Below are 72,089 nucleotides of genomic sequence, written 5' to 3'. Positions count from 1 at the left end.
TCCCAAGTAGACTCCATGCTATCAGTGCAGAGCCTGACTCGGTGCTCCATCCCACAAACCACAAGATCATGACCTGAGCCAAAGTCAAGAGTCAGATGCTTAACGGACTGAGCCACCCAGGCACCCCAGAAGTGTAGGCTTGCTTTTTTTTTTTTTAATGTAGGCTTCCTGCCCAGCACAGAGCCCAAGGCAGGCCTTGAACTCATGACCCTGAGATCAAGACCTGAGCTGAGATCAAGAGTTGGACACCTAACCAACTGAGCCACCCAGGCACTCCTTCATTTCTATTAGTAAAGCTTTAGAGATTGTTTTTGGTTGTGGAGCATTTGTGGTGAATAGACTCTAGGATGGCCCCAAATTTTCCCTGCCTCCTGATATTCACATTTTTTGTGTGATCTCCTCTACTCCAGTTGGGGAGGGACCTGTGACTTTCATCCAACCAATAGAGTAATTGATGGGATGTCACTTCCACACTTAGGCCACATATAATTGTGACTTCTGTCATTCTAGCAGATTCTCTCCCTTCCTAGTTTTGATGAAGTAAACCACCATGTTGGAGAGGTCCACATGGCAAGGAAACACAAGTGGCCTCTGGCTAACAGCCCCCAAGGAACAGAATCCTGTTGCAAAACATGCACTTAGAAGCAGATCCTTCTCGGGGCGCCTGGGTGGCTCAGTTGGTTAAGTGCCCAACTTCAGCTCAGGTCATGATCTCCCAGTTCGTGAATTTGAGCCCTGCATCAGGCTTTCTGCTCTCGGCACAGAGCTTGCTTCGGATCCTCTGTACCCCTCTGTCTCTGCCCCCTCCTCTCAAAATAATGAAATAAAAACCTTAAAAACTAAAAAAAAAAAGAAGCAAATCCTTCCTCATTTGAGTCTCAGATGAGGCTCCACCCCCAGCTAGTAGTCAGGCCTCGTGAGTGACCCTGATGTATAGGGCCCATCTAAGCTGCAATGGATTTCTGACCTATAGAAACTGAGAGAATAAGTAGAAATGCATTGTTTAAAGCTGCTAAGTTTGTGGTAGTATTGTTACACAGCAATAAATAACTACTATGGCATCCAAGAGGAGGCATGGCTAAGAGGATTGGTTAAGGGACAAGACAAGCCTCTGGTGAGAATTAGGAAATACTAGCCTAAAATAAAAAGGCTCTGCAGAATGGAACAGGCTGGAGATCAGGTGCAGACATGGCGATCCTTTTGGGCAACAGGAAAGGTCTTGGCATCCTACTGCCAAGTTCAAAGATATTTTTAGGAGGTTGCAATTGGAAATGCTCAATGACAAGAACGTTCAGTGCAAATGTGTGATTCGTGTGTCAGAACGAGAACCCGTTAGACAATGAAGAAGAAACATGCTTGCGCAAAGCTTTGTGCATAGTAAGACTTCCTCAGATGGTTTTCAGGGGCCTGAGTCTTTTTGCTTTACGTAATTTTATGGTTTTGATAATGGGTAGCTGGGGTGGGGGTTAAGTGAGGCAGACAAAAGATTTCTCAAAGCCCACGTGCTCTATGAAACACTGAGGAAAGGGAAATGCAGTAGTAAAAGTAAACTCTGTGTTTGCTAACTGTCCCAGGGGATGGAAGATTCCCACTGGACACATGCAATCCAACATCACAGCCCAGAAAGAAGACGATATGATGTTTACAATGATCTTTACCTCCATTAGATGCAGTAGCAAGATAACACATACATTAAAAGGTGAATCATCGGTCTCAGAAAAATGTGGTCTGGTGGTCGGGATCACGAGGGACTATTGCTTTATTCTGGCTTTCTTTAGACACAGAATCCAGTAGCAGGAGGTATTTTTTGTGTTCAGAAGGAGAAAGAGAGAAAGGGGAGTTTGCCCATCGGTAATCCATACTTCCTACATATAGGCTGAAGCATCGTCTTTTCTCTTTTCTCTGCCATTTTGTGATCACTAGATTTCCTGCACGCAGTTCCGAAGCTTAAGCTGCAAATTAGTTGTTGTTTCGTGGCTAAAAGAGGGATTTAAGAATTACTGCATGTATGGGACGCCTGGGTGGCTCAGTCGGTTCAGCGTCCAACTTCGGCTCAGGTCATGATCTCACCATTCATGAGTTGGAGCCCCACGTCAGGCTCTGTGCTGACAGCTAGGAGCCTTGAGTCTGCTTCCGATTCTGTGTCTCCCTCTGTCTCTGCCCCTTCCCCACTCACATTCTGTGTGTGTGTCTCTCGTCTCTCTCTTTCTCTCTCTCAAAAAAAAATACACATTAAAAAAATTAAAGAATTACTGCGTGTGGTATCCATGGTTGATGTGGGGCTAGGGAGTGGGCTGAGGTGGAACATTCTAATGCTTGTTTACTTTTGAGAGAAAGAGAGAGATGGAACACGAGCAGGTGAGGGGCAGAGAGAGAGAAAGGGAGACACAGAATCCAAAGCAGGCTCTAGGCTCTGAGCTGTCAGCACAGAGCCCGACACGGGGCTCGAACTCAGGAGCCGTGAGATCATGACCTGAGCTGAAGTTGGACGCTTAACCGGCTGAGCCATGAGATGGAGCATTCGAAACCCCAGAATATAGTGTATTATTCCTGCCTCTAAGACTGAAGCTGGAAGAGCCTGTTTATAAAATATTTTCAAAATTATGGAGCTCCTTCTATATTTGAAAATACTGTCCTGGGCCTTCTCGAACAATCAAAGAAATCGCTCAAAAAAAAAAAAAAAAAAAAAAAAAAGCTTAGCAAGCATCTGAAACACTGAGCTAACACCATCAAAACACTTTGGGATAGAACAATTGGTGGGGAAATCTTCCCCAGAACAATTGATTTTTCAGTGCATTCAACAACTGCCTAATAGTTACACCCATCAGCTTAAGGGGGAAAATATATACTACCATATAAACCTCTGAATGTGCTTTACAATAGCTACAATTTCGGAGAAATGAGACCTTATTTTAAAGACGGATTCTTAAAGCTGTTGCAATTTTTGAGTAACACTAATGGGCAAGGCAGGAGCTGGCTTCAGTAACAGTGTTTTATTTTTCCTTGTAAAAACTACTACTTAACAACCCACATCCTATTTCTTGTTCCACGTGATTCTTGCTACCCAAGGCAAGGTGCAAGGGGAGAAGGGGAATATGAAAAATCCAACACAAGGATTGAGTCACAGAATGCCCCAGAAAATAGGATCCCTCCTGACACTCTCATTAGCCAGCTCTCTTCTTATCCAATATTATCTTTTGTGATTTAAAATATTTTTAAACTTTTATTTAGTTTTGAGAGAGACAGAGACAGAATGTGAGTAGAGTAGGGGCAGAGAGAGAGGGAGACACAGAATCCAAAGCAGGATCCAGGCTCTGTGCTGTCAGCACAGTGCTCCATGTGGGGCTCGAACTCATGAACTGTGAGATCATGACCTGAGCCGAAGTCGGATGTTTAACTGACTGAGCCACCCAGGCGCCCCTCCAATATTATTTTTAAGTGTGAACAATATAAAAATGTCTAAAAAGGAAAGAAAAACCCCAAAGACTTCAAATGGCAGCTTTACTATTTCTTATTATGTTATTTAAATATGTAGGGGCATAATGATAGGTATAATAAGCCACTCGTGTGTATTGCTATTGTACAAATATAAATCAAAGATAGGCTTACAAATGAAATATGAACAAAACTACAAAGTGACAAAATATAAATTAACAACATTAATGTGATAAATAAGGTGGATGTGACAAAGCCAAGCTGGTATTCAGAGTGTAAATATTCATTCATTTATGCGTTTATTCATTCAGTACACATTAATCGAGTGCTTGTTATTTCCAGTGGCACTCTTCTAGGGGCTGTAGATACGTCAGAACACAAAACTAAATTCCCTGCCTTCATGGAGCTCACATTCTACTGGGATACGATAGATAATAAACCAGATACATGAGTGAAATATATAGTGTATCAGATGATAATGAGTGCTAAGGAGAAGAATCTAGGGAAAGAGAGGGAAAGAATTTGAGGAAAAGGGAATTGCCACTTGTGATACAGGAAGGCCTCATGGAGAAGGTGACATTTGTTATAAAAACTTGAGTGATTATAGCAGCACTTTCAACAATAGCCAAAGTATGGAAAGAGCCTAATGTCCATCAACTGATGAATGGATAAAGAAGATGTGGTTTATATATACAATGGAATACTACTTGGCATTGAGGAAGAATGAAATCTGGCCATTTGTAGCAACATGGATGCAACTGGAGAGTGTTCTACTCAGTGAAATAAGTCAGGCAGAGAAAGACAGATACCATATGTTTTCACTCACATGTGGATCCTGAGAAACTTAACAGAAAACCATGGGGGAGGGGAAGCGGGGGGAAAGTTACAGAGAGGGAAGGAGGCAAACCATAAGAGACTCCTAAATACTGAGAACAAGCTGAGGCTTGATGGGGGGTGGGGGGAAAGGGGAAAGTGGGTGATGGGCATTGAGGAGGGCACCTGTTGGGATGAGCACTGGGTGTTGTATGGAAACCAATTTGACAATGAATTATACAAAAAAAAAAAACTTGAGTGAGTATTTGGGTATTATTGGGGGTGGGGCATGGTGAGTATTCCAGTCTGAGGGAATAGTGAGTGCAAAGGCTCTGGGGCAGGGGTGAGCCTGTTTGTAAGTGGTTCTGCTATAGGGCAGGTTCTTTTGAGTTCAACAGACTTTTACTACCATGTGCCCTAAGACGACTCGATTTTTCCATCACTTTCCCCTTTTTCAAATTATTGTGAAACTTTTACTCTTCCTGTCTTGGCTGTTAGGTCATTTGTCTTTTACTGGAGACTAAAGACATCTTTTATATATTATATCTACTTCATTTTGTTTAAGTTACATAATATGATGGTTAATTTCATGTGTCAACCTGACTGGCATAAACGATGCCCAGATAAAACATTATTTTTGGGTGCATCTGTGAGGGTGTCTCTGGAAAAAATTAGCATTTGATTCAAGAGACTGAGACATTCACTCTCTCCAGTGTGGGTGGGCATGATCCAATCCGCTGGGGCCTGAATGGAATAAAAACTCAAAGGAAGGGGAAATTTTCTCTTCTTGAGCTTAAAATACCCATCTTCTCCTGTCCTCAGACATCAAAGTTCCTGGTTCTCTGATCATTGGACTTGGGACTTATACTGGTGGCCCTTAGGGTCTCAGGTTTTTGGAATCTGACTGAATTAAACCACTGGCTTTCCTGATTCTCCAGGTTGTGGATGGCAGATTGTGGGACTTCTCAAACCTCATAATCTCACAGGAACCAATTTCCATAATATCTATCTATCTATCTATCTTCATCATCCTCATCATCTATTTACCTACCTATATCCTATTGTTTCTGGTTTTTTGGAGAACCCTAATACAGGTAATGACAATCAAGTGATATATTATTTAACACCAATGTGATAGCAAACCTAACCACACATGCAGACCCTGAAATACAGTGATGGAACTCAGGGTTAATTGGTCAACAGGATCATATGGATTATGTTTAATTTAATATTTTAAAATTATTATCAAAATCTAAAGACTGAACTAGTAAAGTTTCATAGAACACTCACAGGCTTCTGACGATATGTTCATGGATCTCGTGTGGTCTGAGAAATCCCACTTTAAGAAACCAGGAGGGAATGCTTTGAAGCTGGCCTTCGTCCTGGCTGGCTTATGGCCATATGTTCCACTAGCAAGATTTCTCCACTTCAGCTCCGGTGATGTGGCTGAATGATTCAACACATGGTTGGGGAATCTGCAGGATGTCTGGCTAGAAAGTAAATCCAAAACAACAACCTTCAGTCTTTTGTTGTCATACCCACCTGTGAGAAGCTTCTGCAATTGAAACTATGTACCGCCTAGATCTTCTACCCACAATTATCTGGGCAGGAAACGACTTTGTCAGTTTTGCAGTAGAGAGAGGAGATTAGAATCTAGGCAAGCAGCATCTGCACCTTTTCTGTTGTGCCTGAAATCTACAGCCAAGGCAGAAGGAAGGCCTGAGAACAAATTTTATGATGCTGGCCCATCAGTCATAAGGCAAGACTGGGTCTTAAGGTTGAAGGGAAAATAGCATGTAAGGCAATGAAGCTCAGGCAAAATGGCTTTTTGCCCAGGTCTTAGGAGCCTGCACTGTTCTAGGTGACAGTTCTGAGAAAGTTCTTTTTCAAAAAGCATAACGCAAGAGAGGTAAATAGGGCCCTACCATTAGAAATGGATGTAGAAGGCAATATCTGTTACAATAACTGGTGCGTATCTGTGACATTTAAGATAAAATTGGAAGAACTCCAAGATATTTTGTAAAGGAATTGAGCATAGTAAGAAAAAAAAATTCTTACTGTGGTCTGGAAAAATGGTTATATATTCTTGACCAAAATTTTTTAATTAATCTCACATGGAAAAATAGATCACTTTGGTAGGATCTCCTAACTAATCTGAACTGGATGCAATGGCTTTAGGTTTCCATCCTTAAATTTTTTTTTATCAGGAGTAACTTTAGACCACCAGCCTAACTTCTAGTGTAGACCTCCATGAGATTCTAGGACACAATCTTGGCCGAATAATATGATTATTTCCTCTTAGAATAAGAACATAAATTTCATATGTACAAAGATCTTTTCTTTTTTATTCACACTCTCTGCTTTACCCCCTTATCACCTTCGGCAGCACTTTCTTTTCAACGCACACGCATGTGCGTGCACACACACATACATACCATATATACATTTAAGAGGCAGAACTGGCATCGCATGGGACTAATAAATTGTTTAAATAGCTCCAAGACGTGGGAAATGGGTGTTTCACATCTAAGATCTCACATCATCTTTCATGTGGGGTATCAGAAGACACATGGCATCAGCATCTGATATCACAAGGGAGCATAGCATAGCACTGGGATAAGGAACAGCGACTCTAGAAGTTAGACTTTCTGGGTTGGAATCTTGTCTCTACTACTGACTGGCTGTGTGATTTACTTAACCTTTGTGCCTCCATTTGCTCACTTGTAAAATGTGTGTAATAATTTTACCTAACCCGTCGTGTCATTTTGAGGATTAAATGAGTTAATATTTGTGAAGCATGTGGAAGCATGGAAAAAATAGACAAAGAAATAAGTGAGGCTTGTTTTAGAAAAAAAAATAGCAGAGGGATTCTTATGAATTGTGAAGGCATGACAATGAGGTAGTCAGAAAGTGTTAGAATCCTGAAATAATAGCAGATCTTGATTTTCCAACTTGTGTGGGATTTTGGTTATGCAGATGACATTGTTTTTGAGTACAAAGCAACCAATGCCTCAAGAACTATCTGGCACTTTCTCCCCCTAAGGTGAAACATGGGTTGTAAGAAAAAGTAATACATGTTCACGAAAATGCACTGATAGGTTAAGAAATGAATAACTGCTTGATATTCCTGAAATACCTTTTTCAGTATTATCACGAAGGGGCTCAGGAATGAGTGCCGTTTGTAGAATAAAAACTCAGTAGACGTTAATAACTAGAAAGATGCAAATGTCTTTAATTGTTGCAAGAGTGCTTGCTTTATACAGTATAAATACTGTAGTGGATGCTGTGATGTGCAGCTCAGATGCTACCTGCAGACTGAAGCTCTCATTTCTTCAGGTTGTGAGAGTGTTGGCAGCTGCAAGCCTTTATCTGTTAGCCCTCTCTAGAAATTGTCCTCTGCTGAAGAGTGCTGCATCATCCAAGGTCATACCCCCTTCCCATGTTGAACCCATAGCCAATGACGGCTCAATCTGGGTACATAAAGAGCTGCCCCATTTGACCCAATGCGAGACCATTCTTCAGGGCCAGTCCATATGATTGGTTGAGGCTTTTCTAGTAATTGCTTCTCAATTCAACTTCTTCCTCTATCCATCTTGCTTCTTCCACTCTCCCATAGTTATTAATCCAAAAAACACTTTGCAATAAACCTCTTACATGCAAATCTCTGTGTCAGAGTCCAGTTCTTGGAAACTTGACCTGCAAAAGGTACACAGTGAGTAGAGTGTATACCAGTTACAGTGATATGAAACCACGGGCATTCTGATATCTCATTCCCTTTTTCACAGGGATATCTTTATGTATTGCAATCTTCTTTAAGGGCTTCCTTAATTTCTTCAACAAGGTCATCATCTATTGGTCCCTGGATCACATTTCATCAAAGCACCTGGCTACAGTCAGAATCCAAGAATGCACGCTCTCCATAGAATAATGGTCAAGTCCAGGGTGAATAGAATTTTCCAACCAAGAGTCCTATACTCCAACTGATCTTTGATGAATGAGAGTTTAAGTGATTCCAATTATAATTGTTAAATAACAGGTGAAATAATATTGGGTGAGGTCAAATCATGTAATATCTCCCTTCGGAAAGAAAACCAAGGAGCTTATGGAACAGAGTGTAAGTTCTGTTTAAATGCCTTGTTCTTCAAAGTGTTCACGTGATTATATAATCACCGTAAGCAAGAAAGCTTGGACAATCTGTTTTGTTCAAAAATGCCTTGTCTGATTAGATGTGAAAGATCTTTATTTCTCATCTTAAGCTTAGAGGAACAGGTACGTTTTTATCCTTAATGTGAGGTGGGTCAAGATCTGGATCCAGCTTAACTGGATTTGTTTAACTTTGTGAGTTCCTAAATTCTCACACAGTGTCTTGAGAATGCTATTACAAAATTCCTGAAGATACGTAATTCTAATAGTACCACTGGCTTGAACACTGACACCCAGTATGATAAACCAGCCAGGTCCCAAGTTTTCTTGCTGTGCTCTTTGTAACAACACACAGTAGCAAACCGTACGGGGATATTGGATAAATACTTACTGAAACATAAAAGAATAGGGATGGTAGCAGTTACTTATGCAAATTCAGTGTAGATTATAGCAGCATGCTACATTCATGGAAAAGTTACCATTGTTATTTTGATGAATACTTGGTAATTCTAACAACACTGGCAAATGGCATTTAAAAAAAAAAAAAAATCGGAAATGTTGTTACCAGTCATGGATTCCACGCAACAGAGACACCTCCATTTTGAATTCAGAGCCATACTGCACATTATTGGAAATGCCATACAGTGCAAAAACATGTTGGTACTGAAGCCAGGTGGTGTGACCTGCTCTCATAGCTCCTGAATGGAGTTTAACAGCCTTTAATTGCCATACTCTTTCAAAGGCAGTCCGACTTCATGCACAGTGTGCATTTAACATCCTTGGGAGTTATTTCAAATCTAGGTGAAGAATGGGTCTCTCTTGACGGATACTTTTCTTGGGCATCAAAAATTATGAAATTTTATTCCATCAAGAAACACCGTTGGATTGCTTTGTTGTAGGCTTAATGCATAAGACATGCCTTCATATATTATGTAAGGACACTCTCTTAAATTACAGTGCTAAAATAAATGACACAGCGCTGTGAGGTAAACAGCAATTCCTTTACCAGATTGATTCTGTTTGTGACATTTAAGTCTCCAAACCATGACTGATCATGCTGGGAAGGAGGGTGTGGCAGATTACATTTTTCAAAAATGGCCCACCCCACATGCTGTTCTGCAATGTGACCTTGCTACCACCCCAGCGAGAGGTGGAGTCTGTTTCTCTACCTTTTAAATCTGGGTAGGGCCCTGTTGAGTGCTTTGACCTTTAGAATACGGTAAAAGTGATGCAGTGCCTATTCCAAGCATAACCTTCAGTCGGCTTGGCAAATACTTCTTTCTGCATCTTAAAAGCCAGCTGCCGGGTTAGAAATGTAACCTCCCCTGGAACTACCATACTGTGAGAAGCCCAGGCCACACAGAGATGGGATCCCATATGAACAGAGACATAGAGGGAGGGAGGGAGAGAGATAGAGACAGAGGGAGAGAGAGAGAGAAAGAACAAAACACCAAGCATGCATGTGAATTAAGTCATCTTGGAAGTAGCTCACCCCAACCGATGCCATGTGGATCCAAGAAGGCCCCAGCTGAGCCCATCCCGAATTCTGGATCATGAACGAAATAAAGTGATTTCTTCAATCCTCTAAGTTTTGTAGTAGTTTGTTATGTAGCAATAGATAACTGAAACAAAGGGATTTGCAAATAACCTGATTCATTAATCAAATATGCTGGCAAGTATGGGAGCTTAGATGCATTTTTGAGACTGTGGTGTCGTACTGCCTGCCTTTAGATTCTGGATCTGCCACTTAAAAGCTCTATGATGTTGAGCAACGCATGCCTCAGTTCTCTCATCTGTAAAATGGAGATAATAGCCACCTCCCAGGGTTGTTCTGGGCACTGAATACCAAAGACTTACAACAGTGCCTGGAAATTTAGGAAGCCCTTATATAGATTTTAGCTATTCTTATTTTTATTTATTTATTTTTATTTTTATTTTATTTTTTTAATTTACATCCAAGTTAGTTAGCATATAGCGCAACAATGATTCCAGAAGTAGATTCCTTAATGCTCCTTACCCATTGAGCCCATCACCCCCCACAACCACTCTAGTAACCTGTTTATTCTCCGTATTTAAGAGTCTCTTATGTTTTGTCCCCCTCCTTGTTTTTACATTATTTTTGCTTCCCTTGCCTTGTGTTCATCTGTTCTGTGTCTTAGAAGTCCTCATATGAGTGAAGTCTTATTTGTCTTCCTCTGACTGACTAATTTCGCTTAGCATAATATCCTCTAGTTTCATCCACGTAGTTGCAAATGGCAAGATTTCATTCTTTTTGATTGCCGAGTAATACTCCATTGTGTGTATGTGTGTATATATATAAATATAAATATATATATATATATATATATATATATATATAGGGGCGCCTGGGTGGCGCAGTCGGTTAAGCGTCCGACTTCAGCCAGGTCACGATCTCGCGATCCGTGAGTTCGAGCCCCGCGTCGGGCTCTGGGCTGATGGCTCAGAGCCTGGAGCCTGTTTCCGATTCTGTGTCTCCTTCTCTCTCTGCCCCTCCCCCGTTCATGCTCTGTCTCTCTCTGTCCCAAAAATAAATAAATGTTGAAAAAAAATTTATAAATATATATATATATTTATATATATACCACATCTTCTCTATCCATTCATCCATCTATGGACATTTGGGCTCTTTCCATACTTTGGCTATTGTTGATAGTGCGTCTATAAACATGGGTGTGCACGTGCCCCTTCAAAACAGCATCCCCATATCCCTTGGATAAATCCCTAGTAGTTCCATTGCTGGGTCGTAGGGTAGTTCTATTTTTAATTTTTTGAGGAACCTCCATACTGTTTTCCAGAGTGGCTGCACTAGTTTGCATTCCCACCAGCAGTGCAAAAGAGATCCTGTTTCTCCACATTCTCGCCCTGAGTTGTTAACATTAGCCTAGATTTTAGCTGTTATTATTGCGACGTAGAGCTGGGCCTCAACATTGTTGACCAGTACAGCGCCCTTCTGTTCAACACAGTAGGAGTGAGCTTTTAGAATCAGACAGAGCTGAGACTAAATCCTGGATCAACCATCTATGTGTAATTCTGGAGCCCCCGCTGGGCCTCAAGGTTCCCCTCTGTGGTACGGGGATAGTAGTACTTCTTAAGGTTGTGAGTGTTCGATGAGCTGACCAAGTAAAGCTCTGAGCTCAGAGGCTGGCATGCAATTAGTGTACCGTAATTGTTGATCCCCTTGGCACCACAATGTCCCTTTTGATTCCACATAGGGTGAAACTCTCAACGCAAGAAGAAACTGACTGGTTTTCAGTTCGTCAGCAACGTTAAACAGAGCGGGTACTCAAGTTTTGGGGTGAAGGCCTAGTTCAGTTGTTTTCAAGGAGTACCTGGAACTATACATATTTACAAGAATAACTTGCTGATATCCAGTTGTTTTCTTTTTCTTTCTTAAGAGGATGCTCTCCTTGTCATACAAAACCATATGGTTTGGGTAACGGTAACTGGCTGAGGATGCACGGCATCAATTATCTATTACAACTCAAAGCTATCAATCAAAACACATGTTATTTCCTATGCCCCAGGCAACCAAAGGCATCAAACTAACAAGAACTCAGAGGAGCAGATAAACATGAATGTTGAGCTACAACGTTCCCAGGAACACACAGAACAACAGCAGTCCCTATTCCTATCAGCTCACTCTGGCCGGTACCAGGCAGAGCTGGAAACATAAAAGGTGGTGGTGGAGGGGGGATGGGGCCCCCCCGAATCCCAAGATTGGGGCTGATATAAACTCGAAAGAGAATGTAAACGCTGACTCTGCTGCAGGGAGTAAACAAAGCCTCGTCAAAATAAAGAAGAGGGGTGCCTGGGCGGCTCAGTCAGTTAAGCGCTCGACTTCAGCTCAGGTCATGATTTCACCGGTTCCAGAGTTCGAGCCCTGCACCCGGATCTCTGCTGTCAGTGCAGAGGCCCCTTTGGGTCCTCTGTCTTCCTGTCTCCATGCCCCTCCCCCACCTCTCTCTCTCTCAAAAATAAATAAACATTAAAAAAAAAATAAAGGCAAGAGGGTCAGTGATTTCTGGAGACTTGCCTCCTGGACAAAAAGCAGTAAGAAAACTTAGAGTGATGTCAGCTCATGAGAAAATAATGGCAAAGTCAGGAAAAATAGAGGAGTAGATCAGAATAAATCACCTTTTAAGTGAGCAGAGTCAGGGACCAGGAAGGACAAAATTCCCAATACCTGTTTTATATCAGCGTGGGAAACTAGCTCATTTTAACCTGTCATTGTATATAAATCACTCTTCAAGCTTGGTGAAGGCAGGAATTCTTCTTCTAATACATCATATTTACCTGCAAATGGGTTGCCATAAAATGATAATGGTGGATTTTGCTAAGGAATATGTCAACACTCTAAGGATTGACCCCGCCTCCACCCTGCAAAGAAGATGTGTGGGGAGAGTGTGAAATGTATTATTAAAGGATATTAAAGCACGGTCGAATTCTTGGTATAAAGGGGAAAATAAAAGGGCACCCGGGTGGCTCAGTTGGTTAAGCATCTGACTCTTGATTTCAGCTCAGGTCACGATCTCACAGTTTGTGAGTTTGAGCCCCGAGTCAAGCCCAGTGTCAGGCTCTGCACTGACAGTGCAGAGCCTGCTTGGGATTCTGTGTCTCCCTCTCTCTCTCTCTCTGCTCCTCCATCCTGATCTCTCTCTCTCTCTCTCAAAATAAATTTAAAAAATAAAAAAAGGGGGGGGGGAATAAAGGCAAATGTACTGGCATAGTGTAGAGTTCTAATTAACAGGTAGAATGAGCCCTGAATTCCAGATTCCTCAATTAGAAGTGACCTAGTAACCTCTACCCTACATCAAGATCCCAATAAATCATATAATAGCATGGTATTTATTGAGTACCGACGGTGTGCTAGACTCTGCTCCTTTTTTCAAATGCATGGCTTTACTTAATCCATATAATAACCCTATGATGCAGGAACTATTTTTAACCCTCATCATGTAGCTAAATAAATTGAGACAGAGGAATTAACTTACTTGGCCCAAGTCACACCACTACTAAGTGCTGGAGTCAATATTTGAATTTAAAACTCCTCGATTACAGGGTCAAAACTCTCAGGCTCTAAGCTATATTACCTCTATTAACCCTAGATAATATTTACATGCTCCTAAATACTTCCCCAACAGGATTACCCAGAACAGATTATCCCATGTCCTCAAGTAATTTTTACTTTCTATATTCTGTAACTATAGAGTCAATAAAACAAAGAAACATAAGCCCCACGTGTTGGAACAGGAGGAGATAGAGCAAATATTTTATGAAAGATTCAAGCATACTTTGTACTGTTGGAGCACCTAACTGACTAGTTACCTCCTACATAGAGAAGATACACAACAAGTATTGTTCATTGACTGACAAACCACTAAACTGACCTTGGGAGAAGCGTTTTTTGGTTTTCATTTTTTGTTGTTGTTGTTTTTTTGCTAGGCTTCTAAACTCAGTGAGTTCAATGCCTGTGGTGGACAGCCTCTAAAAGGGTCCCTGGTGGTTCCTGCCTCCTAGTATTCTTGCCCTTCCTATAATCCCCTCCCCTTGAGTGCAGGCTGGACCTAGTGGCTTGATTCTGATTAGTAGGCTATGGCAAAGATCACAGGTGCCCCCTCTGAGGTTAGGTTACAGAAAGCCCTTTCTCTCTTGATCTCAGAGAGTCCTCACTGTGGGGAAGGCAAACTGTCATGTTGTGAACTTCCCTATGGATATGTCCATGTAACAAGGAATCAAAGGAGACCTCTGGCCAGCAGCCAGTGAGAACCTGAGGCCCTCAGTCCAAGAGTCCCCGCCCCCCCCCCCCCCCCCCCCCCAGATCTGAATGCTGCCAGTAACTAGGTGAGTGAGCTTGGAGGCTGATCTTCCCTGAGATAAGACTTCAGCCCCAGCTGGCACCTTGACTGCAGCTTTGTGAGAGACCTGGAGTCTGAGGACACAGTCTAGCTGCTCCCAGATTCCTGACCCACAGAAAAGGGGCCATGATAAATGCTCATGGTTTAAGCCACTAAGTTATGAGGGTAATTTGTTACACAGCCATAGACAACTAATACAGTGCCCCTCCATTCTTGTGACACACAAAGGGTGGACTTTGCATTTGAGAAAGTCCAGTCAGGGGAAAAAAAAAATTCACAGGAAATCTTGTTGCCATGGCAACAGATTACTGTTTTCTTATGCCCAGTGTAAACACCAGCTACCAATGCTGATGGTTCTGAGCCCACAAATTTCCTCAATTAAAAGAGGAATTAAATGTTGAGGGAGACATAGGTAGTGGGCCTGTCACATGGCCATTGGTCCCAGAATCACACCACAGTGGCCTTTTTTGGCATGCCAGCAGTGGTTTAGGACTGAGTGCAAGGGACAGTCGGGGGAGTAATTATTTAGTCTTTGGCAAGAAAGGTGGTGGTAAAGGCAGGCCAGCTTAGATACCCCACTTCCAGCCAAATGGAAAGGACATTGCTTGGCCTTCAGATACGTTCAGAAGGAGAAATAGTAACAAACCAAACTGAATACTTAACCTTTGTTTAATGCTCTATTCTTTTCAAGCCGCTGCCATGATGTTATCTCGACTGGCACCTCCCAATGGCCAAATCAGATGGGCAGGGAAGGCATTGAATTACATTCGAAAGAGTAAAAGTGTATTTTTGTGGTTCTTGCCTTGTATTAAAAAAACATACTATGTGAGAGACTGTCAGAGAAGCGACTCTTCTGATATCACAAAACCACTGGGCAGCAGAAGCAGGGTGGGAACCAAGTGGTCATTTCCCCAGTGAGGAGCCCTTTCTGTCCCCTGCCCCTCTCTGCTGGTCAGACATTCTCCCTCACAAACCCCTCTTTTCTGTTCTGGGAATTGAGCAGCCCTACATTGGAGGTTGTGCCCCTGAGCCACTGCTGGCACCATGAAGCTTATATGTCTTTCCCTGGAGTCGTGGGAGGCCATCTGTGCCCTCACATTTTAAAAAATTGAGGTCATTTTTGGGACTTGTTCATATAGCACCGTTTTTGCAAACTTGATATGCACAGACCTGTCTAGGAACTGAGTTAATGTTCAGATTCACAGGCCCTGCCTCCCAGAGATTCTGATTAATTAGAACTGGAAAGGGGCCCAAGACTGTATTTTTTCCAAGTACCTTCGTGTGATTCTGATGGAGGTGATACGTGCCCAACTTTTTTTAGAAAGATTTTCTTAATGTTTCTTCATTTTTGAGAGAGAGAGAGAGAGAGAGAGAGGTGCAGAGAGAGAGGGAGACACAGAATCTGAAGCAGGCACCAGGCTCCGAGCTGTCAGCACAGAGCCCAACATGGGGCTCGAACTCACGGACCCTGAGATCATGAGCGGAAGTCAGACACTCAACCGACTGAGCCACCCAGGTGCCCCTTGGCCAATTTTAATAAATGCTCCTCCTTATCAGTACTGTGTTGTAACAAAGAGCTAAAAGAGCATACACGTGAATACACCCACAGAAGAATATCTTGTGTTATGTAGTAAGTTGTTTTCTAAAAGGTTGTATGTGTCTCACATTTTATATATCACTTCACATGCGAAAGACTTTACACTCACATAGTATTTTTCTTCAGGGTAAGGGCTGCATCTTAAAGGTTGTTTACTCCTCAGCACCTAAGCACAATGCCCGGTTTTGGTTGAATTGAATCTTGGTTGAACGAATGACTATTGAGCTTGTTCAAAGAGGGGGTAGGTCTTGAACCTTGATGACTAGTCAAAGACTCATTCAACATACAGCAGTACATCTTAACGTCGTTCACTCTCATCTCCATCTAATGATTATAAGGCATGATGATTCTGAAGGGTGAAAGACAAATATAAGATGGAAACTGAAATAGCTCTCTGAATGAGAAGCCTCTAGAAAAGTGGTTACCTTAGTCTCAGGGTCTTTCTTTTCGTCTCTAACCTTAAAAGTTATAGCCTCAGCTTTGCCAGGAGACTTTATGATCTATTACATTTGTAACTCCTAGAGAAGGAGAAGGGATATGATTAATGGGGGCCAACACAAAGCATCCAATTCCCCTTTCCCAAATCACAGGGCAGACGAGCTTTGTTCGTGAATCGACAACTTACAACGTATTATTTAGCACAGTGAATTAGAATCTCTTAAATAGGTGTGAAACAGAGGTACGTATAGTCACTAGAACAGGAGCTGATGAGGGTGTGGCTGGCCCAACTTAAGAGACCAAAATACAGCAGGATGCTGGCTCCAGTAAGCCTCGGGAGCGGGCATCTACCCTGAGCTGTCAAATGAAGGTTTTTCAGCTGATTTGTTTATGTGACAGCTTGCCTGTTAACAGAAAAATATTGATTCCTCTGGCTTAGCAACGAGGCTCTTAAAACATTTCATCCCTAAACTCATAAATTGGTAATAAAAAAAATTAAGCTTTCCCGAGGAGTTTGCTTGGCCTCAAATGTTTGATTGGACAAGGCACAGATATTTTTCCTGATACTGCAGTTAAGAGCCAGACTTTCTGCTTTCTCTGGTTTGACTTATTGGATAAGCCTTTTGAAAAATGGAACTTGTACTTAGTGTGTTTTATTTGAACCTCAATGATGATATACATCTCAGCAGTAAATTTTTAAATAGCTGCGTTATATATGCTGAATAAATGATGAACCCAATTGTGCTTTCAGTCATCCTCATAGAGCATCTGGAAGGTAATCAGGGTCAAGATTGAGAGACAGAAGGATAGGGACCGAGAAAGATTTAATATATGTCATGTTTCTGACAAGTGAGGAACTGTTGATTGATGCCAAACTAGGCTTAAAAAACCCAAAACCATCATATATGGTAAAATCACTGGGGACACACTCCCCACACACCAAGAAGGGTCTTTTGAAATTGGTGTCTAAGTAAACATCATCAACACATAACAAAGTTGATAAGTTATAGGCACAGATCAGAACAGTGGCTCGTGTTGTAGACTGTTTCCAAAGCCTGTGCTTTGCAGTGTCTCAGTTCAGTATCATCAGAGTCCTTTCCTGTAGTTATGATCCTTTTGCTTTTTAGTTTTCAACAGCTTTGTTGAGGCATAATTGACATACAATAGGCTGCACATATTTTGAAGTATATACTTTTCTTTTTTAAAAATTAAAAAAAATGTTTACTTATTTTTGACAGAGAGACAGAGTGCGAGCAGAGGAGGGGCAGAGAGAGAGGGAGGAGACACAGAATTGGAAGCAGGCTCCAAGCTCTTAGCTGTCAGCACAGAGCCCGATGTGGGGCTCGTACCCATGAACCGTGAGATCATGACCTGAGTCGAAGTCAGACGCTTAACCAACTGGGCCACCCAGGTGCCCCGAAGTGTATACTTTTCTAAGTTTTGCCATATGCATACACCCATGAAACCATTATCACAATAAGATGGTGAACTTATGTATCACCCTCCAAGGTTTCCTGGTTCCCCTTTATCATCTCTTGCCCACCCCTCTCCCAAGGAACCTAGGGGCAGATTAGTATCTGCTTTCTGTTACCATAGATGAGTTTGCACATTCTCAAATTTTCTGTGAATAGAATCACACACTCTGCACTCATTTTTGTTGCTGTTGGGGTTCTTTCAGTCGGCATGATTATTTTGAGTTTCATCCATATGGCTGCATAAATCAAAGTTCATTCCTTTTAATTGTTGAGTAGCATCCCGTTGTATGGATGTATCACCAGGTTACATTCACCTGCTGAGGACCCTGGGGTTGCTTCCAGTTTGGGGTTATTAGAAATAAAGTTGCTGTGAACATTAATGCACAAGTCTTTATATGAATATGTGCTTTCTTTTCTTTTGGGTAAATGCTTCCACGTGAATTGCTTGGATCATATAGTAGGTATATGTTTAATTTCTTGAGAAACTACAAAGCTGTTTTTCAACTTGTTCATATCATTTATATTCTCAGCAGCAGCATAAGAAAGTTTCCGTTCCCTCTATTCACACCAAATCTTGGTATGGTCAGTCTTTATCATTTCAATTTAATTTTAATTTAATGTAATGGATGCATAGCGGCATCTTACCGCGGTTTTAGTTTGCATTTCCTTACTGACTAATTATGTTGAACATCTTTTCCTGTGCTTATTTGCCATCAGTATACATTTGGTGAAGTGTCTCTTAAAATCTTTTGCTCATTTTTTTATTGGGTGCTTTGTTTTGTTATTACTGAGTTTTGGGAGTTTTTTGGTTTTTTTTTTAATATATTCTGAACGCAAGTCCTGCATGAGACATGTGCTTTGCAAATATTTTCTCCCAGTCCTTGGTTTGTCTTTTCATTCTCTTAACAGTGTCTTTTGAAGAACAGATGTTTTTGACTTTGTTGAAGTCCAATTTATCAATTTTTTAAATAGATCATGCTTTTGATACGGTATATAAGAAATCTTTGTATTATCCAAGATCACAAAGATTTTCTCCTGTGTTTTCTTATAGAAGTTTTTAGTTTTAGTTTTTAAATTTAAGTCTAGGATCCATACTGAGTTAAATTTTGTATACGGCGTGAGATATGGACTGAAGCACTTTTTTGAGAGCACACAGATTTTCAATTATTCCAGCACTGTTTGTTGAAAAGATTATCTTTCTCCACTGAATTTACCGTTATACCTTTGTTTAAAATCAGTTTTCCATATATGTGTGAGTCCATTTTTGAACTCTCTGTTATGTTTTATTGACCTATTTGTCTATCTTGGTGTAATCGTATATTGTCTTGATTACTATATATTTAATATTGTCTTGATTACTACAGCTTTAAAATAAGTCTTGAAATCAGGTAGTATCTGTCCTCCAAAATCATTGTTCTTCAAAGTTGTTTTGGCCATCCTAGGTCTTTTGCATTTCCATATGAATTTTAGAATTTGATTTTCATTTCCTACAAAAAAAAATCTTGTTGAGAACTTGATTGGGATTACATTAACTCAATACATCAATTAAGGAGGATTCATACCTTAATTATATCAAATCTTCTGACCCATGAACAAGGTGTACCTCTCCCTTTATTTAGGTCTTGTTCCCTCAGCAGTGTTTTCTAATCTTTGGTGTACAAGTCTTTCTTGTCTTTTGTCAGGTTTATCCCTGAGTATTTCATATATTTGATGCTATTTTATTTTTTTAAGTTTATTTTTTAAAATTTATTTTGAGAGAGTGAGAGACGAACAAGGAGGGGCACAGAGAGAGGGAAAGAGAGAGAATCCCAAGCAGGCTCCACACTCTCAGTGCAGACCCCAGTGCGGGGCTTGAACTCAGGAACCACAAGATCATGACCTGAGCCAAAATCAAGAGTCCAATGCTTAACTGACTGAGCCACCTGGGTGCCCTTCTTTGATGTGATGCTATTTTAAATGTTACTGCTTCGTTCTGTTTCTGATTGTTGCTGGTATTTAGCCATACGCTTGATTTTCATATATTGATTTTGTGTCCTGCAATTTCGCTAAACTTGTGTTTTAGTTCTAGCAGGGTTTTTTGTTTTGTTTTGTTTTGTTTTTTGGTAGATATAATCAGATTTTTTACATAGATGATCATGCTGTCTAAGAATAAAGAGAGTTTCACACCTTCCTTTCCGATCTGAATACCTTTTATTTGTTTTCCTCATTGGATTGTACCGACTAGAACTCCAGTCCAGTGTTGAATAGAAGCAGTGAGAGCAAACATCCTTGTCTTGTTGCTAATCTCAGGGGGAAAGCATTTCATCTTTCACTATCAAGTATCATGTTAGTAGATTTTTTGTACATGCTTATATTCATTTTCTGTTGCTCATAAATGCATTACCCCAAAACTTAGCAACTGAGAGCAGCAGTTATTATCTCACAATTTCCGTGGGTCAGGAATCCAGACATGGCATAGCTGGATGCGTCTGCCTTCAGGTTTCTCACAAGACTGTGATCAAGGCATTAGCTGTGACTGTCGTGTCATCCAAAGTCTGAGTTCAGGGAAGATCCACTTCCAAGCTTACTCATGTGGTTGTTGGCAGGATTCATTTGACTGTGGGTGTCAGTTCCTCTTTAGCTCTTGACCTGGGGACTCCATCAACCCTTTGCCACATGGGGCTTTCTGTAGGCAGCTCAACTTCTCTCAGAACAAGTCAACGAGAGAGCGTGAGAGGGCCAGCAAGAGGAAAGTCACATTCATTTTGTCAACTAATCTCAGAAGGGCCATCTTATCACTTTTGCAGATTTCTGTTTGTAAAAAAGTGAGTCATCATTAGGTCTGGCCCACACTTAGGGGAAGGGCTTATATAGGGGGCAGGCAGCATCAGAAGCCATCTTATAGTCAGCCTACTACAATGCCCTCTGTCAAGTTGAAGAAGTCACCTTCAGTTCTTAGTTTGCTGAGAGTTTTTATCAAAAACGGATGTTGGATTATGTCAAGTGAATTGTACTTCGTGTGGTTTCTTTCTTAGTTTGTCTCATCTGGTGACTTTTTAAGGCTTGTTTACACTGATTGGATTTTCAGATGTTAAACCAAAACTGAATTCCCGAGATAAACATCACTTGCTCATGATGTATTACCCTTTTTACATATTGTTTGCTTCTACTTGACAAAACTTTGTTTATAGTTCTTATACCTATGTTAGTGCAGTATAAGAAATACTGGTCTGTAGGTTTTTGTTTGTTTGTTTTCTCATAATGTGTTTGCCTGGCTTTGGTGAGAGGGTGGTAGTGTTGGCCTCATAGAACCAGTTGGAAAGTAGTCCCTCCCCTTTGGTTTTTGGGAAGAGTTTGTGTAATACTGGCATTATTTCTTCTTTATGTATTTGGTAGAATTTATCAGTGAAGCTATTTGGGCCTAGCAATGACTTTGTGGGAAAGTTTTTAACTACAAATTCAATTTTCTAGTAGATGTAAGTCTACTCATATTATCTATGTCTTTTTAAGTAAGCTTGGTAGTTTGTGTCTTTCAAGGAGTCTGTCCATTTCATATAAATTGTCAAATTTATTAGCATCAAGTTGTCCGTAACATTTCCTTCTTACCCTTCTAATATATGTGGGATTTGTAATGTCACCTCTCTCATTCCCGATATTGCTAATTTGTGCATTGTCTCTCTTTTTCTGGTGAGACGTTTATCAATTTTGTTGTTTTATTTTGCAAATAAAGAATTATTGGTTTCATTGATTTACTTTTTTGTTTGTTTTCTATTTCGTTGATTTCAGCTTTGACTCCCGTTAACTCCTTTCTTCTGCTTACTGTGCTTTTATTTTGTAATTTCTTTGGGTAGAAGTTTAGGTCTTTGATTGAGACTATCTTTTCTAATATAAGCTATTAGTGCTATAAATTTCTTCCTGGGCACTGCTGTCTCAGCAGCCCATGCTTTTTGAATTTCATTTTTGTTTAGTACAAAATACTTTGTAATTTCTCTTTTGACTTCTTCTTCGATCCATGGGTTATTTAAAAATTTTTTTTTTCAACGTTTATTTATTTTTGGGACAGAGAGAGACAGAGCATGAACGGGGGAGGGGCAGAGAGAGAGGGAGACACAGAATCGGAAACAGGTTCCAGGCTCTGAGCCATCAGCCCAGAGCCCGACGCGGGGCTCGAACTCACAGACCGCGAGATCATGACCTGGCTGAAGTCGGACGCTTAACCGACTGCACCACCCAGGCGCCCCTATCCATGGGTTATTTAAAAGTGTCCTATGTTACTTAGTTTCAAAATACCTGGGGATTTTACAAATATCTCTGTCATTGATTTTTAATTTCATTTAGAGAAATCTAATGAATTTAGAGAATCTAATTTGTTAGAGAATCTAATTTGTATAACTTACATACTTTTAAAATTATTGACACTTGTGTTATGGTCCAGAATATGGTGTATCTTGATAAATGTTTCTTGTGTACTTGAAAGGCAAATGGTTTGATGTTCTTATTGAGTGGGTTGTTCTATTAATGTCAATCAGGTAAAGTTATTTGAGTCTTCTACATCCTTGTTTATTTTCCATCTACTTTTATCAATTATTGAGAGGGTAGCATTAAAATCAACTATAATTGTGTATTTGTCTATTTCTTCTTACAACTCTATCAGATTTTGCTACATGTATTTTAAAACTGTTTTATTAGGTTAATAAATGATTATGATTGTTATGTCCTTCTGATGCAGTAATCCTGTCTTCATTATGAAATAGCCTTTTCTATCCCTGATAATATCCCTTCCTCCAAAATCTATTTTGTTATTAATATAGCTACCAAAGCTTTCTTTTGACGAATGTTAGTGCGATTATCTTTCATTATTCTTTTACTTTTAACCTATTGGTATTATAATATTTAAATTGTATTTCTTTTGGTAGCATATAAGTGGGTCTTGTTTTCTTTGTCAATCTGATAACCTGCATTTTAACTGGATTGTTAGATCATTTACGTTTAATGAGAGTATTGACATTCTTTGGTTTACATCGATCATCTTGCTATTTGTTTTCTATTTGCCCCACCTGTTCTTTCTTCCTATTTTCCCTCTTTTTCTGCCTTCTTTGTATTGAGTGTTCTTAAACTTTGTTTTATATCCTTTGTTGACTTATTAGCTATACCTTTGTTTTATTGTACTAGTAGTTGCTTTAGGGTTTATAATGCATCTTTCACCCCTCGTAGTCTACCTTCAGGTGATGCTATATCACTTCACACTTAGTATAAAAATCTTACAATAGCATAGTTCTATTTCTCCCCTCCCAGCTTGTATGTTATGGTTGTCATACATTTTATTTATGCATATGTTTAAAACTCTATTATACACTGGGGTTTTAAATTTTTTTGTTGTTGTTTTTTAAGCAATTATCTTTTCAAGACTTAAATCATAAATAACATTCTTTTTTAAAAAAATGTATATTTATTTTAGAGAGGGGGTGGAGAGCACACGTGTGTACATGAGCAGGAGCAGGGCAGAGAGAGAGAGGGATACAGAGAATCCCAAGCGGGCTCCTTGATGCTCTAACCCATGAACTGTGAGATCATGACCTAAGCCAAAATCAAGAGCTGAACACTTAACCAACTGTTAAGTTGGCGCTCCTCATAAATTAAATTCTTACAGATTTACCCAGGTAGTTACCATTTCCAGTGCTTTTCAGTCCTTTATATAGATCCACATTTCTTTCTGGTATCATTTTCTTTCTGCCTGAAGACTTCCTTTAGTATTTCTTGTACTGATGGTGTGGTGGTGATTAAATCTTTCAATGTTATATCTTAAAAAGTTGTTATTTTGCCTTCATTTTTGAAATAGTTCTGACTAAACATAGAATTGTAGGTTGGCAATTGTTGGGATGAGCACTGGGCATTGTATGTAAGTGATGAATCACTGAATTCTACTCCTGATACCAATGTTGTACTGTATATTAACAAAAATTTAAATAAAAAATGGTAGGTTGACAGGTTCTTTTTAGTGTTTTAAAGAGGTTTTCTCGCTGTCTTTGAGTTTATATTTTTTATGACAAGAAATATGATGTCATCCTTACATTTATTCCTCTGTACATAATATGCTGTATTCTCTCTTTATCATTGACTTTGATCAATTTGATTATAATGCAGTTTGGAATAGTTTCCTTGTTGTTTAGTGTGTGGTTGGGGTTCACTGAGATTCTTGGATCTCTGGCTTTAAAGTTTTCACCACATTTGGAAAACTTATACCTATTGTTTCTTCAAGATTTTTTTTCTGTCCTCCCCATCTCCTTCATGGATTCCAATTACATATCCCTTGTGTTGCTTGAAGTTGTCCCATGGCCCATTAATGCTCTTTTCTTTCCTCCCTTCCTTCCTTTCTTTTTTTTCTTCTTCCTTTTTTCTGTCATTCTTTCTTTCCCTTTTTTTTGAGTCTTTTTTCTGTATGTTTTTCATTTTGATAATTTCTACTGCTATGTCCTAATATTCACTGGTCTTTACTCCTGCTATTTCTAACTTCTTGTTAATACCATTTAGTATTTTTGTTTGTTTGTTTACTTTTTTTTTCCTCTCAGACATGATAGTTTTCATGGTACTTTGAGTGTTTTCTCAGACATGGAAGTTTGATCTTCTAAAAATTTTCATGTTTCTACATATAGAATACAGTAATGATAACTATTTTAGAGTTTTTTCCTGATAATTCTAACATCTATGCCAACTCTGGGTTGTATTTGGTTGATTGATTGAGTGATTGATTAGTCTTCTCACTATGGGTCTTATTTTCCAGTTTTTGTTTGTTTGTTTTCTTGCCTTGCAATCTTTGATTTGATGCCAGCCATTGTGAATTTTAACTTGTTGGGTTCTGGATATTTTTATATTCCTATAAATATTCTTGAGTTTTTTTTTCAGGGATGTAGTTACATTATTTGAAAACAGTTCAGTCATTTCAGATAGTGTTTTATAATTTCTTACTTAAATCTAGGGCTAATTATTCCCTACTAGTAAGGCAAGAACTTCCTGTGTACTCTACCCAATGCTGCATGAATAGTGACTTTTCCCAGCCTGGCTGGTGATAACATATTATCCTGGCTCAGTGTGAGTGTTAGGCACAGTTTTCTCTGATTCTCCCTGATGGTTCATTCCCCATCCTCAGCTGGTTTATTCACACACATGGTTTGATCAATATCCTCCTAAGTAGTTGAGTGGAACTCTTTACAGATCTTTACAGAACCCTCTCTTTGTTCACCTCTCTCCTCTCTGGTACTCGGACCAGCTATTACTAGTTGCCTTGGTCCCCCAGACTCTCAGATTTCTCTCCCCAACTCAGGGAGACCATGAAACTCTGCCTAGTATTCCCCTTTCTGCACCACAACCTGGAAACACAAACAGTAAGATGGGGTAATCATAAATTTCATCTCATATCTTTCCTTATATCAAGGATCATTGTTCACTGTCTGATTTTCAGTGACTTGAACACTGTTCTTTCAAATATTTTGTCTGTCTTCTGTGGTTGTTTCAGGCAGGAATATAAATATGGTCCCTCTTGCTCTACCCTGGCTAGAAGTGGAAATATGATCATGCAATTAAAAAAAATTTGGGGGGCACCTGGGTGGCTCAGTTGGTTAAGCATCCGACTTCGGCTCAGGTCATGATCTCCCAGTTCGTGGGTTTGAGCCCCGTGTTGGGCTCTGCGTTGACAGCTCAGAACCTGGACCCTGCTTTGGATTCTGTGTCTCCTTCTCTCTCTGTTCCTTCCCTGTTCATGCTCTGTCACTCTCTCTCTCAAAAATGAATAAAGATGAAAAATATTAAAAACTTTTTTTAAGTTTATTTATTTATTTTGAGAGAGACAGAGAGAGAGAGAGAGAGAGAGAGAGAGCATGAGTGGGGTTAGGGGCAGAGAGAGAGGGAGAGAGAATTCCAATCAGGCTCCATGCTGACACAGAGCAGACCCCAAGGCAGGCCTAGAACTCACAAAGTGTGGGATCATAACCTGAACCAAAGTCAAGAGTTGGATGCCTAACCGAGCCACCCAGGTGCTCCAATTATTCCATTTTAAAATGAGCTCAAGAGGGCTTAGTGCTGTGGTAAGTGGTAGAGCTAGAATTTATGCCCCATTCTTTTGACTCCTGCTTCAAAAGCATCATCTTAGAAATATCTGTATAGCTGGAGAAACTGCAGGGCTTTCCCCTTCCCCTCCCCAGCTTATGGCTTTTAATAATTGCTCGTTTTATGTTTAATCCTTAGTTTTTGTTGGTTTGTTGTTATTTTTGTATGTTTCTTTGTTTGTCTTTAGGAGTACAGGTGAGCAGCTACTGGGGACTGTTGATCTACTCTCCATCTCTCTTTTCAGGGAGAATAATGTCCTCCCTGCTCTGTAGAGCTCTGTAGAGCTCCATTCTCTAAAGCCTGGTGTTTGTTGTGAATCAGCAGAGAACCTTTCTCTCTGTGTTTGAACCTTGTGTAGATGCTCATTCAGCTTCTGTTCTTATTTCTTAGGCTCACTGATACATCATATCCTTGCCTAGTTCAGAACCTTTGTTTGTTTCTTCCTCTGGTAGAACACTCTTCTGTCATTCTTTCCTTCAAATTCTATCCCTCATTTCAACCCCATCCCAAGTTTTCTTTCTACTAGGAAACCTTCCCCACCTATGCAATTTCTACCTCTATGAAATCATGCTAGGTTTGTTTGGACGAGATGCTCCCAAAGCCCCTTCCAGCTCTGAAACAAATTTTGTGGGGGTTAATATTACTCTCCCCCCATTCTAAATTACACCATTTGGCAAAAGTTGACTCTGAATTATATTCTAAATTTGTTCCATATATCCTCTGCACTCTGTCTGGCAAGGTGCCAATCAATAAGTTCCAAATAAATGTGGTTGAAAGGAGGGATGAATGGCATTTCTTCCCTGGTCATGCAATGTATGGGTTCTTTTTTCTTTTTTTTAACCAGAAAATACATTTCCTGAGGGCAGAGCTAATGTATTTTGCTTATTTGACATTACCTATAAGACCTACCCTATGCTAGAGGCATTGCTGAGTGTTTGCAAGGATTCTGATTCCAAGAAATCACTGGCAACCTGATTGCCCAGAATCATGGTACCAGGCTCAGGTGATAATATAGTCCCCAAGTAAATATATGTTGAATGAACAATGAGATGGCTCTGGAATAGAGAGTTTAGCAAGACCTTCATGCTTACACAGAGAAACAAAGGTGCAGATAGTGCAGACACACTCAAATTTTATTGTTTGTTTGATACATCTGCTGCTTTGAGGCTTATACTTAATGTGAGTCTGTTGAATGATTTACAGGTATCCTCATGCACCGAGATGAAGGGCTTTATTATAAATCTCCCTCCTTGTGCTGTAGGATACTGTGCATTTTTCAATGCTGTAAACATAAATAGAAAAGTGTTTTCTCTGTGACAAGGACAAATGTCACTTGGCAAAGCTCTTAAAGATGCAGACTTTTGAATTTGAGTTCTCATTATTACCGTGTCCTGATTCAAGAAGTAAGTATAAAAGATGCTTTATACTTATAAATTTTATTCCACAAACCTCTGTAATAAGGAAAAAAACAATAAACGTTATCATATAAAAGCAATACATGGAGAAAATAGTGTTAAGCAAAAATAAGAAAATGAAATCCATTTCTATCTCCAACATAGATAACCACTGATAACATTTTAGAGCATATTCTCTCAGTCTTTTTATACACATATTTAATTCAAAAATGTAATTGTGGTGAACATATTATTTTTGCATGCTTTTTCATTTAGTGACATGGAGACTATTCAGTATATATTCATAAAAATTCTCCAGATTCTCATTTCTCACTGCTATTTACCACTTCCATGTATGGATCTACTATAACTTATTTATCCAGACCCCTAATCTGGGTCATGTTTGTCATTTTCAGTATTTTTGCTGTCATGAAATCAGAAGAATAAGAGTCTTTGCAACTAAAGCTTTGTGTACATCCAGGATTCTTTCCTTAAAATAATTCCCTAAAAGTGGAATTCTTGGGTCAAGAAGTATGCGAAATTCAAAGGCTTTTGACACCAAAACTACCTTTGTTCTGGGGCGCCTGGGTGGCTTAGTCGGTTAAGCATCTGACTTCGGCTCAGGTCATGATCTCACGGTTTGTGAGTTCGAGTTGTGAGTTCGAGTTGTGTGTCTGTGCTGTCAGCCCAGAGCCTGGAGCCTGCTTGGGATTCTGTGTCTCCCTCTCTTTCTGCCCCTCTCCCACTCACACTCTGCCTCTCTCTCTCAAAAATAAGTAAACATTAAAAATTTTTAATAATAAAAAAACTACCTTCAATCTAATTTAATCTCCTAACAATGCATGAAGCACTTTTTCAATGTGATATCATTTGTACTTATAACCTTTATGTAAGAAAAATTTAAGGCATCCATATTTAATAGTTGAGGAAATCAAGGTGCCGATTTCTAGAGAATCAAGGGCATAGAGGATTAACACCAGAGCTATGAGCCTGCTTTCTCTATTCCTTACACTACTGGAACAGTATCCATTGCATCGATACAAGTGGTGTTTGGAAAAGCTGAGTCTGGTAGCTTCTCTTATCAAAATCAAGATTTATTAGTCAAACAGTTATTGAAAACAAAGTTAGACTACAAAGCCTATGTTGGTAATAAGATGAGTCATACCTTTAGACCATCAGGAGTCATTTGCCATCAGGAGGCAGCAGAAAGTCACTTTCCATCTCCCCAAGAATGAAGTGTGGTTTTCCTGAGAAGATAGTCTCTCTCTCTCTCTCTCTCTCTCTCTCCTTGTTAGACAGGAAGTAGGATTTATTGGTGGGCATGAATAAGAAGGGGGCAATGCTGAGGTTCTCATGAATACAGAGCCCACCATTTGTCCAGAGGGACCTGATCAGGGATGTATTTGACCCCACAGCCATCTGAGATGAGCCACTTTTCACCACCATGCCTTCAAATTCATCCACATTATAGTTAGTAAAGCCCCACTTCTTGGATATGTGGATCTTCTGGTGGCCAGGGAACTTGATCTTGGATCCGTAAGACCTCAATCACATGCTCCTTGTTCTACTGCTTAGTATAGATGGACATGATGATGTGGCCAATGTAGACCCTAGCCACTGTGCCCTGCAGTCTTCCAAAGGCACCCCACATAGCTGTCTGGAGCCTGTCAGCTCTGTCCAGCACAGGACAACATCTTGTGATAAGGATGACGTGGAAGGGGTGAAGCTGCACTCAGAAGTGAAAAACCCTCTTTGTCACAGATTTGCACTCCATACTTGTGCACGCAGATACAGGCATCTTCCAGGGCTTCAGAAGAGAGCTGCTCATTCATCTGACACCATGTGGCCGCATCGTGGGAACTCATCCACTTTTGCCTTCTTCCACTCCAGGTCACAGATGTAGATCTTGGCCTCAGAGACACCTCTGCAGAGGCAAGGCTTTGGATACGGGTTGTTCTTAGAATAGCGGTTACACTGGGCAGCCTGTGGCCCATTGCAACACCAGGATGTTCAGTGGTGTGGAGGGAAAAGAGAAGATAGTCTCTTTTCTACTTTGCTACCTGTTGCATAATCACAAGCTACAGAACTTTGCTTTGTATCCAAACTGAAATTTATGAAATTAGGACTTCCAGTTCAAATTAAGATTGAAAATAAGTTCTGTATATTTATTTTTTTAAGTTTATTTATTTTTAGAGAGAGAGCCAGCATGAGTAGAGGAGGAGCAGAGAGAGAGGGAGAGAGAGAATCCCAAGCAGGCTTCATGTTTGGCATGGAGCCAGATGTGGGGCTGGATCCCACAAACTATGAGATTACAACCTGAGCCAAAGTCAAGAGTCAGATGTTCAACTGAGCCACCCAGGCACTTTATGTTTTGTGTATTTCTTCATAAAACCTCAGCTCTTCTTACAACTTTTTTTTTAACTAAGGGATTATCTCACTGTATGCTTTGAGCTACACTTAAAGTGGATTTCCTAAGAGATATATTTTTTTTAAGTAGGCTCCATGCCAAATGTGGGGCTGGAACTCACAACCTCGAGATCAAGAGTTGCATGCTCCATGGACTAAACCACCCAGGCACTCTTGGATTTTATTTTTAAAACAAGATTCTGGGAGGAAGGGGTGGGGGAAGAAAAAAAGAGAGAGAGAAGAAAAAAACATAGAAGACTCTTAAAGATAGAAAACAGAGTTGATGGAGGGAGGTGGGTGGGGGATGGGCTAGATGGGTGATGGGTACTAAGGAAGGCACTTGTTATGATGAGCACTGGGTGTTGTATGGAAGTGATGAATCACTGAATTCTACTCCTGAAACCAATATTGCACCATATGTTAACTAACTAGAATTTAAATAAAAATTTGAAAACAAGACTCTAACTCCAATATAACTTGTCACTCTTGATCTAGTTAATTTTGTGATCTTTAATTTTCCAGGATGCTACTGTGAAAGAAAAACAAACAAAGACATAGCCAGATGTAGTTCTTCACTGCCAAACAATACCATAATTCTCTCAAACCTAGGAGACATTTCCTTAGCCTGGGATGTGCTTTTCAACTTGTAGGCCTCCTATTTCAAAGTACATTGATTGCAAAAATGGCACAACTGGACATGCCCCTCTGGATCCATGGCCTTTGCAACCTGACTTTGAAACTTCTCCCTTCAAAGGTGAAGTTTCTATCCCCATCCCATGAAACTGGCCTAGCCCTGTGACTTGGTTTGCCAATACAATGCAGTGCTGTTTCAGTTCCAAGCCTAGGTCTTATAAGGTCTTGTGTACTTCTCCTTGCTCTCTTGGACCCTGATGATCTGTGTGAACAATGCCAGACCAGCCTTTGGGGACGTGAGCAATCACAAGGAGGAGAGCCATCTCAAGCAAGGCCCGCACAGACCAGCCAGTGCCTAGCTGATCCGCCAACTAACTACTGACACATGAGTGTTTCCAGATGCGATCATCTTAGCCTGGCCCAGACCAGAAGAACCACCCAGCTGATCCACAGATCCATGACCTCTGGTTTTATTTTCGGGGTGGGGGGAAGAGAGAAAAATTTGTTATGCAGCATTATTTATGACAATAGATAGCTGATACTTTGGGTCTAAAGCAACTGAGCCAATAATGAGTATGTACCATTCCCCTGCCTAGGATTCAGAATGAAATAAGTCTGGGAGAGAAAAGATTTTGTTTCTGATTTGGCAGGTTTTGTAGATATAGATCAATGAAGATGTCTGGCTGTATTTATACACACTGATGATTTACCTCCTGATAGTCTTTCTGATTCCCACTAGTAATGGTTAAGACTCAGTTCAAAAATATTTCACCGGCCTGGTGTCCAGCTACTCCCAATCATATGTCAGGACCACATTAAACCATTCCTTGCTCCCCAAACACACGTCAAACACAGTAACACTGGCATGCCTTCACTTAAACCCGATAATCCTTCCTTCCTTCCCTCTTCATCAAAATATTTTGGGTAGTCTATGAAGCAGTTGATTTCCTTAAAGTTTCTCTCCTCCGTGAAACATTCTTAATCACAGGCCTTCATCCTCCAGTATAATAATTTTTTTTCTTTCTTCTCTGTTTATTTTAATACTTATTTTATAATGCTTGCTTCAGTTTGACTTATGGCGAAAGATCTAAAATTCTGCCAGTATTAGCCAATCTAAAAGGCTAAGAAAAAATAAAGTAAGTTTCAGATAGTGTTTTAGGTATCTTCTTATAGAATGTGGTTATGATTTTCTGCCTTAAGGAAAAAAAAAAGAAGCAAAAGTCATTTTAGCCGTGTTTAGAGTTCAGAAAGCAATGGTATTTTGGCTTAAAATATACCGTGGAATCAGAATTAACTTTCTACAGATCATTATACCATAGCCAAATCATTGTTTGTATTTTTCCTATTGAATTATTATTATTATTTTTTTTTAAGAAGTAAAATGGAGCAGACCTCTACTCCAGAGAGAGGAACAGGAAAGAGAGAGAAAGAAGAAAGACCTGGCCCGGTTCAGGTCGAGAGGAGGAATCGGTGGAGAATCTCATCAGTGTTCTGAACGCTACAGCCAGGATTCATCCATCTTGTTAAGGTAAGTAAACTCAAGCCCCGGACTCCCCCTCATGTAAGACAAGCACAGCTAAGCTTTCATCTCACATTACACTTGAATATCTCCTTTCCTATAAACCACTTCCATCCTGAGAGGAAAAGGCTACAGTTTATGAACATTTGTATTGGTCATATTTTACCATATGGCTAACAGGGAAATGTTAGAGGATGGTTGTTTGATGGTGCTTTGTTTGAAACACACATCTAAATAAGTTTGCTTTTTCCTCGTTAAAGAACTTTAAAAAAATTTTTTTAAATATTTATTTTTGAGAGAGACACAGAGTGTGAGTGGAGGAGGGGCAGAGAAAGAGGGAGACACAGAATCTATAGCAGGCTCCAGGCTCTGAGCTGTCAGCACAGGGCCTGACGTGGGGCTCGAACCCACGAACCGTGAGATCATGACTTGAGCTGAAGTCGGATGCTTAACGGACTGAGCCACCCCGGTGCCCCAAGAACTTTTTATAATAATGCTCCATTTAATTGAAACATGTTAGTGAGCTGAGACGTGAAATAGGTTTATGAATCAACACGTAAAGCTAGAAGCCATTTTGCAGCATGGAGTCCCGGCCATAAGACACTCCGTTCCACTGGCTAGCATAATGTCTTGCCCATAGAATAAACTCAAAAAGGGTTCTGTCTGCAAAACAAAATGGATACAATTGAGTTACCAGAGTTTTAAGTGGTATTGAATAGAACATCAATAGAAGGAATAAAAAGAGAACTGATTTTATTACAAAGTCATTGTGGATCAATAATACATAATAACACAGACACGAGAAGCAGTCAGTGACAGAAGACATTCAATGATTTATGAGCACATTAAGTTCATGAAATAATAAGCCCATGCTGTTACATACTATCTTTTTCTGAATCAATAGCTATGGAATTGAATAAGAAAGTAGAATGTTTTCAAAAGGTGTAATAATAAGGGCGACAAAGCTGTGCGAAGTTGCTTATCTGGAGGATATCTCCAGTATCTAGCTACATAAGAATAAAAAATTAAAAGGTTTAGCATGGAATAAACCCAGATATGTTCCCCATAGCAAACTTTGTAGACACGTTGGTGGACCACGATTAATCATCGTGTCAACGAATGGTTCTCTGGTTAAGAATCTCTTTTCTAAGGTGGAAAATCTTAGATGCTGGGTTCGTGTCCCCCTTTCCACGGGATCATGAGGGAAGCAGTGTGTTAACAGTAATGCAAACACCCAAGCCCCATCCCACTCCAGGATTCTGGCTAGTGTGAGGTGAGGACAAATACATGATGTGGGTATCCAGAGAAATGGCAGCCAATGAAACCTATTTTCTGACCCTCCCGTGAACGATGCCATGTTGTCTCTTTCAGCAACCAAAATAAGTCTGCAAAGGAATCCATTCAAAATCTCAAAATATTCCCTTCCTAAAACAGTCCTTCCTCGGAACAAAGGTTCTCATCATACCTTTTATGCCAATTCCTTTCGAGAGTCATTTTCTCTCTGTCTCTGTCTCCCTCTCTCACCCACCCACACACACCTCCCCACCCACACACACATACACACACACACACAGCACAAACATCAGTCTCACAAACTCATATGCCAAAAATGGAGATCTCCGAGGTCAAACATGAAGCATGATTTTAAAACGCTTTGCTAGCTTATTCCAAAACACAAAATGGAGATTCTAAGCCATGGAAACCTTTATCTGGGTCTTTATTTGAGTGTGTCTTTTCTAGTTATGTTTCTCTGTTTATGTGGGTTTACTGGTGTCCTCCTGTACCTTCTGTTAGTGCATCCAAAGCCTCTCCCAACCCACCTCTCTCTCTTTCTCTCTCTCTAATCCTCTTTTTTACTTATTCCAGTAACTATGGACAAGAGAGAATGGAGATGCATATATATTTTATTTGTTCTCTTTATTGAATTTTTTATGTTCCCTCTTCCTTTTGTATAACTCATAAAAGTCTGATGCTATACATTTCTCTTTTAAAAACAATAAAAATCCAATTAAATTGCCTTTTCTGTATTGATTACCAATGGTTTCTACCTCCCTTGAGCCGCTGATTCTGAAAAGAAGCAAGCTTCACCTTCGTTCTGAACTTATTTTTATGAAGTCAAAGCTTTCCTTTCCAGGAAAAAAAAAGGAGGGAGGGCTTCCAATTTTTTCTTGCAGTCAGAATTTCAGTTGTCACTGCTTCTGGACTTCAATTCTCGACTCTTCTCTGCTAACAATGAGAATTCATGTTTCTACGTCTCTATAATTTTGTTTATACATCATTGTATATACCCAGCCTAAATTCCAGGCCACCCTTGGCACACTTTACCTCACTCTTTTAAATGAAGGATTCTGCTTAGAAGACATCCTTTTCTTTCTCTTTTCACATTCTCATGTAGCCAAACAATTATCTTGCTTTAGAACCTCATTCACTTCCTGATTTAGGCAGAAAACAGCACGTTCTAAAATTACAGCATCTTGGGGATAGAAGGGATTAGTCAATGTATCTAATTTAACTCAGTTGGCTCCCAGCTGTATTCTCATTGGTTTAAAGGATAAGACAAGAAATAGGGCTCATTAGTTGTTAAACTCTCCAAACATTTATAAAGCAAGCCACTGGCAGACACCAGGGATTCAGAAATGAATATGTGGTTCTTGTCTTCAGGAAGCCCATAATCTAGTGGGTGGAAAGAGAAGTAAACAGTTACTAATGATGGAAATCGTTTGCATGAAAGGGAGATACTGTGGGAGCCAAAAACCCAGGTTGGGGGGGGGGGCGGGCATTTTTAGGAACGGGATGCCTGACCTGGACCTTGAAGGACAAAGCCTCAGAAATTCTCAAACTCTGGAAAAAGTCTCTGTGTGAGTGCATGATGTTCAAAATGCAGTTGCTGTTGAAGAAGTTACTATAGGAATAACTGTAAAAATGTCACCTTTATACTCAAGATAGCACGGCATGGTGTCTGTGTGGTTTATCGGCCAATGGCAGGCTTATTACTTTTAATGCTTTAATTTTCACAGGGTCACCGTTCTACTTTTCCCTGTTATATGTGTTACATAAAACTGTACTTCTTCATCTCTATTGGAAAAAGCAAAAATGCCTGTAGAGGAAGTTGCTTTTTGATAATGGCATATTTTCCATGAAGAAAATGAAACCCTTGTAAATTCACTTCATTATGCTTGGCTCCCTCCTTCATGGCTGTTGCTTTCATATCAACTCCCTCTTTCCTTCTCCTCTTCCCCATGCCCCTGCTGTTCCCTCCTGTTGCCCTGATATGGTGATCCTGGCCAGACTAGGGGGACCCCTCCCGTGCTCTTGTTAAAGCTAGGACTTGAAGTACAGTTTGATAATTTTCTTTTTTTTTTTTTTTTTTTTTTTAAATACTAGGCAAAGAACTTTATTAATCTTGTTTCAAACTTTATTCCCAGGCTTCTTCAGCTTAATTAGCTGCAAAGAATGAATTGTGTATAAGCAAAAACTGAAAAGAGCTGCAGTGTCCAGGGGGCTTGGGCTTAAAAATATTAGAGATCTAGATTTTATCAGATCCATGAACAAAATTTTTAAAAAGCAGTCATAATATAAAATAGCAGCTCCCAGTAACTTCTTCAAGTTTTATCTTCTTCAGAAGTTGACTCAATTCAGTTTGCTTCATTCTTGGAAGCTTCATCAAAATTCTCCACAAGATCTGGAACTTCATCATCATCATCCTCTCCGGTAGCAAGTGGTGCCTTTCCATCCACAGATTGTTTGGGCAGAGCTTCAGCCAGCCTTCTTAAACTAGTCAGACTGTCTGCACCAAGTTGGTTTAAGATACTGGGTAACATTTCTGTCAGCTGCTTTGTCTCAGCATGGCCGGTAATGGTGAAAGTGTTCGCAGCCAGGGATGCCTGAACTTTAGGGTTGTTAAAGTGGATCACTGTTCCTTGGTTTGTGAACATATTCACTTCTTCAATACCAGAGATATTGTTTACTCCTAACTTCTTTAAGGAGAACTGAAGTTTTTTATCATCTGCTGTAGCTGTTCTATGAACCACCTTCTTCTTTCGGCGAGCAGTTCCTTTCCCACCAATGCGCACTTGTGCTTGCAGTTTGGCGAGTTTCTCCTGGTTCATGATAGTTTCTTTCATCTGAGGCTCCTGTCCTCGGGTTCCGCCGCGAGGTGGAGGAAGAGACGGCGTCGCCTCGCCCCCAGGGCAGCCGCCCCTGGCTCGACCTCGCCCCCGAGAGTCAGCCTGAGTGGGTGCGCCTGTCCGTCGCATCGCCTTCCTCTCCTCAGCCCTGTCCCTCCCTGTCTCGCTCCTTCCGGGCACTTCCCGCCCCCGTTCCCGTCCTCAGTTTGATAATTTTCTAATCGTCTTTCGCTACTGGGTATTTCAGCCAAGATAAGTTTGTCTTCATTGAAGACCATTAGAAGGGCCTGGAAAGCTAGGCTGCTTCTGGTGTCATTGTAGGGCAGAGAGCAGGGACTTACTGGGTTGATCAGCGCTGATCAAGACACCTCTGATCCAACCCATTCTATACCTGGAATGTTAAGGAACAGGAGGTCATTCCAGGGGCCAGGAGAAAGAGAAGTATGCCACGGGGCTGGAAGAGGAGTCACAGGAACAGCTGAATGGAATAGACTAGAAAACTGAGCCTTACTGCTAGAGGGCTATGTTGGCTGCAGTCTGGTTAGGAACAAAGAGACTGATCGAGGTAAGAGAGCAGAAGTGGGCACTAGGGGCGCTTGACAACAGGATGTGCTAACTTGGGCTCTCTGGCACACCTCACATACCCATGCAGGCTGCAAAAGCCAACTCGCTCTAAAGAGTGCCAATTTTGCAGCCTCGCACCCCCCTCACTGCCAGGGCCCTGCCTTGGCCCCCATTCAAGCATAATGAGAAGGTTTCTATAATTATCGCCCCAGCGTTGGCATTTGCACACAGCTGCGTTATCACACACAGATCTGCCCAGTCCCTGAGAAGGAGTTCCAGAACAAGAGGGCTGCTGTGCTTGACGCCACTGCTGCCTTCAGAGCCCTCAGACCTTGCCCTTTCTTCTTTTTTTTCTTTTCTTTCTTTCTTCTTCTTCTTCTTCTTTCTTCTTCTTCTTCTTTTTCTTTTTCTTTCTGAAGGGCTTAATTTGAAAAGAAAAAAAACCAGTGAAACTGTCTAATATCCTAGACTATAGAGCCAACTGTTAGCAGGGCTGAAGGTCGGATGCTGGCAGAGCTATTCTCTCGAACTTGCCATGGCCAGTGCCCCTCTTGTGTCAGCTGCGATGAGAAAAGAACACAAACACTAGAGCCCTGCGTATTCCCAGAGGCTCCGGTATGGACATGTATCCTGCTTTCTAGGCCCAAGGTGGGAGGCTGGGAAAGAAGAGAATGACTTTTCGTTGCCAGTTTTGGAAGAAAGCAAACAGGTTCTCAAACTTAGGTGCCTTCCATCCCACTGTGAAGCATGGGGTCCAGACCAGAAGAGTCTACAAATTTTCAGAATTAGAAAGAGCCATGGATGTTTTTGAGGCCCATTTCACACTCGGTGCAGCTTCCTCATTGGAAATATCCTGAAGCTGTCATCCAAAAAGAAGAATTCTCTCCTTGGCTGCTTCTGGGAACTGGCTGCTCCTTCCCTGGCAAGGGAGCTGGATTTACATCTGAACAGCTCTGATCCTTGGACATTCTTGCTCTCTTCACTCTATAATGGAAAGAGAAAATCATACTAGGTGTCTCCGTAGCTTTAAACCCATCAAGGGGCTCCCATGGCCCTTGGGATCAAGTCCATGTTCACAACAGCTCTGTGTGTTTGGCCCTCCCCACTCTCAGCCTCATCCTTGATAACATCTCCCACCCTCCACCCCCACTCTCACCCTCGGAAGAGACAGATGCTCAATGTACGGTTTCTTTCATTTTCTAGAATGAACCTCTTTCACTCTTATCCCTCCAGCCCTCTCACCTATAAATTCCTCTTCTGGGAACATTCCTCTGTTTTTAAAAAAATATTTTTTTAATTAATTTATTTTGAGAGAGAGGACACGAACAGGTGAAGAGTAGAGAGAAGGAGAGACAGAATCCCAAGTTGGCTCCAGGCCCTCAGTGCCCAGCCTGATGCGGAGCTCAAGCCCACTTAACTGTGAGATCATGACCTGAGCCAAGATCAGGAGTCGGTCGCTCAACAGACTGAACCACCCAGGCGCCCCCCAGGAACACTCCTGCCCAGGTTGGCCTTTCTTTCCCCTGCATCATTTTCTGGGAGGCCTCTCTGACTTCTAACCCTGATGAACTCCCTTTGCCCTGAGCTCTTGAAGCATTTGCTGTGGGGTTAGCACAATGCTTGGCATGTTGTAGAGGCTTACTGAGATTAGTTGAATGAATAAGTGAGTACATGAACCCAATCTTCTTGTAACTTCTACTCTTTTGTCTTAATTCCACCCTCTTCCATATGACAGCCCTTGAAATATTCAAAGACCGTCATCCTAATCATTCCAGCATCAGCACGAATCTGGTCCCAGCAGGAAACAAATCCCACACTCAGGCAGGGTAATTGAGGACAGTGTGGTAAAAGGGTGTTTACAAAGATGGGCACACCCCAGAGCTAGCAAGAGCAAGATCTTAAACCGGAAGAGTCGAGGGGAAGGAAAGCTTACCTGAGGCCAGAGAGAGTAGTTGAAGCTGGAGGAGAGGACCACCCACCAAGCCAGTAGGAAGGTGGCCAAGCGAGGGAATACGTACCCATCTCACATTCTTCCCACCCTTTAATCCACCCCCCCCCCACCCCCCGCCCCATGCTTCTCACTGGTAGATAAAGGGCAAGGAGCCTCCTAAGATACAAGGCCCAATGGAAAAAGACAGAGAATAAAAGAATGGGGAGAGACAAATAAAAATTATCCACCACAATCATCCAATCCCAACAGCTACCCTAAATCTACTCCCGCCAGACTAAACAGCTTGAGTTGTTTCTGCTATTGCTCAAAGGTCGTGTCTGCTGGACTCCTTATTATCTAAGTCAACGCCATCTGGGCAGGTTCTGGACTGCCATCCATTGCCTGTCCTGAAGCATGTGGCCAGGAATACCACAATGCTCCTGACACCCTCTGAGTAGCACAGCAGCCAGGGTAATAGATACCAATCTCTGCCACTCTGAATGCTACCTTTGTATTAATGCAGGTTTAACACTGTGGTTCCTTGCTTATTGAATGCATTTCAATTGTTTTTTAATTGGGCTTATGATCAATTAAATCCCCCAGGCCTCCTCACACAAACTACTGTGAAATCAAGCTTCCTCCTAAATTGTACTCATGTCATCGATTTCTGTTGTAACCTAACTGCAAGATTTTACATTTATCCCTGTCAGATTTTATCTTATTTACTTCTGTCCATTGTTCCAGATTATTAAATCCTTATTTTGTTATCTAGTGTAGCACCTTTTCCTCTCCGCTTTGAGTCACTAGCTAATTGCATTAGGCCGTTCTCTTTGTTTTCATCTGTATTGATGATGATTTTAAAAAACTTCTTTGTAATGTTTCATTTATTTTTGAGAGAGAGGGAGAGAGAGAGAACAAGCAGGAGAAAGGGAGAGAGAGAGGGAAACACAGAATCTGAAGCAGGCTCCAGGCTCCAAGCTGTCAACATAGAGCCCGATGCCAGGCTCAAACTCGCAAACCGTGAGATCATGACCTGAGCCAAAGTCGGGCACTTAACCGACTAGCCACCCAGGCACCCCTGTTGATGACTGAACACAATCCCAGACAGCTGGGCACGGAAGACCTCCTCTGGTGGAGAGACTGAGTAGTATAGTGTGGGAAATAGAACACTATTTCTGCAGTGAGTTGGTGGTATAATGGAAGGCAAAAGATCATGATGAAATAGTTTTGGGGAAAACCCTGGGTTGCACAAATTAAACGAGTTTCTTTCTTAAAGTATCCCTTAGAGCTATTAACATGCTAATGTCTATGGGCTATCTCTGGAATCAGATCTTCAAGACTACCACATTGATTTGACTATGGAACACTCACACATGTTTGTGTGTATGTGCATATTTGTACATGTGTGTATTGTGTAGTATTGCACAAGATAGGGTTTCACCAAGTTCAATTTGGGAAACGTTGACTATGGAATGGAACAGACCTGAGTTTTACTCCCAGTTCTACCACTTGCCAGTTTGGAGAAAGATACTTAATCTCTCTAATCCTCCGTTTTCTTATCTATGAAGTGGGTGTAAAAGAAGATCTTACCTCATACATTTGTGGTGAGAATGAACTAAGATAATGTATGAATGAATAAGTGCCTCTTACCACGCTAGGATAGTAAATACTCACTAGATGTTAGCCAACATGACACAATATCTTCGTAATTATCATTATCATTAATGTTATTTTGACATCAATCCAGTAGTTAGCTTCCCTACGACAAGTACGTCAAAATGTAATAGTCTAAACAAGCTGAAAGATATGCAAGAAGGTAGAAATATGTTTCTAGTTTACATGACTTATATGACTGATAAATGATGAATATTCTAAATAAATGAGAAAAATTCTCACAACCCAATAAGAAAAAATAACGTCCTAACAGAAAATAAAGGACACAGGCAGCTAGTTGACAATAGAAGAAATGTAAGTGGTCTTAAGTTGGACATTTTTATTCTTAATGAAAAGGGATACTTGTGAAGGCTGCAACTCCCAACCCAGACTTGTAGCACCTGCCTTTTCATTTCACTGGTGCCAGTTGAAAAATGATGACAACAACCACAATAATAATAGCTAATGAGAATTTAGCATTTAGTGGACATTGACCACTGTCCTAAGCGTACTGTAAATATTTACTCATTTACTTCTCACAATGAAAACTGTGAAATTGTTTCCACTTCACAGATGAGAAGACTAAATACAAAAGATTTAAGTATACCATTTCTGGAGCAGTTTGGGGGAAATTGTGAAATTTTTGATGGTATCCATAAGGAGCCTTAAAATATGCACATGCATATAGGACACTCAATGCATATAGGACATTGCTGCATATAGCAATGCATATAGGACTCACTGCATATAGGACAACTCTATAGGACTGTCGCTGCTGCAGAGCTTCCCATGGGATCAACTGAACCTTTGCGGTGGTTCTGTCACAACTCAACTTCTCCCTCTGCCCAATCCTGCTTCCCCCTCCCCCCAGAGGTTTTTGATTCTAAGAGTTCTTCCTAAAAAACTTGGGCAAGGTGATCGCCATCTTAGAATCTGCATCCCGGAGAACACACACAGCAGCACCTGGGAATTTAACATCTAAGAACACATCTGAAGTAAAAGCCTACTGTGAATGTAAAGAATTATATATGAACCCTGGTGGATGGTAAAACCACAAGAGGAAAGAACCTAGGTCCCTGAATCAGTGTGTGAAAAATGTCATCCACCAGTTTCAGCTTGGATCTCCAAGCCATAGACATCTGGAAAAAGCTTTGCTCTCATCCTTTCAACAACAATAACAAAGAAGGTGAACAAGCTTCACAGTAATGGCTTTTATTGAACACATGAAAGAACTGAGGTCATAGGGCAAACAACTAGCCTGAAATCTAGAGAGAGATAGGTGACTGCAGGGAAAAACAGGATGCTAGCATTTACCAACCTGTCACAGGGGCTACCAAAAGCCACAGAAGCCCAGCAGAGGATTTAGCTAGAATTTTTAAAATCAAATTGCTAAAGGCTGAGTGTAGGCTAGTATGAGAGAATAAAGCCCCTTAGCTTCAGGCATAGAAATGTTCACATCTTCTTGTAGGATTTTCCTTTTGGGACCCACAGGTGCTCATGGAAGGTGGGGGGTGGGGGGTGGGTGGCAGATGGGGAGCACTGTTTTTTTTTTAAGTTTGTTTATTTATTTATTTATTTATTTTAGAGAGAGAGAGATACAGAGTGCAAGTGGGAGAGGGGCAGAGACAGAGGGAGACACAGAATCCAAAGTGGGCTCTGAGCTGTCAGCACAGATTCCGACCTCGGGCTCAAACCCATGAACCGCAAGATCATGACCTGAGCCGAAGTTGGACGCTTAACTGTCTGAGCCACCCAGGCGTGGATGGGGAGAATTCTAAGAAAGCTTCTCCCTTCTCTGTGACGCTGACTGGTGGAGGGCAAAAACTCCACCCAGACTCCACCCCTCTCTCCCACAAGAAACAAAAACAATCTGCAGGGCTAAGGGCAACAAAAACTGTAGCCTTATGGCACTGGTGGAAACCAGAGTTCATCTAAGGGAAAGAAACAGAGAAAAAAACAAGTTTCTGTCCCTGGAGTAAGACAGGAGTGCACGCTTGGCCCAGCATTATGTCTGGAAGAGGGGCAGAGATACTTGGGAAGGCTACAACTCCCAACCCAGACTGATAGCACCTAAGACTGAAGATAATGCAGAGCATCAGAGAATTCCCTCCACCACACTGCCACCTCCATGCTAACAAGTGTCAAATGAAAATAATAGTGGAATAGAGCTGGGAGAGCTGCAGAATAAGAATTGTCTTCGAGGAGCATGACAGTAAGAAGACCCAAAGCCAAGTGGAAAGCAAACTTCAAAATCAACCCATCTCCCGATCATGTTACTACAAGCTTTCATACTAAGGGCATAGCAGAAGGAAGAGCCTGCTCATCTCCAAGCATTAAAAAAATGTATCTACTGTCCTACATAACACATCCTGCTTCCACCAAAAAAAAAAAAAGAAAAAAAAAGAAAAAGAAAAAAAGACATACAAAAAGTCCAGGAAAAACAGTCTAAAGAGACAAAGCAATGATCAGAAACAGCTTCAGTTATGACACAGATATTGGAACTAGTAAGGAATTTACTATGATTCATACATTAAAGTCTCTAATTGAAAAGGAAGATTAAGGGGCGCCTGGGTGGCTCAATTGGTTAGGCGACCAACTTAGGCTCAGGTCATGATCTCGCAGTTTGTGAGTTTGAGCCCTGCATTGAGCTCTGTGCTGACAGCTCAGAGCCTGGATCCTACTTCAGATTCTGTGTGTCCCCCTCTCTCTACCCCTCCCCTGCTCGCGCTCTGTGTCTTTCTGTCTGTCAATAATAAATAAACGTTAAAAAAAAATTAAAGAAAAGGAAGATTACATGCAAGGATAGTTGATTTCATCAGAGAGATGGCAACAGTAAGAAGAAACAAAATGGAAATGCTAGAAATGAAAAGCAAAGTAACAAAGATGAAGAATGTTTTCAAAGGGCACACCAGTAAACTCAACACAGCCAAGGATATAATCAGTGATTTTGATCAGTAGAGATTATCTTAACTTAAATAAGAAGAGGAAAAAAAAAAGAGTGGGAAGAAAAACAGAAGATCAAAGAGACATGGGACAATACCAAATGATATAACACGTTTGTCATGAAATTTCAGGAGAAGAAAGAACAAGGCAGAAGAAATATTTGAAGAAATAATGAAATAATGGCTGAGAATTTCCCAAACTTTGTGACAGACACCAAATTATAGATCCAAGAGGCTCAGAGAGCATTAAGCAAGGACAAAACAAAACCTAGGTGCATTGGTTTCCAGTGGCTGCTGTAAGAAATTACCACAGACTTGGTGGCTTAAAACAACAGTGATTTGGTCAATCACAGTTCTGGAAGCCAGAAGTCTGAAATCAGTATCATGGGCCAGAGTCAAATCAGAATGTACTTTCTTTTGAGGCTATAGGGGCAAATCTAGTCCTTGCCTCTTTCAGTCCTGGGTGGCTACTGACGTTCCTTGGCTTGGGGTTGAGTCACTTCAGTCTTGAAGACCAGCATCTTCAAATATCTCTGTTCTGTCTTCACATTGCCTTCTTCTCTGTATGTGTGTCAAAAGCACAAGGAATGGGAGAAGGAAGTAGAAATACACTGACATTACATATGAAGCAATATAGCAGTCTTTGAAGGTAGACTCTGATTGTAAACCAATTAAACATGTTTTTAAAGAGGGATAAGTAATAATTCAATAAAAGATGAAATGTATTCACAAGAGTGTTAAATTATACCTACAGAAGGCAGAAATGAAGAAATAAAAAAGAGCAAATAGAGCAAACAGAAAACAGCTAACAAGATAGTAGATTTTAATCCAATCGCACATAATCCCATTCAGTGCGAATGGTCTAAACATACCAGCTAAAAGACAGAGATATTCATATTGGATTAAAAAAAATCAGGACTCAAACACATACTGTCTACAAGAAATCCACTTTAAATATAAAGACACAGGTAGCTTAAAAATAAATGGATAGAGCAATGCATGCCATGCAAACACTACATAAAAGAAAACTGAAGTGGTTATACCGATTACAACAAAAGTAAACTTTAGAACAAGGAAGATTGTCAGGATAAAGAGGAACATCACATAATGACAAAGAAGTCAGTTATTTAAATAATCCTCCGTGTGTGTGCCTAACAATAAAGCTTCAAAATATATGAGGAATAGGGGCACCTGGGTGGCTCATTCGGTCTGAGCCTGTGTCTGACTCTTGGTTTCATGATCTCATGGTTTGTGAGTTTGAGCCCCTCCTTGGGCTCCATACTGACAGTGCAGAATCTGCTTGGGATTCTCTCTGTATTCTCTCTCACTCCCTCTCTCTCTGCCTCTCCCCTGCTCATACTCTCTCTCTCTAAATAAACAAATAAATAAACTTTTAAAAATATATGAGGAATAAAAAAGGACCGATCTGAAGGGACAAATAGACAAATCTACAATTCCAGTTGGAATATACTGGTTGATATTTTGCCTACAAAATATCAGGACAGATATAGATGATCTGGACGACACTATTAACCAACTTGACCTCATTGATATTTATAAAATATGCCAAACAACAACAGCAGAATACACATTCTTTCTAAGTGCACACGGCACATGTACCAAGATAGACCCCATTCTGGGCCATAACACGAGCCTTATGATATTTTAAATAGAAGCCATGCAAAGTATGTTCTTACAGCATGCTAGAATTAAACTGGAAGTCAATAACGAAAAGCTATTTATAAAATCGTCAAATATTGGGAAATTAAACAACACATTTCTAAATGAGTTATAGGTCAAAAAAGAAGTCTCAATGGAAGCTAAAAGTATTCTGGCTTAAATGAGAACGAAAATACGGCCTTTCAAAATTTGGCTGATTCTAAGGCTCAGGCACAAAATCACCCTGAAGCATCTTGTAGTAACATAAAGCAAGGAAGTTCTAAAACATAAATTAATTAATAAAGAAAATTAAATAGGAAATACATTTTAAGAGTTGGAGGCATGTCAAAAAGATACAGGAGCCAACCTGAAAGAGCTCCCCATGATCAAAGCTGGAACAATTTGAAGAACAAAATAAATAACATTAATTTTGGAGTATAAACCTAGAAAGCAAATAAATATCCATGATTTCACACTGATATAAATAATTGAATAAAAAACAAGTGGGAAGAAAGGAATAACTTGTTATAATGCAATTCCAAATAATACATGTAGAAGGAACAAGAGAAATAGAAAATCAGAGCACTATAGTCATAATTTACATAGCAGACCCCTGATGGATGCAAAAATTAATGGAAAAAACTTTCAGGAGAAACAAAATATTTGCATGGCCTCAAAAGTATCTCCCTCTAAATATTTATTAATTATTATGGTTGTTGAGCATATGCCCATGAAGTCCTAGCTACTCCTTCCTCCAGAAGACTGAGCATAATTCTCCTTCCCTTGAGTATGGGCTGGTCTTTACAGTGGAGAAACTGGCAGCCATTGCCTTAACCAAGAGGATTGAGGTTAACATAATCAGGGATAAGTCATGTGGGTATCCCGTACCTCCTAATATGATGCAGTAAGAAAGTATTCTCTAAAATCCATAACTCCAGGGGCGCCTGGGTGGTGCAGTCGGTTAAGCGTCCGACTTCAGCCAGGTCACGATCTCGCGGTCTGTGAGTTCAAGCCCCGCGTCGGGCTCTGGGCTGATGGCTCAGAGCCTGGAGCCTGTTTCCGATTCTGTGTCTCCCTCTCTCTCTGCCCCTCCCCTGTTCATGCTCTGTCTCTCTCTGTCCCAAAAATAAATAAACGTTGAAAAAAAAATTTAAAAAAAAAAATAAAATCCATAACTCCAATCTAATCACAGGAATGCATCAGACAGACCCTATTTGGTGGACATTCTACAAACCACCTGACTTCAAAAGTGTCAAGGTTATGAAAAACCAGTGAAGACTGAGAAACTGTCACCAATTAGAGGAAACTAGGGAGACATGACAGTCGAATGCATGGTGGCATTCTGGGTTAGATTCTGGGACAGAAAAAGGTTATTAGTGGGAAAACTGGTGGAATCTGATTCGAGTCTGTGGTTTAGTTAATATGGCTGCACCCATGTTAATTCCATAGTTTTAATAAATGCACCATGATTATATAAGATTCTCACTTTAGGAAGAGCTGGGGAAAGGGTATCTGAGAACTCCCTGTACTATCTTTGCAATTCTTCCGTAAACCTACAATTACTTCAAAATAAAAGATTTTTAAGTTATCCATATCTAAGTACACCCACACTGGACTTGTATATAAGAAATTAAATTCTCTTGTGTTAAGCCTTTGAAATTTGGAGGGTTTTTCTTAATTGAAATTAGTGTCATCCTAATGTACTGTTGATCATAATTATTAAGCAGAATCCTTTCAAATTAATTCTGTTCCATGAACACATATTTGACCACTCAATCAAGAAGAGATTGCATATTTGTTGTAAGTTGTTGTAAGAGATCCAGAAAAAGTTGACCAGCTGCTCTCTTTTTGTAATTGGTTCTCCAAAATTAAACTCTAAATTAGTCTCCACTTTTTTCTATGTTTGTTATTTTTATCTTCACAGCTATATTATAAGTACAATAAGATCCTTGAGATGAGAGCAACCAGAGGACCCTGAAAGGTAAACTTGAACGGAACCTTGAGTGACAGGGAAGACCAGGCATCATAAATTCATATGCCTTTGGGGGCCAGGCAGGTGATATGCATGTCTGAATGAGGCCTACTAGGAACTGGAAAATGCATGTTCACCTAGAGCTATGTCAGTATAGAATTGTTAACATCATGCTGATCAAGTGAAAGAAGTTTGCCATTTAGAATGGTCTAAGTGTAAGAGACTATGCCTAGTGATGGTGATCCTATTGGGAGGAGAAACCAGAATGCCTTTCTAGCAGAGGAATCTCAGGGTGAAAAGTCTACTTATACTTAAGCAAAGCACGTTCAGAGGGTCATGGCACTCTAGCCTGGTGTTTAAGGAGAGAAAGTAGCATGCCTAGGGCATTAGACCCAGAAGAGATTTTGGTGATCTTGTAGCTAAGTGGTATGCAGTGTGACTCTGCAGGGCCTAGGGGCTCATAGAACCCTCCCGAAGCCTGGGGAGAAGGGCTTCTGAAATTTACCTCCCAGATCTGTTGAATTTGATCTACACATGGTAGGTATTTCTCTGTGACAATTTATTGAAATCAATAGTTCCATGTCAAAAATACGTTTGAAAAGCATTGATCTAAGAGCCCTAAGTCTTTTCATATTATAAAGAGGCCCAAGATGTTGAAGTGACTTGTTCCAAATTTATCTGGATTTCCTTAGATTTGACCTGCAAATCTGGCCCCAGAGTCAGTACTCTTTCTACTATATGCCTGTGGAGGTCTGGACAGGACTGGAACAAATTTGCTCCTTGGGAGAACCCCACTTTTATTTTATTTTTCTATTCTATTCTATTCTATTCATCTTTTGCCCTCTGAGTTTCATGTTAGGTGCTGATCTGGAATCAAGAATTTAGGAAGGAAGGTAAGACTTTGAATTATTTTCATCCATTCCCTAGGTGAATAAAACATCTGAGAGCAGGTTTTAGTACAGAGTAAAGAGCAATGGATATTTGAGCGATGGGCAGTAGCAACACAAACAACAATAACAATACCTTATGTTTATTGAATAGTTGCTATGTGTTCAGCACTGCCCCAAGCACCTTACAAATATTTTCTCACTTAACCCTCACAACAACCCTATTTGGTAACTATTATTATCCCCACTTAATAGGAATGAAAGTAACACCTAATTAGAGAGGTTAAGTAATTATCCCAAAGTCTAATTATATAGTTATTAATCTATTATTGGAACCTCTTAGGTAGCAGCTAAGCATGAATAAATCTATGTATTCCCCTTTGCTGTTTTCTCCAGAGCTGTATTTGCTGCCGTGAGAACCCTAGCCTTCTGTTGATGGGATGGTTGCTCCCAGCAACCCCCACTCCACCCTCCTCCAGATAGGCTTTAAAAAATGGGCCCTTCCTGATTCCCATTAAAAGGGGTTAGCAGATGTAGGTAAAAATGTTCCTGTGGAGCTAGCGTCTCAATGTCAAGGCGGGAGAGCCACAATAACACTAAGAATGAGGGAGCCCAGTTGTAGTCTGCCTCCATCAAATGACTCAGATAGTTTTCAGATGTGGTAGGTGGGATGAAACTCAAAGCTTGTTGGACTTCAAACATTTCCTCCTCTGTTTAATACATCCTGTGTGTTCTCCAGGGGAAATGCAATCCCTTATGCTTCTGTGATTCAACACAGTTGTTGCTTTTAAGTATGTTTGAAATCCCAGAGGTCCCTTGGGCAAATCCTTTTAAGCGAGAGAGCTACATTTTACTGAATCAGATAACTCAATTTTGAGTTCCAAGAAACTTGGGTTGTGATTTGAAACTTCCAACCATTAAAGTATGAGCTGGCGCAAAAGGTGGAAAAGCGCATCTCGTCTTTGCTTGTCTGACAACAGAAGGGTGAGAATGTTCCCTCAGCCACCATTTCAATGTATAGGAGGGTAGGGAGGGGGAAACATACAGCAGGAAAAGTGAGTTCCCACACAGCCAGGGTAGAAGACTTAGTTCCTGCTTCTTCTCTCTCATCCACTGGAGAAGGAAGTCCCAAGATTAAAACTCCTTGGTTGTAGCCTGATAGTGTTTGGACCACAACTTCCCATGGTACACTGGCAGTGATTACTGTTTGAGTTTGAATCTAGTCTCTGCCACTTTCAAACTGTGTGACTTCTGGATCCACTTAATCTCTCTGTGCTTTAGTTTTCTTACATGGAAAATGAAAATAATAATAGTTCAACCTGGGGCGCCTGGGTGGCTCAGTCACTTAAGTGTCTGACTTCAGCTCAAGTCATGAACTCACAGTTTGTGAGTTCAAGTCCCGCATTGGGCTCTGTGCTGACGGCTTGGAGCCTGGAGCCTGCTTCAGATTCTGTGTCTCCCTCTCTGCCTTCTCTGTCTCCTACTCACCCTCTGTCTCTCTCTCCTTCAAAAAATTAATAAATGTTAAAAAAAATTAAATAATAGTTCCAACCTCATTAGGTTGTTGAGAGTATTTGATGAGTTAATCGTGGGAAGTGCATAAACCATGCCTGTCACGTTGTAAGAACTCAGTAAAGGTTAATGGTAGTAAAGCTTTAGTAATCTGTTCCTAAGAGGTTCTGGGGACCCCAAAGAATCCTAAAGCTCTAGAACTCTAGACATGATTTTGTCTCTCAGGCAGTCTCCAAATCACGGGGGGCTAGTTCACAAATACACTGGCCGTTTAGAGGACATTCAAGAATGGTCTGACCTATTATGACTATGGGTGTGGTCTCCACCTATTCCTCCAGGATTATTGTAGAGTCTTCTGATACTACTTCAGAGTCTAAATATGGACACTAAAAAAAGAAATGCTGTAACATGACATGTCACTGTAATTCAAACCACATGGTAATGTGGGTAGAATGTTAGCTGATTGTTAAGCAGGATGGTGATACAACCCAGGTAATGCTAATGGAAGTTGCACTTGAGGAAGATATAGATGTTGAATGTGTGGTCATGGTGTTAACTAAGATACTGGGGGCCGAAGAGGTCCTGCATTGTATTTCTGGTCATTAAAGAGAAGTCACACAGTATTTGATAAACACTTTCTAAACACCTATTATGCACTGAGTATGTTGTGAGACAGTTATTTCCACAAATATTTATTGAGCACCTACTATGCACCAGCATACTTCTAGGTCTTAGGTATACAACAGTGGGTAAAATAGGCCAAAACCCCTGCCCAAATGCAAGTTCTATTTTAGTGGAAGAGACAGACTACTGATAAGGTAAATAACTAAAGTAGTATGATGGATGGCAATAAGTGCTGAGGTTAAAAAAAATGAGGGAGGGAATGGAGATAGAGTGGGTCAGACTTGGAGTAGTGATGGTTTTGTAGATAGAACTGAAAGAGGTGAGGGAGTATGCCATGTGGATACTTACAGAAGAAATATTCTAGGCAGAGAAAAGAGCGATACAAAGGCCCCAAGGAAGAATTGTGCCTCGGATGGTCAGAGAATGGCAAGAAAGCTTTGGGGTCTTGAGTGGTAGGGGATGAGGTTAGAGATGTGGTGCCTGACCAAATCACAAAGGGTCTTGCACATTATTGTAAGGACTTTGGCTTTTACAGTATGAGCTAGGAAGCTATTGTAGGGTTGTAAGTGAAGGAATGATATGTTCTGCTGATGTTTGATGAGATTATTTGGGTGCTGTGTTTAGAATCAAAATGAAGAAGGCAAGGACAGAGGAAGACAGACCAGTTAGGAGGTTACTGCAACAATCTGAGCAAGACATAACCATTGCTTGGGTCGGAGTGGTAGCAGGAAAGCTGGTAAGAACTGGTCAGATTCCAGATCTATTTTGAAAGTAGATTCATCAGGATTTTCTGATAAATTTAATGTACAGTGTGAGGATGAGAGGAGTCAAGGATGCCTTCAAGGTTTCTGGCCTGAACGACTGGAAGATTAGAATTATCATTTACTCTTCTAGTGGTGCTAGGGAGACTTCAAGAGGAAGAGGTTTGGAGAAGAAGACCAGGAGTTTGTTCAGTTTGCACATGAAATGCCTATTAACATCCAGATGGAGATGTCAGGCAGGTCCTTGGGTGTATGCATGTGAAGTGCAGGAGAAGGTCTGAGATGGAGATAAAATTTAGGGGGTCATGAACCTATAGGGAGTGTAGAAATCTAGGAGATTGAATGAGATCATCAAGATAGTGAGTGTATCCAGAAAAAAAGACATTCAAAGATGAAGTCCTGTGGCTTCATTTAAAGGTCAGTGGGATGAGAAGGAAGTAGCAAGGGATGGAAAAGAAGCAACCAATAGGTAGGACGCAAGCAGGAGAGTATGGTGTCCTGGAAGCCAAGTGAAGGAAGTGTCTTAACAGGAAGAGTCGTCAATTCAGTAAAATGCTGCTGATCTAGCAAGTAAAATGCAAATGTAGAACGCATTACTGGATTTAGCAATATGGAGGTCATCCAAACTGTGTGGTTTTAGGGAGGAGTGATGGATGATCTGGAAGAGATTAATAAGGAGGAAGGAAGACACTCCCTCACATCTAGACCCAGTGAAGATGAAGGGTCTGGGAGACGGAACGGCTACTGTTTGAGGAGGCATCTGAGGAAAGGTAAATTTCACCTAGAATAAAAAGGTGAAGGGAATAGTCAAGGAAGTGCAAGGGGATATGAGGCATTTGGCTGATGATTGATAGATGCTTGGCAGAAAGTTCCAGTTCTTTCAGGAGATGGGTCCGTGGGAGGGGAGATGGTTACAGAAAAGGCAGTGTTTAGAACCATAAGGAGACTAGAGGCCAGGTGATAGGGGATGGCTGGGAACCCTAGATGTCTTCCGGTGACTGACACAGAACATGTTGTTCTGAAGCAGACTGTGCTAGTAAGTGTCAGGCAGCTTGAGAGGAGTGATGGGGATATATAGAATTGGGGAGCCACTGCTTGACTTCTATGGGTGGAGGATGAAGCCTGCATGAAGGAAACCTTGCCCCTAGCATGTGGGCTTCCTCTTTCTGGTGGAGGACTAGAGACTCAAGGAGGGGTGACCTTACATTGAACTCACAGGAACTCTCTTGACCCCTGGTGATGGTCGTTTGCCCAGCCAATACAAGAGACATTCTTGCAGGGATGAGTGCAGCCATGGCAGCCTCTGACATATACCTCCCCACTTTAGCTGGTGAGGGGTTGTCATTACCCATTGCCATACTGGGCAGCCACTTTTGCCCAATCCCCACTCCCAGGCTTCTGTGGCCGAAAGTCAACACAGAAGCATTCTCTCAATCGCCGGATCATCTCTATTTTATAGGAACATTTCCCGCGGTTGTTCTCTGCCAGCTTTGTTCCAAACGTGTCCAAATGTATTTTCATGTGGCTGGAAGTGTTTAAACATTCTGACATTTCAATCACGTAATACGGCTGAATGAACTTCCATGGTATTTGGCACAGCAGTGTTGCTTAATTCTTTTCTGACTGTGATCACCAAGCAGGAACCTAAGAAGTGGCAGGTACTCCCTAGGGAGATACAGAAGGCGTATGTCCGCTCGTGATTGCAGAGCACCGTTGATGCAAAGCTGTTCTCTTGAGTCCGGTGGCGAATGGTGGGTATTACATTGCCCGAAAATCACAAGAGACTAGGAACTTTGAGAAGTCTGAAGTCTTGAGGGCACTCGTACAATTTTTTAAAAATTTTTTCTCAAGATGTTCCAAAGTGCTTTGCACCTGATTCACCTTCTTCGAGCTTCAACCCTAACATTGACATATTGCCAACTTACCAACACACAAAGTAACTTATCCAAATTATACAGAGAGCTTACATGTGTCTAGCACTTACCAATTTAGCAATTAAAGGCCTGGAAGTATATTTTCTGATTTGATAATAAGGGTAAGATATTATAGTCTTTATTTTCCAGATGAGCAAATTTCTACAACTCCTCAGGTGGGACTTATTTTCACCAAACGATACCATTTATTCATTAATTCACTCATTTACTCAATATACCCTTATTTGGCCCTAGTAAGAGCTCTTCAATATTTTCACAGCCAATACATCTGTTTAAGATTTGAACATTTGCACATTTTAAACAAATAACGACTCAATTCTTACTCTATGTGATACTCCTTCAAGAACTATTTTTTAAGGAGGACACAAAGATAGCTAGAATATGGACTCTGCTATAAAGGAGCTCAAAGTCACATTTACAATATTTATTCTGAACTTCTCAGCTGAAACCCAAGCTGACATGTGTATTAATCCAACAGTGTTTCTTGGTGTCTGTACTGCTTAAGGTAACCTTAGATGCTGCAACATACAAATCCAAATGTATATAATGCTTCAGACACAACAGAAATTTCTTTCTTTCTCATGTGCAGTCCAAAGTGGGTGGTCCAACTGGTGGGCAGCAATCTTCCAAGTAGCAATACGGGGAGCCAGGCTTCTTCCATCTTCAGTGTGTAGCTTCCGAGCTTGTTGGGCTCATTTGCATCAAGTCAGTAGCATCAGAAACAACATGGAGGGTGGCATGTGGGAGGTTTTTATGGGCCAGCTATGAAAGTGGAACACAAGAGTTCCCGGTTCATTCTGGTGGCTGAGCCTTAGTCATGTGACCACAACTAACCTCAAGAGAGGCTGAAAAATGTGATCTAGCTGTGTACTCAGGGAGATAAGAAAACAGCTTTGATGAGCAGCTGCCATTCTCTGCCATTGTGTGTGTGTGTGTGTGTGTGTGTGTGTGTGTGGCTTTCGGCATAGGAGGGTTTATCTGGAGCAAGATGGATACAAGTAAGGGAGCAGAAAGCTAGACCAGTGCCCTCCCCAGTAGACTTCTGAGCTGTGCTGAGAGAGATGAGTTATGGTCATTTCCAAGGTATATCTCTTCTTCATGAGGGTGATTCATGTTTGAGCTAGGAGTGTGAAAGAATCCCCCAAGGTGGGGGAACTTAGCTTCAACTTCAAGTTCTTCTTGTCTCTAGTGCATTTATTCTTCTGAAGTTCTGTCTGCCCATATGATTAATTCGATGATCTCCTGCCCTCCAGCTTTGGTACTACTTCTGGCTCCTGAAGGCTTTTACAGAAAAGACTTTCCTTGACTCTTCTGATCTTGGATCACATGCAGTCTTATCCTTCAGATCAATCTAAGCCTATGGGACAGAAAGAAATTATTAAATTGAATTCTGTCATATGTTTGTTAACAGGCTTAGTCAGTTGGTTGATCACACAATAATAGAGTTCTTTCTGAAGTTCTAACAACTCATTACTGTCCCCAGGAAAACCACTTCATGTTTCTATATCTCTAGTTCTCCTTCTAGGGTATGTGTGTGGGGGGGGGGGGGGTGGGGAGAGAAATGACATTTTACACATCATAGCTATCTTGAGGACCCACAGTGGTTTCCCAGTAAATGCAGTCGACATACTAGCTTTCCATTAAAAGTAATTCTGAGGTCTTCTGCAAATCCAAAAGTACCAGCCAAGGGTTCCTTACTGCTGAGTTTGTGAGCACTTCCAAGTTTTGGCTGAGGGCAAAAAAAAATAGCCTCCTCACACTTTTTACTTTATAATTGGATGTTAAAATAGAAATTTCTGCTGAGACACTAATAGATACCAGATACCAAAATGACATGTGAGATAGACTTTCCTACAGGATTTGCAGAAAGAAATGGCGAAAACCCAAAATTATGAGTTTTGTGACTCACTCACAACATGGGGAGAAAGGGTCGAGGGTTAGAGTTGAGAGGGAGATTTTCTTAGACATGATTTATTTGAGAAAGTTCTGTTGAGAAGGCCAGGAAATACTTCCTTCTTTACCTCAGATCACGAGAGAGGGCCTTTCCAGAAACCATTTGGCAGGGTAATATGTGTTGCCCATCGTTCAAGGGGAGACACAGTAGATTAACATCTACTTCGTACCTGGAATGGATAGACTAACTGCTCTAGTCTAGTAGCTGCATTGGGTGGACCAAGGGCCAGCAGTTCTGGAATCTATTGGAGAAAAGGATGCATAAGTGTTTACCGTGAAACAGATTTGGACGTGTGTGTGTGTGTGTGTATGTGTGTTTGAGAAAAGGGAGAGAGAGAGAGAGGGAGAGAGAGAGAGGGAGAGAGAGAGAAGCAAAGAGATGAGACAGGAGAGAGTCCATCACCTGGGGCAAGAGAACCTCCAAGCATTTGGTGGGGGGAGACATCGCAGTTGCAAAAGGCCTATGTACCCCGACCCCCAGCTATATACTTCCTCCTCTTCACACACCCGTGCAGGGGGCGTGAAGGACCGGGAGAACAGCCGGGGAAAGAAAATGAAGAAGCACTATTTCTTCTCCAGATAAAAAGCTGATCATGTCTCTCCCTCACCTTACCCCCTGCTCCAGGCTTCCTACCAGCATCCGGTCATGTTCAAAATTTTCATCACCACACGGACCTGGAAATTTTGGTTACTGCTCATTACTAAAAAGAGAATGTGTTTTGGACTTAACGTAACCATAAGAATTTGTATTACCTAAGCACTCCAGAAAAGAAGTGGGGCTCCCCAGTATTTTGTCTAGGGGCTGGGAAGGAATTATCCTTCTGAATAAATGTAAGGGAGCAGGAGGAGACAAAAAATAAAGTTACCGTCTATTTATGTGACTACGTGGTTACAGCCCCTTCAGAATACATTGGGAATGTTCGTGATCCCTCTCCATGATACATACCCTGGAAAGAGGCAGATTGTTTTCTTTTACGGACACGTGAATACCACCCAATGTGTATCGTATCCCTTTTCCTCACCCTGATCTCAGAGGAAATGGAGACGTCCTCATTTCCATTACCTGCACTTACAACTTTGCCCACAATGCTTAAAGGCATTATTTTGGAGTCAATTTCTAAATGTTGAGATGCTTAATTAAATAAATGCATGCAAATTTTAGGTTCTTTTTTTTTTCCTGCTTAAACAAACGACCACAAATCTATTGCTTCCAAATTGTGCTTTGCTCCGGCATTTAGCCATAGTTGTGAGCACATTAGTACCGCACTCTGAAATGACACGATTGTTTCGGCATCAGGCTCCATTTCAAAAGATACTTCATATGCCGGTAGGTCTCCAAGGGATTTATTTCCTCTCTCTCCTTATTTACTTATTTTCTTTCTTTGTATTGCAGTAAAATTCAAGCCTGAGGAAGAGCTAGCTCTCTGAATCCCAGCCTGGGAGTAAATAATTCAGCACAGTGTGGCACAGAAAATGCTTCCCTCTGCCTCATTTTTTCAAAACTTGTGTCTGTGTGGATTCAAGATCATGCTGAGTGCTCTGATATAGAGCAGGGCAGATGTCCTGGCTGAATCGAGAGATACAAACTCAGTGAAGTATAAGTCATGGGACAATTGGCTGTTCTCAAAACTTGATGGAAAATGACACCGCTTTGAAGCTTTTGTTTTTCGGTGAAGTAAGAGCTATTAGGTGTCTTTTGCAGCCAGGTCAGAGCAATAAACAGACATACTATGCAAAACAGGGTGAGGGCTTTCTGGCTACTTTCCTTGCAGATCGTGTTCCTTTTTTGCTTTTGGATTGACGGCTCAGAGTCCTGGGTACAAATCATTGGTTAACTTCCAACTGATATGTTAGTTGCGCTGATTCCCCCAGCAATTTGGCAATATATCTTTCCCACTCCCTTCCCCAGAACCTTAAAAAATTATCAAAATTTACCTCCTGCATTTAACTACACATTCCACTGCCCGGTATGGTATTTGTTCCACAGTGCTATAACCTTCAAAACCACCATGCTGGCTTGATTTTGTACGCGATCGAGTAGAATTGTTTGGAAATAACAGCTTAGGGCACTGTATTAAGTGGGTTGAGACCACAGAGCTGATGAGCACCATCCTGCAAATGACAATGTAGCAGGTGTTGTCGATGCCCCGCCCACACCCAGTTCACTGCACTCAAAATGACTTCCAACTGCCAACATCCACATCTCCGGGTCAGGAGGCCATGTCCCAAGCCACGGATGGTCACTCTGCCTGTGCACGTGGCTGGCTGGATGTGTCAGGAATTAACACTCCCCAAGAGCAACTCTCAACCAATGATACTCAGGAGTCGGTATACAAATGTTCCAGGTCCTTTGCCTCTCGAACAGGATGCTCCTGAGATGTGTGGTGGTAGTAGGTGATAATACCTACTAAGACTCAAATCCTTCTCTCCCTGAGTTTGCTTTTCAGGAACCCAAACAAAAACCAAAAGGCCAGTCATACCCCACTTAAAGCCTGTGAAGGACTTCAAACTCCAAGTATATGAGGATAATTCTTTTATTTTCATTACCTTAAGTTCATTTGAGAGAGACAGAGAGAGTGAGCTGGGGAGGGACAGAGAGAGAAGGGGACAGAGGATCTGAAGCGGGCTCCGACAGCACAGAGCCCGACAGGGGGCTTGAACTCGCAGACTGCGCGATCGTGACCTGATCCGAAGTCGGACCCTTAACCGACTGAGCCACCAGGCACCCTGAGGATAATTCTTTTAAACAAACGTGTCCTGGGGATGGAGGAGTGCCCCTCCTCCCTCCGTACAACTCTCTTGTGTCTTTCCTTCCCTGTTCTGTTCAGGGCCACTGCAGTGTGGCCAGAAATGGAAGCTGCTCTAAGTTCTAAACCATCCTTTTAACTCATCTCTGTCCCTCCAGCATCTCCTCCCTCCCATCTGCCCTGTATCCCACTGTCAGGCCAGTTCTCTTAATACCCCATTTTCAGGTGTTGCTCCCTGTTGAGAAATCTGCAACGGCCTCCTAATGGGACAGCAACAATGCAAAATGTCTCTGCCTCACCCTGAGCCTCCCTCGAATGCTGGGAAGAGAAGTTGGTTGTTTATTGTCCCAGCCCCCTTCCTGCTGATCCGTGGCTTGACCCGATCTGCATTGATCTGCATTCCTCCCCGAAGGCCACAGCTCCTGTTAGATACCCGCTGGTACTATAGCTCTCCCTTAAGGTTATTTAACCACTCTGTCCCCTTGACCCTCCAGGCTACGTTCTCATCCTGGGGTACCTCACCATCGCTTGTTAGTTCTCTCTGGTAAGCTGTCTCTAGTTATCCTTTTGACCGTACTCTGGTTTCTGCCAGGTCCCTGGGCAATCCCAGGGCTAATGGAGAAATCAGGAGTTCTGGATTCCAGACTTGCCTCTGTCACTTTCTGTCTGGCGTGACCGACAAGACACAATCTAACTAACAATCTTAGTTATCTGAGGGTTTTTGAGCCTTCTATTCATTATCTGTTAATGGGAATAATAAGGCCTACACAGCATGTCTCAAAGGGTTGCGATGTTGATACAATTTAGTTTTGTGCTGCAAAAGATATTGTCTTATAAATGTGGAGACCGCATATATCTAAGGTTTTGTTATTACCACATATAGAGAAGAATCTTGAGCGAAACTCAAAAAACACATTACCAGAAAAGGGAAGAAACCAGGAATGAGGTCACAGAAGGAAATGGACGACTCGAGAGAAACATCCATGCCACTTATAAGTCACTTATGCCAGTGATTCATCTGGTGCCGTCCTCACTCAGGGCCCCAAGCACAGGGCAACCCTGTGTGCGTTGCCATAGCAACTGCCAGCCAGAATCTGGAAATTCCAGCAGCTTACGATATCAATCATCATGAGAAAAGGGGTCAGAGCAAACTGCAAAAAATGTATATCATGGAGGCCATAGAAAGAGGAACTGTAGTAGAGACAGTCTGTAGAAGTTCTCAAAATATTGGTCCTGGTCCAGCAGCCAGGGAACTTATTAGACATGCAGAGTCTTGAGCCCCACGCAAGATGCACTGAATTAGAAACTCCAGGGGGTGGGGCCCAATACTGTGTTTTTGTAAGCTTTCTGAGTGATTTAGATGCGTGCTAAAATTTGAGAACCACTGCTCTAAGGGTCGGTAAATGTAGCTTCAACTCCCAATGTCCAAACGTGCAAGGGTGTGCATGATAAAGAGACTACAAGCAAAGTTCGAAAATAGAAGGCAAATATCATCTCATAATTTCCCTGTGGTTTACCTGAGTAGGAATGGTGACTAAAATACAGCAGTGGAAAGTCTGACCGTATTCGTTTTCCATTTCTGCATGACAAATGACCACAAATTTACTAACTTAACACACATTCAGTATCTCACAGTTTCTGTGGGTCACAAGTCTGGGCATGATTTAACAGGGTCCTCTGCTTTAGTCTCTCACAAACTTGCAATTAAGGTATTGGCCAGGACTGGGTTCCCATCAGAGGCTTGACTGGAGAAGGATTTTCTACCAAGTTCCCTCGCATTGTTGCCAGACTTCATTTCCTTGTGGCTATAGGGTTCATGGAAGCTTGCTTCTTCAAAGTCAGTAGTGGAGAGAGAAACTTCTGGCTAAATGGAGTTTAATATAACATCACACAATCATGGGAGTGACAACCTATCACCTTGACACATTCTATTGGTTTAGAAATAAGTCAGAGGTTTCACCCACACACAAACAGAGGATAGAGAATTATACAAGGGTGTGAACAGAGGGAGGTGAGGATCTTAAGAGCCATGTTAAAGTCTTCTATGGTCTTCCCTCTGGCCCCCAGTGGTTATTCATGTCTCTCTCACATGGAAAATACATTTACCCATGTCCAAAGTTTCCCAAAAATCTCATGGCATTAAAGCATCAGCCCAAAGTCCAAAATCTCCTAATTTAAATCAGGTCCAAGTATAGAGGAGGCTCCTGGGTGTCATGACTTAAGCACAGCCCTGGAGCTACAATTGCTTTCCATCTGCAGATCTGTGAAACTAAAGAGACACATTACCTGCTCTCAGCATATCCAACGTACAATGGTGAGAAGGCACAGCACAACAGCTGTAGACGTTGAAGTTCAAAAAGGGACAAAATGGGGGCACCTGGGTGGCTCAGTCAGTTGAGCATCCGACTCTTGATTTGGGCTCAGGTCATGGTCCCAGAGTTGTGGGATCGAACCCTGTGTCAGGCTCCATGCTCAGTGTGGATTCTCTCTTTCCCTCCCTCTACCCCTCTCCCTACTCTCTAAAAAAAAAAAAAAAAAAAAAAATACAAAATGGAAAGTAAAAAGGAGTCAGTCAATGGTCCACAGCCATATTGAAATCCAGCCAGGCGAATAATGCAAGTTACTTGATTAGATTTCAGTCTGGGAATCATTCTTCATGGCTCTCAGCTCCACCCTCTGGGCTCTTGGTTCTGTGGTCATTGTCCTTCCTTTTTCATGAAAGCTAGCATGTGTTTTCAGCTTATTAGTTTTATCAGCCTGCTTCCTGCCAGTGTGATTTTGGGGATCCAACAACCTCTCCATTTTGTACTCTCTTTTTCCTTTTCAGTTCAAGCTGGCAGTGTTTATTATGAAACAATTTTCTCAGGAACTTTGTGGGTGTTCCATGGATTTCAAAGGGGTTTACTCCAGTAGACAAAAGCCACACCCACAGATTTTTTCCAAACAATCCCTTCTCTATTTGGACCTCTTGTTGAGAGGGCATAGAAGCTTTTGAGAAAGACTCCACTTTGATTGAGAGGATCTATGATCCTCCCTCCATCTCTTGAAACAATCCTTTGTATGACTGAACACTCTGACTTTTTTACCTTTCTGATGTTCTAGCAAGAGCTTGTAGGGTTCCACTCTTCAACATTTTCTCTAGATGAAGCTGTCTTAAATTAGCATCTTTTTTGCCATCTGAAAAGACTGGGTTTCCAAGATCATCAAGTCCTCTTTCTTTTTTGTTCTTCCCTCAATTTACTTCTCTCCTCTCACATTTTACTCCAAGCACCAAGAAGAAACTACGCAATACCTTTAACACTTCACTGGTGAATCTCCTTAGTTAGATAATCCAGTTCACCACTTACAAGTTGTGCTTTGCATATAACAATAGGAAATCATTCTTCTGAGCCTTCAGCCCCTACATAACAAAGATTCTCCTTTTCGTTTCCTAAAACATATTCCTTACTTCATCTGAGCCCTCACCAACAGCATCCTCCAATTCCAGATTTCTACTGGAAAAATCTACTAGCAGTCCAGCAGTCTGCTCAAGGCAATTTAGGCTTTCTCTATAATGTTCCTCCAGATTCTTCCAGAGTCTATCTACTGCTAAGTTGCAAAGCCTACTTTTTGTACCAAAATATGTATTGGTTTTCTATCACTGAGTAACAAATTACCATGAAATTAGCAACTTAAAACAAGATTCAGTTGTTATCTCAGTTTCTGTAGATCAGAAGTTAGGATATTGCTTACTTTGGTCCTCTGTTTAGGGTATCACAAGGCTGAAATCAAAGGATCAGCCAGGAATCAGAGGTTTGAGTGGGGAATAATTTGATTCCTAGCTCCCTCAGGCTACCAGAAGAATTCATTTTCTTGGGGCTGTAGGATTAATAGAATCTTGCTTCTTCAAAGCCAGTAGTGAAGAGAGAGAGAGAGACAGAAAAAGAAAGAGACCACTAGCAAGATGGAGTCTTATATAATGTAACATAAACACTGGGATGACATCCATCACATTTGTCATATTTTATTGATCACAAGCAAGTCATAGGTTTTACACACATTCCAAAGGAGAGGATTATATAAGGACATGAACACAAGAAGATAGAGATTATTAGAGTCACCTTAAAATCTGTTTGCCACACTGAACTTTTTCAAAATAGAACAAACATAATTTTCAGGGGAAGAACCCCTTCACGTTAAGAACATGTGTAAATTAAAACCCAGGAGCTCAGGGGTGGGTGGAAAGAGAAAAGCAATTAAGTATGGAAAGAAATTTTTTTTTTTACGTTTATTTATTTACTTTGAGAGAGAGAGAGACAGAGAGAGCGAGCTGGGGAGGGGCAGAGAGGGAGAGAAGAGAGAATCCCAAGCAGGCACCACACTGTCAGCATAGAGCCTGATGCTGGGCTCAAACCCACAAACTGGGAGATCATGACCTGAGCCAAAATCTAGAGTTGGACGCTTAACTGCCTGAGCCATCCAGGTGCCCCTGGAAAGAAATTTTTTAAAAAGTTTCACTATAGATTACTAAGGGAGGTGTGGAGGATGCCTTGCTAATAAAGATGATGTAGAGGGGCGCCTGGGTGGCGCAGTCGGTTAAGCGTCCGACTTCAGCCAGGTCACGATCTTGCGGTCCGTGAGTTCGAGCCCCGCGTCAGGCTCAGGGCTGATGGCTCAGAGCCTGGAGCCTGTTTCCGATTCTGTGTCGCCCTCTCTCTCTGCCCCTCCCCCGTTCATGCTCTGTCTCTCTCTGTCCCCAAAATAAATAAACGTTGAAAAAAAAAAATTAAAAAAAAAAAAAAAAAAAGATGATGTAGAAAGAAGGAAAATATCCTGAAGGATAAACTGGCTAGGGAAAGATATGTAGGTGAGGCAGGACTTAAAATGTACTTTGGATGATGGATAGTATTTAGAGATGAAGGTAGCATTTCATCACGTAGTGAAGGCATGAAGACCTCTTGGAGCTGGGAACCAACATGGAACATTGAAGGGACAGCTAGGAGACTGAAGTCATTCGATGGTTCTCTAACGTGGCTACACATTGGAGTCATCTGGAAACATAAGAAAATACTGATTCCAGGCCCATCAGTTTGGTCTCTATAGTTGTCTTGGTTTTTCCTCTTCCCCCACCCATGTCCATTTGTTCCATTTCATAAATTCCACATATGAGTGAAATCATATGGTATGGTCTTTCCCTGATGTATTTCACTTAGCGTAATACTCTAAAAATATAGAAGGATTCACGAATTTGTGTGCCATTCTTGCCCAGGGGACCATGCATATCTCTGTATCATTCCAATTTTAGTATATGTGCTGCTGAAGTGAGCATTCTTTCTAGTTTCTTAAGGTTGAAACTGATGCCATTGATTTGAGACCTTTCTCCTTTTCTAATATAGGTGTTTAGTGCCATAAATTTTCTCTAAATATTATTTAGTGACATCCCACAAAAAGTTGTGCTTTCATTTTTATTTGGTTCAAGATACTTTTTAATTTCTCTTTTTATTTCTTTTTTGACCCATGAGTATTTTAGAAGTGGACTAGTTTCCTAATATTTAGGGATTTTCTGGAGATTTTCCTATTATTAATTTCTAATTTAATTCCATTGTAGTCAGAGAATGTACTTTGTAAGTATGAACACTTTAAATTTATTGAGACAACTATTTTAGGGCCCAACATATGCTCACCTTGGTAAATGTTCCATGTGTCCTTGACAAAAACTATTGTCTTTGGGTAGCATGTTCTGTATAAACATCAATTTGGTCATTTTGGTTAGCATTACTGTTAGGCTTTTTTTTCTATCCTTAGTGATTTTCTGTATACTTGGTCTATCAATTATTGAGAGGGGGTATTGAAATTGTTTACTGTATTGGTGGATTTATCTAGTTCTTCTTGACATTCTATCAGTTTTGTTTCATGTATTTTGAGACTCTGTTATTAGGTGCATACATATTTTTGATTTTTTACATACTCTTGATAAAGTGATCCTTTATCATTGTGAAATGATGTTCTTTGTCCATGGCAGTATTCTTTGTTCTGAAATCGACTTTGTCTGGTATTAATATTGACACTGAAGTTTTCTTCTTATCAGTGTTAGGATGGTATATGTTTTTTCCATACTTTTACTTTGGAACTGTTTGTGTATTTATATTTGAAATGTTTTCTTGTAGGCAGCATATAATCAAATCTTACTTTTAAAATCACATCTGACATCTCCACTTTTTAATTGAGACACTGAGACTACTTACACTTAATATGATTATTGATACTGTTAGGTTTAAACTTATCTTCCTGCTACTCGATTTCTATTTGTTCCATTTGGTCTGTGTTCTCCTTTTCCTTTTTTTCTGCCTTCTTTTAGATTAATTGAATATTTTTTATGATTCCACTTTCTCTCCTGAGTTGGCTTCACTCTGCTTTTTTTTTTAAATTTTAGTGGTTGCTTTGGTGTTTATAGTATAAAACTTGAACTCATCACAGTTTACCTTAAAATGGTATTATACCACTTCACATATAGTATAAGAACTTAACAAAAGTATATTTCTTGCCTCCTAACTTCTGTATTGTTGTTGGCATACATTTTACTTTTACATATGTTATAAACACTGAACTACATTGTTATTATGTTAAATAGTCCGTTTTGACTTAAAAATCCTTAAAGACAAGACAAACATCTTATAAATTTACCCATGTAGTTACAATTTCCAGGTCTTGTCATTTCCTTATATAGATTTTTTTAAAGAATTCTCTCCTCTCAGTTTTTTTTTTTAATTTTAATTTTTTTTTTTTTTAATTTTTTTTTCAACGTTTTATTTTTTATTTTTGGGACAGAGAGAGACAAAGCATGAACGGGGGTGGGGCAGAGAGAGAGGGAGACACAGAATCGAAACAGGCTCCAGGCTCTGAGCCATCAGCCCAGAGCCTGACGCGGGGCTCGAACTCACGGGCCGCGAGATCGTGACCTGGCTGAAGTCGGATGCTTAACCGACTGCGCCACCCAGGCGCCCCACCTCTCAGTTTTTTTAAGCTTTATTTATTTGAGTAATCTTGAACTTGAACTCACAACCCCAAGATCAAGAGTCAAATGCTCCTCCAACTGAGCCACCCAGATGCCCCTCTTTGTATAGATTTCTATTGCCATCTGGTATCATTTACCTTCTGTCAGAATGATTTCCTTTAACACTGCTTATAGTGCATGTGTACTGGTGATAAATTCTCTCAGCTTTTGTATCTGAAAGATTTTTATTTTGCCTTCCTTTTTGAGAGGTATTTTCACTGGCTGTAGAATTCTAAATTGACCCTTTTTACTTCCAATAAAATATTGCTTTGTCTTCTCACTTGGTTTTCCCCCCACAAGAAATTTGCTGTCATCTTGATTTTTGCTTCTCTGTATATATGCTTTTTTCTCACTGTTCTTAAGATTTTCTCTTTATCACTGATTTTGCAAATTTATTGTCATATGCTTTGCACTATTTGCTTTCATCTTTCTTGTGTTTAGGGTATGGTAAGTTTCTTGAATCTCTGGGTCAATATTTTTCATAAAACTTGGATTTGGAGGCCATTATTTTTTCAAATTATCTTTATTCTCCTACTTTCTTTTCAGAAATTTCAATTAAACATGGGTTAATACACTTGCTGTTGCTCACAACTAATGGGTGCTCTTTTTACTTTTTTAATGTTTATTATTATTTTATTATTATTATTATTGAGAGAAAGAGAGAGAGAGGGAGGGATGGAGGGAGGGGCAGAGAGAGGATGAAACAGAAGATCTGAAGCAGGCTCTGCACTGACAGTAGACAGCCCAACGTGGGGCCCGAACTCATGAACTATGTATGAAATCATGACCTGAGCTGAAGTTGGACGCTTAACCGACCAAGCCACCCAGGCACCCCTTACTTTTTAAAATTATTTTTTTCTATGTGTGCTTTATTTTGCTATGTCTTTGAATTCTGCAAATAGTTTCTCCTCCAATGACTAATCTGCCATTAATCCTATTTTGCATCTCTGACATTGCTGTTTTTATTTCCAGAATTTTGATTTGGATTTCTGTTATATCTTCCATATCTCTACTTAAGTTTTGAACATATGAAAGACAGTTATAATAACAGTTTTAACATCATTGTTTACATATTCTAATCAGTTTACCTGTTCTGGGTCAGTTTTGATTATGTGATTGTTTTTGTCATTATAGGTCATGTTTCCCTGTTTTGTTTTTGTTTTTGTTTTTGCAAGCCTGGCAATTTTTGATTAAATGCCAGATATTCTGAGTTATGTTTTTAAAATGTATCAGGGGTGGGACTGGAACTATGTTGTCTAACACTAATTATCCCTTCTTTTTGAGGTAAAGCCCTTCTGTGTACTCTGGCTGATGCTTCATGAATCATGAGGTTTTCCAGTATAGCTATGGGGATTACTCTCAACTCACTGTGAGCATTATGCACTGTTACTTATAATCTTTTTTGGTGGTTCTTTCCCCAGCCTTAGAATTTTTCACACTTGCATGCACTGATCAATATTCTGCTAACTACTCAAGAGTGATGCTCCCACAAATCACCAAAGTTCTCTCTGTGTGAAGCTATCTCTTCTCTGATACCCTGTCTTGCAAATTCTAACCATATTCTTTCTAGGCTCTCATGCACATCTCCTTAACTCAGGGAGCCCTTCTGGCTCTGCCTCAGTTCCCCTTCTCTGCACTTCAACCTGGAAATTCTTCCAAATCAGTAAACTGGGCTAGTCATTGGGCTTAATGCATTTGTTTTTCATTTCTCAGGAATCACTGTATTTTGCCACATGATAGTCAATGTCTTAAAAACCATTGTTTCATAGGTTTTGTCCAATTTTTGGTTGTTTCTGTTGGGTGAATAAATCTGGTGCTTATTATTCCATTTGGGCTGGAATTGGAAGTCTAACTAGTTGTTGCTAACCACATGGATTGTTTGCATGTCAGAAAGTGATAGTTTGAGCATTTTACATATCAACACAATTTATTGTAACTTACATGTTGGCATTTGACTGTGTTTTAGTTATGTTCTAGAAATTGGTGAGCTGCTTTTGGTTGACATTTAACCCATTTTTTTTTCTCATTTAAAATAATGGGAAATAGGTTCCCAGTTAGCATTTTTATGTGGTATGTCTTATTTCCTGTAATGGATTATTGATGCTAATCGGGAAATGCCTATATTTGGCTTAGACTTTTCTTCTTTCACATGAAAATTCTCCTAGAAGTAGCCTGTCTGGGAGACATGAAGTTTTCAAAGACAAGTGTCTTCTGTCTTTCTTCTCCTTTGTGTATGAATTTCATCTTCCTCAGAATTACCAGATGGAGCATTAGTCATCAAGTCCACATTCCAACAGCTCTTAGCTAAGTCATCCCACTTTTAGTAGATTTCTCTAGGAGCCTATCCCATGCTTTTCTCTTACTGTGGTGGATAGGCCAACCATATCTTCAAGAAATGGCATACAAATGTAGTCTTTTCATCAGGCATCTTATTGCCCTGAATAGAACTAGAGTTCTGTTGTTAAGCCATAAGGAGAAAAGGGACATGGATAAGCCATTAGGAGTGCCTGCGAAATTTGACAATGGACATGAATGACAGGCTAGGTATTATGAATGCATTTTGAACATGGATATGTCATAAGGTTTAAAGAAGATTTTTCTGGAAGTGTAGAGCCATGGGTTGTAGAATGGCAGAGGCTGGTGACAGTCTCCTATTTGGTCTCTCCATGACAATAATCCAGGAATGCAGCATTGAAGGCCAACAATGGAACAGATAAAGGAAATTCTTCAAAATACTTATCCAAGGAAGAAACTTTAGGAAGTACTAGGTGGCAGATGGGATATAAAGGGCAAGTAGGGCAAAAAAGAGTGTGTAGCAAAGAAAGACTAGATTATGAAAACTCATGGAGTGTCAGAAAACTCATGGAAGTCACTACTCCACATCTGGTAAGTTGGGTCCTGCCCAGGACTTGAGACAATGACGTCTGCAAAAATGCACTGAAGACTCTCTATTAGCAATAGGACTGTTGAAATAGACTGGCACTAACACATCTGGAGTCTGTGGTGACCCAAGATGGGCAGAGTACAGCTTGATATGTACAGTAATCCCCATCAAAGATGGTCAGCTCATTGAGACCATGAATGTCCAAGCCTTTGTTTCCATGTCCCCACAGGAGTTCCCTCTAGGATAAGGAGCTAATCCTAACCCCCAGCCCTGACGTCCTTAGAGCCTGCCAGCTTCTGTATCCAAAGCCAGTTCTATCTTTTGCCATATCAAAGATATAATAGGAAAATAATAAACATGTTGTAGTAAAAGAGTAAATATCTGGGGTCAGACCGGTCAGGACAGAATTATTGGTCAATATTTTGTCAGTTGGATGACATTGGGTAGGTTACTCTTTTTCTCTGAGCCACATTTACTGATCTGAAAAAGGAGAATAATTATAATAATACCTGCCCAAATACTTTTTTTTTGTGAGACTTAATCATGTTTGTCAAAGAACGTGGCAATTGAAGAGCTCAGACTTTGGCCTTGGCTCAGTCCATTTACTTGATGTATCAACTCTCAAGTTGCTTCACTCCTTTGGGTCTTAATTTCCTTATCTGTCCTTTTACAGAGCTTAAAAACCAGTTTTTGGCATATAATGTCTGCTGAATAAATATTTGTTAAATAAAATTCTGTTGGATCTATAAAACAAAACGTTTCATTTAGATTAGCATTTTCCAAAGTATGTGTTGTGAGACGCTGATGAATTGATAATGCATATTACAAAAACCCAGGAAGATATTGTCATTGGTGACACCCACAAAGCCACCATACCTATTTTTTCCTGTCTTTAAATATCCAAGCTATTAATATTTACTTAATAGTATTTTATAGAAGAAGCCACTGTTCATTCGCCTCTTTTGATTTTCAATCAATTCTTGCCACTGCAATCTATTTGGATATAGGGGGACATTGACTTAGCTAAATCATAATTAGATATTAGTTGATGGCCCTAAATTGGACAGCAATTTTCCTGAAGGCAGGGACTCATCAACCTGTGGGCTTGTCCTTGCCCCTGATGTGGAGTATAATGGGAGCGGGAGACATGCTTGCTCCACAGATGGTTTAATTTGTACACCTGATAGTCCAGTTGCTCAACCAATGGGCTTCCTTATTGAAATGACAGCTAATTTAAAAGAATAAATGGCTATTTAATAGAATGGGAAACCATTAAACCCAGAACCTTCTAATAAAGACTGATTCTTATGTAAGTCTTATGAAGTGTTAATTACTGGCTCCTGAGAAAAGGGAAGAATGAAATATTGCCCGTGGAGTGCTTGTTGCCTCACTGTGAACTCAGACTCTACTTTGAATAATACTGACAATGCTAATAATAATAAAAATGCTGCTGCTGCTCCTTTATTTTTCAGTTGTACTTTGTGGTTTCAAAACCATGTAAATGTGGAGAAGTAATTGAATACAAAGGAAAGAGAACAGGCTGTGGATTCTGTTAGATCTGGGTTCAAATCCAACCTCTACTGTCCGTGTTCTCAATGCTACCATCTGAAAAATGAGAATAACAATACATATTATAAATCTTAGGGACTTATTAGAGCCCCCCCCCCAAAAAGAATTGAAAATAAGGAAAATAAAAATTGTGTTTGAGAATGAACCTTAAACATCAACACCGTGACTCATTGCCCAATAGTCCTAAAAATACAAAATGGCTGTGAGACCTGGTAACAAATGCAATCAGAATAGCAGCTGCAGTTAGCTATGGAAACATAGCAGAACATTACAAACACAATTGTCCAAATATCAGAAAAGGGAGACAGAGTATGAGCCAACAAATTTCGGATGTTTCCTGCCCAACAGGATAGACTATACCTAACATAGAAATAAAGATGCAGTAGATTAAAAGCTCCTCACGTCAGAAGGTAGAGTGTATTCCTCCACCCTTGAATACAGGTTTGTCCATGTGACTTGCTTTGGCCAATGGGACACTGGGAAATATGGCACAAGCAAAGGTTTGAACAGTGCTTACAGAGTGAGGCTTGCCTTCTCTTGCTGCTGATATTTTTTCTCATCATGTGAATAAGACTGGAGGATGAGAGCCTACCTGTAGGGAGGCCTCAACTGTTCAGCCATTTGAACCATCACATTTGAGGCCCTGTACGTACGAGTGAGGCTGTCCTAGACCATCTAGCCCCAAACAAGTCTCCCCAAACAAGTCTGTCCTAGACCATCTCCCCAAACAAGGAGAACCACAGAACCACAGCTAACCCACAGCATTATGAAGAATGGTTGTTTGTTGTTTTAAGTCGTTGAGTTTTGGGGTAGTTTGTTATACCACATCAGACACCAGAAGACTTTTTAGCTTTCGGTATTCCAGTCCCAGGGGTGAGGTCATCCACTCTGTATATATGTATATGAATGTATCAGGCAATTTTACGTTGACATCATCAAAGACTCCATTCTCCTCACTTCTCTTACCCTGAGGCCATGCTCGCCAACAAATGTCTAATCATGATCTGGCCTGTCACATAGTTTACCTAGGTGGACAATGGACTGACCACATGAACCCCAAGGGTTCCTAGCCCCTGGTAAGGCAATTATTTATGACAAATTAATGACGTGTCTTCTGACCAAGGTTTGGCTTCAGGAGTGTATATCTTATGTCTCTAAACATTTGCTCTCCATTCTTCTCTATCCTGCTCTTTAGTCCAGAAAGTTCATCTGTATAGATTCCCTCAAGGAACAATCTTGCCTTGTGGCTTCTTATTGGGCTTCCCCAGTGGGAAGCTTTACCTGGAAACTGGAGAGAAGGAGAGTGATTTCAGAGGATTGATCCTTACAGTACCTCCCTCTAAGATTGATTTGGGTAAGCTGAGTTCCTGGACTGAAGATTGCTGCTCCTGTTAAGATAATCCCTTCTCTAAAACTCTCTCTTTGAAACCAATCCTTTCCCTCATCTTTTCAGGCTTAGAGGTAAAAATGGAGCAATTTTTACTCCAGTTCTGCACTATCCTATCTGGTTTCCCTACTCCTGCCCACACTTTTGTAAATAACTCTTTTATTAAGCCTTTTCCCAATTATCCTGATCTCAGCATGCCATCTGTCTCCTGTTGAGCCCTGACTGATACATATGCTAAGCATGTGGGTTTGAGTATCTGGTTTGTCTGATGGTGGTTTCTCTTTGGCTTATGATTTACCCTTGAGAGATGGTTCCACATTCACTGAGCCAATGTAGTCGAGTTTTTAGGCCCACGAGGCTGAGAGTCAGACTGAAATTCACAAAGGTAACAAATTCCTCTAGGAACCAGCCAGCTGGCCTTTTCCCTTCTGGAGTGGAGAACAAGAATTGTACTTGTCTGTATTTCTACAATACCCACTCTTCAAGGTTGCTGTTAGGATTAGATAAACTGCATGCAAATTGCTTTGTGCCTTTGTATCTGCCATCTTGTAAATTCTCGACATGTTAAGAACTGCTGTTATTGTGTTTTTTTAAATTTTTTTTAACGCTTATTTATTTTTGAGACAGAGAGAGACAGAGCATGAACGGGGGAGGGTCAGAGAGAGGGAGATACAGAATCCGAAACAGGCTCCAGGCTCTGAGCTGTCAGCACAGAGCCCGATGCGGGGCTCAAACTCAGGGACCGCAAGATCATGACCTGAGCTGAAGTCGGCCGCTTAACTGACTGAGCCACCCAGGTGCCCTGCTGTTATTGTGTTTAATGTTCCTTTGCATAATATGGTCTTTACCAAATGATGTGTAATATTTTTCTTGGGCTCCTTTTTGGGATGCTTGTATTAGGGTGCATAACATTGAGATTGCGGGGCTTGGGATAAAAAAAGAGAATGTAGGTGAGGCATGATTTACATGTGGTGCACACAGCTTCTAAAGCCTTGTGACAAGGCACCAAACGGAAAGGATTCTGATTTAGCAGTTGTCACATAAGCATATTCCATGAGTCAAACATGGAGGAAAAAATGGAGCACTTGAAGTAAAACAAATAGTTTTGCCAGTTCATTGTAATTAAGCAGTCATGGAGCACTTGATTTGCTTGTGCCCGGAAAGGTTGGTATAAGAGTCAGGGGGGTGACAGGTGGATCCCTTCTGGGACATGGCATGGTGGCAAGATGTGTAAGTTTCCTTGTTATGTACTAAGGAGTATGGACAGTCAAGTAAAAAGATTCCCTAGCATTCTCTCCTTTTCAGAGCAAGCCAGTATCCAAGGCGCCAAGTAAGGAGGCAAAGTAAAGAGGGCCCTGGTAATGTCACTCACATCTCTTCCCATTATGGATTCAGGTTAGCCTCTACATTGTTTTTTTTTTTTAAGTTCATTTTGATTTATTTTGAGAGAGAGATAAGAGTGGGGGGAGGGGCAGAGAGAGAGAGGGAGACAGAATCCCTAGCAGGCTCTGCATTGTCAGCACAGAGCCCAATGTGGGGCTTGAACTCACGAATCATGAGATCATGACCTGAACCAAAGTCAAGAGTTGGATGCTTAACCGACTGAGCCACCAGGAGCCCCAGGTTAGCCTCTACATTGTAAGGTCCTGCCTCTATTTCTCTTCATACAGCAAATATTCTCCTACTCACCTACACACAAGCACACACAACCCCCAACCATGTGTGGAGAGCCATTCAAAATTGATCTTAATAACCTTTATTCTCTACAAATGTATTCTCTGATGGAGGCTTTTGTTTCGAATTGCTTGTTTACTTTAAATGATTTGTTTGGGGGCCTCAATTTCATGCCCTTACCATTCAAAGCAGGATGTGGCCTCAGAGGAGCTCTAAGCAGCTCAGGACAAGGCAGACCAGAAGCCATCATGAATGGGTGCATAGTGAGCAGAAATTGTCATGAAAATGGGAGTATAGTTAGCATAGGGTCACAAGACAGACATTGATCGGAAGTGTTCCTGTGGAACGGCCCGTGGACAGAACATGGAAACAGACAGTCAATTGTAAGGTGGAGGATGATGTATAAGATGGAGTGTGAGCCTGGGGTAAGTAAAGGAATGTCATATCGAGGTCATAAGAACCTTAA

At 40.8% G+C, this 72,089-nt stretch overlaps 1 protein-coding gene, 1 non-coding gene and 1 pseudogene across 3 annotated transcripts; all 3 read right to left on the bottom strand.

Annotated features, from left to right (window-relative positions):
- Nucleotides 1-28,168: 28,168 nt before the first annotated feature.
- LOC125156948 (60S ribosomal protein L10-like) lies at nt 28,169-34,765 on the bottom strand (annotated as a pseudogene).
- A 424-nt stretch (nt 34,766-35,189) lies between these two features.
- LOC125157555 (transcription factor BTF3-like) lies at nt 35,190-53,687 on the bottom strand. Of its 2 annotated transcripts, XM_047844397.1 has the most exons (3): nt 53,684-53,687; nt 40,581-40,587; nt 35,190-35,928 (listed from the first exon to the last, which is right to left on the bottom strand). In XM_047844397.1, the coding sequence occupies exon 3, from the start codon at nt 35,918-35,920 to the stop codon at nt 35,447-35,449; it is 474 nt and encodes a 157-aa protein (XP_047700353.1). In that variant the 5' UTR covers nt 35,921-35,928; nt 40,581-40,587; nt 53,684-53,687; the 3' UTR covers nt 35,190-35,446. The 2 variants fall into 2 exon arrangements, with proteins under 2 accessions (XP_047700353.1, XP_047700352.1); XM_047844396.1 differs by lacking the exons at nt 40,581-40,587; nt 53,684-53,687 and having other exon boundaries at nt 35,190-36,119.
- An 8,592-nt stretch (nt 53,688-62,279) lies between these two features.
- On the bottom strand, nt 62,280-62,384 carry LOC125157995 (U6 spliceosomal RNA). Its single transcript, XR_007149129.1, has one exon. It is a non-coding gene; the product is annotated as a U6 spliceosomal RNA (small nuclear RNA).
- Between the last annotated feature and the right edge of the window lie 9,705 nt (nt 62,385-72,089).

Source organism: Prionailurus viverrinus, chromosome X (genome assembly GCF_022837055.1).
Source record: "Prionailurus viverrinus isolate Anna chromosome X, UM_Priviv_1.0, whole genome shotgun sequence".
NCBI classification, from domain to species: Eukaryota; Metazoa; Chordata; class Mammalia; order Carnivora; family Felidae; genus Prionailurus; species Prionailurus viverrinus.
This window is presented reverse-complemented; position numbering and strand designations above follow the sequence as displayed.

Excerpts from the sequence above, each read along its gene's own strand:
- LOC125157555 (XM_047844396.1), bottom strand. The coding sequence starts at position 36,067 with ATGCGACGGACAGGCGCACCCACTCAGGCTGACTCTCGGGGGCGAGGT.